We start from the raw sequence: 50,509 nt of genomic DNA, 5'->3' as shown, positions 1-50,509 counted from the left end.
AGCTAAAGGCGACAGCCACAGGGCTGTCATGAGGATTGTATTGATGACATACAGACACCTCTTAGCAGTTCCTGGTTCATGTTTCAGTTGTTCCCAGCTATGTAAAAACACTCCAAAATATTGTTAGGTCAAGAAACAACTACTGGGCTGGGAAGGTGGCTCAGTGGTAGAGCGCTTGCCTTGCATGCCTGAGGCCCAGGGTTCAATTCCTCAGCACCACATAAGCAAAAAGAAAAAAAGCCAGGAGTGGTGCTGTGGCTCAAGTGGTAGAGCGCTAGCCTTGAGCTGAAGACAGAGTTCAAGCCCCATGACCAACAAAAAGAAAAAAAAGAAAAGAAAACAGTCCCCATCTTTCAGGAATTAGAGTTTTCAGGGGCACCCTTGGCAGTGTTAATACCTAGCAAATAGTGTTAGATGTTTCTCTCAGCCAATCAAATTAGCACCTGCCCTCTTGGCATTTGACTCAGTCCATGCAATGTTTCCTGGACCACAGGAACTGTGTTTCTGAAGACCTGGAGGCTATTCTGTGGACCATAGGCGGGGTGAGAATTCACTTCACAGTCTGGGTTTTTTGATTCCATCAAAGAACTATCTTGCCCAGTGTGGCCAGTCTCTCTGGCTCTGAACCAGCAGTGTCTGGTTGAGAGTCAACAGTTACCTGGTTAGACACTTACCTTGCTTTGTCTCTCCTGCACTTAGGATTGCAGGTGACACTGGCTTCCAATGCGAGGGTGATGGGGGCGGGTGGCTGAAGGAAAAGAACCACCTTGACAGATGGCTTAGAACTACCAGCTTCTCAGCTCCAGACTTCCAGCTCTTGCCTGTCAACATCCCTTTCATGCCTCCAGCATGTCCTCCAATCCAGGGCCACAAAGCTCTTCAACTTTCCACTCCACTCCCCACAGAAGTTCTTTGATATCGTCATAGACCTCTTCCAGAAACTTCTGCGTTCTGTGCTTTTCCTCAGCCCCTTCCCTGGAGTCTTCCTCCCAAGAAGTGTGACATGGGTGGCAGCAGCTAGGTCCTGGGCGAGGTCACTGGGGTAGGTCCTGGCTCCAGCACCTATTAGATGCAGCCCCTTGTCACTTTTGTAGCCTGGGGCAAGAGTGCAAGGGAGGCCCCTGGAATCTGTATCTTTAGAGTTCAATGTTACAAATAGGACGCTGGATTGTAGGCATGGTCCAGGTGGTAGAGGTCCATGGGCAAAAGCAAGCACCAGATATCAGTTTGAGTCCTAGTCTTGGAGAAATAAATAAATAAAAGAAAGCTAGGTGCCAGTGGCTCACATCTGTCAACCTTGTTATGCAGGAAAGCTAAGACTGGAAGAATCACAGTTCCAGACCAGTCAAGGCAGAAAAGCCCAGGAGACTCCAACTCAACACAAAAAGCTGAGCATGGAGGGCACATCTGCCATCCAGCATCAGCAGGAAGTAAAAAAAAAAAATAGGATCATAGTCCAGGTGTGCAGCAAAGCAGGAAGCGAGTCCCTATCTCAAAGTAGTGCAAAAGAGGCAGGAGGCACGGAGCGGCAGTAGAGCACTTGCCTAGAAACCATAAAAGCCCAAAGTCAAACCCACATACCACACACACACACACACAAGTACCAGGCATGGTGGCTTATACTTGTAATCATAGCTATTCAAGAGGCAGAGAATGGGTAGATCAAAGTTTGAGTAAAAGCATTAATGAGCCTCCCCTCCCCCCGCCCCCCCCAGTTCTTTCTCATCTCAAGCATTTCTGTTATCCCAGCTGTGTGGGAAGCATAAACAGAATCGCAGGTCTAGGCTGGCTTGGGCATAAATGTAAAGCCTTATTCAAAAAATAAGTAAGGGCTGGGAAGGTGGCTCAGTGGTAGAGTGCTTGCCTGGCATGCATGAAGCCCTGGGTTCGATTCCTCATTACCACATACACAGAAAAAGCTGGAAGTAGCTCTGTAGCTCAAAAGGTAGAGTGCTAGCCTTGAGCAGAAAATCTCAGGGACAGCACCCATACCCGGTGCTGAGTTCAAGCCCCATGACCAACCAAAAAATAAATAAAACAAAAAGGGATGAGGACAGGGCTCCAGTGATAGAGGATCTAGCTAGTAAGCAGGCCCCGGATTCAAATCGCAATGTCACCCAAAAGAAAGTGCTACAGTTAGAGCTTACAGCCAGGCACCAGTGACTCACACCTGTAATCCTAGCTACCCAGGAGGCTGAAATCTGAGGGTTGTAGTTTGAAACTAGCCGGGTAGCCAAATCCAAAAGTCTCTTATCTCCAGTGAACCAACTATAAGCAAGAAGTGAAGGTGTGGCTTAAGTGGTAGAGTACCAGCCTTGAGCAGAAAAAATGCTAAGGGAGAGTGCAAGGCCCTGAGTTCAAGCCCCAGTACCAGCACACACACACACACACACACACACACACACACACACACACACACACACACACACACACAGAGTTACATACAGCTTTTTCCTGTCCAAATAAAACCACTTTAAAACACATACACATGTGTGTGTTTTATATATTTTAAAAATATACATGTTTTATATACTATATATGTATATATTTACATATACATATATGTATATATATAAACTTCCCAATAACTAAAAAGTGTGTATGCATGCATACAGTTATGCATTTTATATGATAAAGGAGCAAAATATAAAATAACTGAGTTTAATTATCATTATACCTCTAGGGACTGTATTGAGGGGTTGCAACAATGTTGGAATGAACAATTGATTAAAAAAATCCATAATTCATGAACATTCTATATGCATTCTATGGCATGCATCCTCACGTTCTCATTTCAAAAATATCACCAATTATTCTACAATCAATATTTCTATGTTGTTATATTAATAACGGACTTGAATGATTAGATAATTAATGCAAGCCAGATATGGCGGCTCACACCTCTAATCCCAGCACTCAGGAAGCTGAGGCACAGGACTGTAAGTTCAAGGCCAGCCTACTCACATGGAGAGAACTTATCTCAACAATAAATAAAAAACAAATAAGTGATTTTGTTTGAAGTATATATGTTAATATTATAAGTGCATTTTAAAGTAAATATAAAAATAAAAGTGTAAGTTATTAATTTTACATTTAAATCTTTAATGCTTCATATTATAACTAAAATGAAAAATACAAATAATAATTGATAAGAACCAACTGATTATTTGTGCATGAATGCTACACTGCCATTTTATGTGTCTTAATATCAGTTAATATTAGTCCTCTTCCTACTTTGTACTGCTTTTCTGTTCATATCTAAGAAAACTTTTTGGGCCTGGGAAGGTGGCTCAGTGGTAGAGCACTTGCCTTGCATGCCTGAGGCCCTGGGTTCAATTCCTCAGCACCACATAAGCAAAACGCGGGAAGTGGCGCTGTGGCTCAAGTGGTAGAGTGCTAGTCTTGAGCTGAAGAGCTGAGGGACAGCGCCCAGGCCCAGAGTTCAGGCCCCACGAGAGGACCCAAAAAAAAAAGAAAGAAAGAAACCTTTTCAACTGCCTTAATTCGTTAGATATTTTCACTATATATAAATTCTTTTTTGTTTGTTTGTGAGACAGAAGTTCCCTGTGTATCCTGGCCTGACCTCAAATCTCAGTGATCTCCTGACTCCTGGGATTACAGTACACATTACTGCACCCAGCCCTTTGACAGCTTTTTTTTTTTCCTTTTAGTAGAGCCACCTCCCCATTGTCTTATGACTTACATAGTTTCCCATGAGAAATATGCTGTCATTCTCTTCCTTTGATCCTCTGTGTTTTTACCACTGATTTTCAACAGTTTATGATGTGTCTTCATGTGGTTTTCTTTTTGTTTCTTCTGCCTAGATTCATTGAGTTTCTTTTTTCTTTTTTTTTTTGTCAGTTGTGGGGCTTGGGCTCTGTCCTTGTGCTCTTCAGCTCAAGGAGAGTGCTCTACCACTTGAGCCACAGCATCACTTCCAGTGTTCGAGTGTTTTATTGGAGATAAGAGTCTCACAGAATTTCCTGCCCGGGCTGGCTTTGAACTGTGATACTCAGATCTCAGCCTCCTGAGTAGCTAGGATTACAGGTGTGAGCCACTGGTGCCCAGCTCATTGAGTTTTTTTTTTTTTTTTTTTTTTTGAGTTTCTTGAATACTGATATTTTAGTTTGTTTTGGAAATATTTTAGTTAAATTTGGAAAACACTAACTATTATTGTTTTTTCTTTCTTGTGCCAGTCCTGGGCCTTGAACTCAGGACCTGGGTGTTGTTCCTGAGTTTCTTTTGCTCAAGTCTACTTGAGCGACAGCCCTACTTCCAGCTTTTTTAGTAGTATAGTTTATTAGAGATGAGTCTCACAGACTTTTCTGTCCTGGCTGGCTTTGAACCATGATCCTCAGCTCTCAGTCTTCTGAGTAGCTAGGAAGACAGGTGTGAGCCATTGGATTCCAGCTCAGTTATTGTTTTTTTTGTTGTTGTTTAAACAAAGTCTCCCATGTGTGACCAGGCCAATCTAGACCATGATCCACCTATTGACACTGCTCATGTAGCTAGGATGACAGACATGTGCCACATAAGCCAGCCTATAACCACAATTCTGATCTCTGCCTTACAAGACCTACAGGTATCAGCCTACTGGCACTTGGCTGCTGAGAAGGTTTTTTTTTTTTTGGGGGGGGGGGGGTTGTTTACAAATCAGTTATACATATTGTGTTTATTTTAATTTTTAATTTTAATTTTTTATTATTATTGTAAAGGGTAATATACAAAGGGTTACCTAAGTCAGGTAATGAGTATGTTTCTTTTTAGACAATGTCACCCCTTCCCTCACGCTCTCCCCATTTTTCCCTTCTGTCCCCACCCACCAGTTGTATAGCTCATTTTCCACATAGTGTCTAGTGAGCACCACTGCTGCATTGGCTCACCCTCTGTCCCTCCATTTCTGTGCTCCCCCTTATCCTCCCAATGACAGATAAATGAACAAACAAGACAAAATGGAAAGAAAACAAAAACAGCAACAAAGGGGAAAAAAAAACACTTGTTTCCATTTCCTAGAGTTCATTTTTAGATCTTGGGTTTTTAAATTTTATTTTTGTTTGTGCACTTGCTTGTTTGAGACAGGGTGCCACTATGTAGCCAAGGCTAGTTTTGAACTTGAATAACTGCTGCCTCAGCCTCTTGAGTGTTAGGACTCAGGCATGTGCTACCATGGCAGTCATATTGGATTTTGTCAAGTGCTTTTTTGGGCACCTATTAAAGTGGTTTTATGATTTCTATTCTTTAGTTTGGTTTTTAAAATTGAATGAATTAGCCGGGCGCTGGTGGCTCACGCCTGTAATCCTAGCTACTCAGGAGGCTGAGATCTGAGGATCGCGGTTCAAAGCCAGCCCGGGCAGGAAAGACCGTGAGACTCCTATCTCCAATAAACCACCAGAAAACCGGAAGTGGCGCTGTAGCTCAAGTGGTAGAGCGCTCGCCTTGAGCTGAAGAGCTGAGGGACAGCGCCCAGGCCCAGAGTTCAAGCCCCACAGCCAACCAAAAAAATAAATAAATAAATAAAATTGAATGAATTTCAAACATGAAATCAACTTTGTATTTCTGAGATAAGTCATTGTTCCTAATATGTCATCACATACACACATGTTTGGAGTTAATTTGCTAAAATTTCAGTGAAAAAAAATTTTTTTTTGTCAGTTGTGGGGCTTGAACTCTGAGCCTGGGTGCTGTCTCTCAGCTCTTCAACTCAAGGCAAGTGCTCTACCACTTAAGCCACACTGCCACTTCTGATTTTCTGGTGATTTGTTGGAGATAAGAGTCTCAACAGACTTTCCTGCCCAGGCTGGCTTTGAACCTCGATCCTCAGGCCTCAGCCTCCCGAGTAGCTAGGATTACAGGCATGAGCCACCACCGGCACCTGACATCAGTGACATTTTTTATGTCTATGTTTATAAGAGATATAGCTATGTAGTTGATTGGATACTGAACACTGCGACCTGTTGCATTGTTTGCTGCTGGGCTCTGTTGAATTCCTTTAAGTAATGTTGGGTTTGGTTCTGGTGCATACAGAAAAAAAAATGGACTCACTTAATATAGTTGCCAGAGGATTTATGAGGAATTAGCTGTTAGTCTAGTTTATTTAGCCCTCAACTAAGGGGTGGAGGATACAGTCTGAGGATTATACTAGCTTGGATTATTCTGCCTGTTGGAACCGCAAGCCATTTCCTATGAACTACTGGCATTTTCTGTACCCTACTCAGTGTTTCTTCTTGTCTTTTCTGCTTTTGCAAATCAACTCTCAGATGCCTTCACAGGCCTTTTGCTACAGGTTCAGCTCCTTCCTTTCTGGTTCTCTGCCCTGCAGAAAATTCTAGTTCCTTGGCCTCTTGTACTCTAAATCAGATACACAAGCTTTGTCTGGATGCGCAGCCCCTGTGCCAACTGGAAACAACCTCAGGCCAGAGAGATAATTACAGGCTCAGCGCCTTTATTTCCCTTTTCTCAGAGACTGAAGTCCTGAGTGAGTGGCTCTGTCCAAAGTCAAAAATTATCCATTCCAACAGTTTGTCTGGAGTCATAGGTTTGGTTTTGTTTCATTTTTTAATTTGTATCTAAAGGCTAGCCTGGGCACTACCCCTTAGCTTTTATGCTCAAGTCTAGTGTTCTACCACTAGAGCCACAACTCTACTTCTGGCTTTTTAGGTAATTAACTGGAGATAAGAGTATCAGGGACTTTGCTGACTGTGTTAGCTTCGCATTGGGATCCTCAGATCTCAGCCTCCTGGTAGCTAAGATTACAGGTGTGAGCCACCAGTATGTCCAGATCTTCATTTCTTTTGTTTTGTTGTTGTTTTTTTTATTGTGGAAATACTGTACAGAGGGGTTACAATTACATTGGCAAGATAATGAGTACATTTCTTTTTTTTTTTTTGTCGGTCGTGGGGCTTGAACTCTGGGCCTGGGCGCTGTCCCTCAGCTCTTCAGCTCAAGGCGAGCGCTCTACCACTTGAGCTACAGCGCCACTTCCGGTTTTCTGGTGGTTTATTGGAGATAGGAGTCTCATGGTCTCTCCTGCCCCGGCTGGCTTTGAACCTCGATCCTCAGATCTCAGCCTCCTGAGTAGCTAGGATTACAGGCGTGAGCCACCAGCGCCCGGCATGAGTACATTTCTTATCAAGCATTGTAGCCTCCTCCTTTGTTTCCCCTTCCCATCCCTTCCCATCCTCCTCCTGCCTCCCCCAATCCTTCCCGCTCTCCCCCTCACCCCCCCCCCCCCCCCCCCCCCCCGCCACCTCAGCACAGATCTTCATTTCTTTTCCTTTTTTTTTTTTTTTGGTTGGTCTTGTGGCTTGAACTCAGGGCTTGGCCATTGTCCTTGAGCTCTTTTTGCACAAGGCTAGCACTCTACCACTCTGAACCACTTCCAGTTTGTGAGTGGCTAATTGGAGACAAGAGTCTCATGGACTTTTCTGCCCAGGCTTCAAACCTTGGTCCTCAGATCTCAGCCTCCTGAGTAGCTGGGATGACAGGGGTGAGTCACAGGCACCTGGCCTCTAGCTTTTCAATCCTCTCTCCCTTTCTCTCTCTCTCTCTCTCTCTCTCTCTCTCTCTCTCTCTCTCTCTCCCCTTCTCCTCCGTCTTGGTCCTCTTTCTCTCAGACAGCTTTTTTTTTTCCTTCAGACTAAATCATGCTCCTGTCTACTGCTTTGTAAACACAAAAACAGATCCCTCCTCCCTCCTCCCTCTGCTCACTGCCAAAGGTCCTGAAAGAGGGCTCTGTGCGCTCCCTCCCCCGGGCCAGCACCCGCCCCTCAGCCCTCACTGCACTGGCCTGGACTCCAGGCCTCCTGACAGCCACGCCTCCCTCATCTCACCCCCCCACCAAGAATGTGATGCTGCAGGAACCCCCTTCTCAGGGCTTCCTGGCATCTCTCCCAAATGGCTTTCCACCTGGACCTCGGGGTCCTAGAGAGCAGCGTGCTATCCTATCCGCCACGCCCTCCTGACAGCAACTGCCCACCCCCTGGGCTGCAGGACGCCTTCGCTCTCTTCTCTTCATTTCCTTTTCTTTCTTTTGACTTTCTTCCTTCTTGCTTTTCTGTTTTGTGTGGCTTGGCAATGCTAGATTTTGAACCAAGGCCTTGGCCTTGCTAGGCAGGAGCTTTACCCCTGGAGCCATGACCCCCAACCCCAGCCTTTTAAAAATCATTTCATCAGCCAGGGCTAGTGGCTCGTGCCTGCGATGCTAGCTAGTCAGGAGGCCGAGACCTGAGCATCAGGGTTAAAAGTCAGTTTTGATAGACAAATCTAGGAGATTCTTTTTTTTTGGGGGGGGGGTCCAGTCGTGGGGCCTGAACTCTGGGCCTGGGCGCTGTCCCTCAGCTCTTCAGCTCAAGGCTAGCGCTCTACCACTTGAGCCACAGCGCTGCTTCTAGCTTTTTTCTTTTTGCTTATGTGGTGCTGAGGAATCAAACCCAGGGCCTCATGCATGCAAGGCAAGCAAGCGCTCTACCACTGAGCCTTCCCAGCCCAAATCTGGGAGATTCTTATTTCCAATTAACCAACAAAAAGCCAGAAGAAGAGGTGTGGTTCAAGTAGTAGAGCACCAGCCTTGAGCAGAAAGAAAGAAGGAAGGAAAGAAAGAAGGAAAGAGAGAGGGAGAGAGAGAGAAGAAGGGAAGGAGGAGGAAGGGAAAGGAAAGGAAATAGGCTCAAGGTCAAGCCCAGTACCTGCAAAAAAATATTAATTTAATCATTCAAAAGTATACATTAAAAAGTGATGTTAAATCCTAGAAGTGTCTGGGTTTTTATTTGTGGCACTAAGGATGAGGACGGTGCTGTATCAGGATGAACTAGCACAAGGTTTCAAAAGGCCTAGACAAGGGCTGGGCCCAGAGTTGGCCCTGGAGACCTGGCAGGTTCCCCAGCAATGGAGTTCCGGTTTGAGCCGGCTGTGTGAAGCCCTGAGCTTCCAGAGAACCAGGGCTAGGATTCCATTTCTGCCATCAGCCTGCACTTGTCAACACATGCCTTTGTTTCCCAATGCTGCTTTTCATTACCATGACATCAAGGGCTTTGAACCACTAGGTTTGTTACATTATGCTCACTTCTTACGTCAGAGGTTCAACTCCGGGCTGACACAAGGTTAGCCTGAGGTGTTGGCCGGGCTGTGTCTAGAGCCTGTTTGGGAGAGAAGGTGAAGCCATAACTCATGCTGCTGTATGTCTGATTGTCTATCATCCTATTTGCTCTCTTTGATCGCAGCCAGGAATGTTTCTCTGCTTTTAAGATTGGGGGTGGGGAAAGTGGCGCTGTAGCTCAAGTGGTAGAGCGCTCGCCTTGAGTTGAAGAGCTGAGGGACAGCGCCCAGGCCCAGAGTTCAAGCCCCACGACCGACAAAAAAAAAAAAAAAAACTATATAGAGCACTCATAACCTCGGCGATTTAAAAAACATTATTGCCGGGCGCTGGTGGCTCACGCCTGTAATCCTAGCTACTCAGGAGGCTGAGATCTGAGGATCGCGGTTCAAAGCCAGCCCGGGCAGGAGAGACCGTGAGACTACTATCTCCAATAAACCACCAGAAAACCGGAAGTGGCGCTGTAGCTCAAGTGGTAGAGCGCTCGCCTTGAGCTGAAGAGCTGAGGGACAGCGCCCAGGCCGAGTTCAAGCCCCCCGACAAAAAAAAAAAAATAAGATTGGGGGTGGGGTCAGAACTGGAATTTGAACTCAGGGCTTTATGCTTACTCCATTTATTTACACAGCTGGTGCTCTACCACTTCAACCATCCCTCTAGCCTGACTTATTGATGGCTGTTTTGAAGATGGAGTCTAGCAGACTTTTCTTCCTAGGCTGGCTTTGAACCACGATCCTTTGGATCTCAGCTACCTAAATAGCTAAGAATTACAGTTTTGAGCTCTCTGCACTTGGCTGCTTTGAAGAATCCCGGGTACGTGTAGCTCACACCTGTCATCCTAGCTACTCAGGAGACTGAGATCTGAGGATCGCAGTTCAAAGCCAGCCCAGGCAGGAAGGTCCCTGAGACTCTTATCTCCAATGAACCACTAGAAAGCTGGAAGTGGTGCTGTGGCTCAAGTGGTAGAGCACTAGCCTTGAGCTGAAGAGCTCAGGGACATCACTCAGGCCCAGAGTTCAAGTCCTACAACTGACCAAAAAAAAAAGAAGAAGAATCTTTGTGATTTATTTGCCCACCTGAATCTTCCCATTTTAGGTCTATATCCTTACATCCGTCCTCCATCTGGCGCATCTACTTTGCCATTTAAGGCAACATAACAGCGTTGTATGATGTGGCAGGGGCATTGCTCTCCCTCCCCCAGAAGCTCGGGAGGATGTGTTCTGTGAGGGCTGCCCCATCATAACAGGAAAGTGATTTCTGGGGGTGACTGCATGCCAGCAACTCCGCTAAGGACTATATTCCTTTTATTTTAAGTAATTGGGTTGTTACTATGAAGATGTGATACCGAGGTATTACCTTTTCATAAGGCATGAGTCCATTTCTTTTTCCGGGCAATGTGACCCTTCCTTTCCCCCAGCTTGCCCTCCCACCCTGCCCACAAGTTACATAGGTCGTTTCCCACATGGCGTATACTGAAAGGCATGATCGCATTTGTTCGCTCTTCCCCCCACCCTTCTGCTCCCCCGCTGAACTTCCCCCAGAAGAAAAAAAACCCCAAAGTAAAAAACAAACACCACCACCACCAACAACAACAACAAAAACCGGGGTGGAGACGAATAAAAGACCATGTTTCCACTTCCTGGAGGTCGTTTCAACAGATGGTAAGAACTTTATATTTCATAACTTATTCCAGTTCACAAAAGCCCCATGCGGTTCCCCACTCTTTACGTTCAGGTGGCTTCCTTCCACGCGGTGCAGTCAGGAGGGAAGGGGACTTGGCGTGGAACCCAATGCCATGGCCCAGCAAGGTCAACGAAGGTCAACAATTACTACAAGTCCTGGCCCTCTGGGGCTCGCCCTGCTGAGCTGATGTGAAAAGAAGCAGGCTTCACCCCTGGGTGCCTTCCCCTCAGAACTCAGAAGCCCTGTCCAAGCACTAAAAGAAAAAAAAAAGTCAGACAGATTGCACAGAGGGGCGGCGTGGTATCCCGTAATACATCAAAAACAAGAGAAAAAAAATCTAAGAAACTACCACTTTCAAGAAGGGCCTAAGGGATGCTGGGCGCTGGGTGCATACACCTATAATCTTAGCGACTCAGGAGGCTGAGATCTGGAGGATCTCAATTCAAAGCCAGTCTGGGCAGAAAGGTCTGCAAGATTCCATCTCCAAAACAACCCTCAAAAAGCAAGCCTGGAGGCATGGTTCTAGCGATAGAACCTCAGCAGAGCAAGCAAGCTCCCTTCCACACAAAAAAGAGGAGTTTAAGGGTACCTGACATTTACTTTTAATGTGTCCTGAATGGGGTCTGACACAGAGAAAGGAAATTAGGATAGAAGTAAGGAGAGCTGAATCATATTAGTAATCATGTTTTCATATTGGTTTATTGATTGTAACAAATTGAAATACTACAAGATAGCTGGAGATGTGGCTCGGGGGAAGAGTGCCTAAAGTTTTGAGTTCAACCCTAATATTGTCCCCCCCCAATAAAACAAACTGAAATAGAAGCTATTGCTGTCTTTATCAAAACCAAACCAAAACAAAACAAACACCTGAGGCAGAAGGAGGTAGTTCATCCAATGGAATGGTGGGACCAGGATTCAAATCCAGACATGCTGGCTACTTTAGTCCGTTTCAGGGAGGAAGAGGGGGTGCTTCCCAATCTCCCCTAGTAGTCTAGGAGTTCCCCAAAGGCATGACTCTCACCTTCCTGCCAGACTAGTGATATTTGTCCCCAGTGAGAGGTGGACACCATCTCTGACCGCTGAGCATGTCCAACAGAGGGCTCTGAGCTGTGCTTTGAAGCTAAAATTGAGCTCGTCACCATGATGGTGCTTGCCTCCACCACCCCGGGGGACATTCGGCACATCTGGGGCATTTTCCGCTGTCATACAGTGGGTAGAAACCGATGATGGCGCAAACATTCCACAGTGCACAGGACGGGCCAGCCCCTCGACAAAGAACTGTCCTGTCCCAGCATGCCTCTGGTGCTAAGGCTGAGAAATCCTAGGACAGACTTTGGTTTGGTGTGGTTTTGTTTCTAGAGCTTTCTCCCATTTTTCTCATAAACACAAAATCCTAGGCATGCAACCACATGTGTGAGGGTTTAGTTGGGGAAATATGGTCGCCATAAGTCTAGCAGGGACTGTGGAACGCTCCACCCCAGGGACCAGAAGCGGCCTCAGCCTTCCTCCAGGCCCGGCTTATCTCCAGATGCCTTGACCTCCATCCTCGTTCTCTTGGCTAGACCTAGGCAGTGCCCTATTTCCTCGGGCAGCAGGAAGTTGCCAGCAACAAAGAGGTCGTGGCTGAGTCAGCCCCAGCTGGCCTCGGCTCCCGGGCTGGGAGTCCCATCCTCTCCCCGAGCCTTCTTGAGGCTGGCCAGGCAGACAGGTCATGGCAGCTGGGTTTGTCCAGGCAAGTCCTGGCTCTCTGGACCTGGGTTTCTCTATGTATAAAAGATGGAGAACAGTCACCTTCTGTTTGAGAGAGAATCAAGTTGTCAAGGACAACACGGCTGTAAGCACTGACTCAGCGCCAGGCTCAGGTTCAGTGAAAGTGGAGCGCGCCGCACAGCCCCCTGAGCTGGAGAACAAGAGACCGAGATACACTAGAAAACCGTGCATCTAAGCCCAGACCTACCGGCTCACGCCTGCAATCCTAACTACTCCGGAAGCCGAGATCTGAGGATGAAGGATCAAAGTCAGCCCATGCAGGAAAGTCCCCCAGACTCTATCTCTAATGATCCACCAGAAAACCAGAAGTAGCTCTGTGGCTCAAAGTGGTAGAGTGCTAGCCTCGAGCAAAAGAACTCAGGATCTGAGTTCAGGCCCTAAGTTCAAGCCCCGGGACTGACTGATAAAAATAAAATAAATACCCTCTCCCAGACGTAACTAGAATGATTTCCCATTTTCCCAGTTGAATACTGATTGAGACCAGTGGTAATGAATGATAAACAAGAAAATATTTTCCTTATTATAGCAAGGATAAAAGCCAAAATGAGGCCCCAAACCCAAACTCCTGGTGGCTTCCCCTGGGAAGAGTCTGACGTTGCCTCAATCCTAATGCCTTGACTACTTCAGGCCAGACTTCTGATTTTTTTTTTTTTTTTTTGGTCGGTCATGGGGCTTGAACTCTGGGCCTGGGCGCCGTCGTTCAGCTCTTCAGCTCAAGGCAAGCGCTCTACCACTTGAGCTACAGCGCCACTTCCGGTTTTCTGGTGGTTTATTGGAGATAGGAGTCTCACGGTCTCTCCTGCCCGGGCTGGCTTTGAACCGCGATCCTCAGATCTCAGCCTCCTGAGTAGCTAGGATTACAGGCGTGAGCCACCAGAGCCAGGCTTTCCACCTGCTTTCTACCCTTTACATTTATTTTGTTTTACTCACCATCGCCTCTCCCTGGAGCCAAATACCATATCCCTGCCTGGAGGGCCGCCCTCAGAGCAGTTCTTCAGATCAAGATCAAGAATCTCCTGTGGGACTTTCGGGAGTCCCTGAATCTCCCAAACCTCAGGCTAGCGATGTGTTTACTCAAGGGGCAAGGTTTTGGAAAAGGCGCCCACAGCTTTCATTAGATGGTCAGACAGATAAGGGATACAGAAAAATGTACAGCCAGGAAGTTGGGCAAGGCTGTTGGTCAGGCAGAATGTTGTGTTGTGGGTCTCCACAGTGTTATTTTTGGGGTTTGTTTTGTTTTGTTTTTGCCAGTCCTGGGGCTTGAACTCAGGGCCTGGGCCCTGTTCCTGAGCTTCTCTTGCTTAAAGGCTAGCACTCTACCACTTAAGCTACAGTGCCACTAGCGGCTTTTTCTGTGTATGTGGTACCAAGGAATCGAACCCAGGGCTTCATGCATGCTAGGCAAGTCCTCTACCACTAAGCCACATTCCCAGCCTTCCACAGTGGGGTTTGAGAAGAGATTTCTGTTCATTTCTTCTGTCTATAGTTGCACTCATTTTGTACCTATCTGTTGACTCATTTTGTCACTTTTCTACTTGAATGCACACTTGCTGTACAGGTTATTGTTAGCACAATGGCATGTGTAGATAATTTATAAGTATCATTGATGATGAACTGATATTCAATGGCTTTTTTGTATGAAAGTACTGGGGATTGAAGTCAGGGCACGGTTCTTCAGCATTTTTGCTCAAGGATGGTGCTGTGCCACTTGAGCCAAAGCTCCCCTTCCAGTTTTTTGGGTGGCCATTTAGAGATAAGAGTCTCACAGACATTTCCACCAATGCTAGCTTTCAACCAGAATCTTCAGGTGTTTGCTTCCTGAGGAGCTAGGATTACAGGTGTGCGCCACCAGCACGCCTAATGATCAAGTTTTAAAAATTGTCTTGGGCAGTTTGCCAAAATGGTTTGGAGGAAGATACCTTTATACCAACATTTACCATAACCTCATTTACAAGAGCCATCAGCAGATGAATGGGTAACCAAAACATGCCAAAAAGGAACATTATTCAGCCACAAAGAGAAAGGCATCCTGATGCCTGCTACCACATGAGCAAATCTTGAAAACTTAAAGCACAGGTATTTTTGTTTGCATATAGGAAATGTTTAGAATAGGTAATTTATAGAGACAAAAATATATTAGGGCTACCAGAGGCTGGAAGGAGAGAGAGGAATAGGGAATGTTATAGGTCAAATTGTATCAGTCTTGTCCCCACCACCCCCCAAAAATAGGCTCAAGCCATAACTCCCAGTACTTCAGAATGTGACCTAATTTGGAAATGGAGATCTGACCAGGCTAACATGAGGTCATTTAGATTGAGCCCCAGATCTAGTGACTAGTGCCGTTATAAGAAGAGGAAATGTGGACATAGACCAGGCTCTGCCTAGAGGGGGGAATGATGTGAAGACACAGGAAGAAGATGGGCCTGTGATTGGAGAGACGAGACTACTAGCCAAAGACTGCTGGCAAACATGAGAAGGTACTAGAAGCAAAGAGAGATTCTCACCACCAGCAGTTCTGGTCTGTCCCAGACCATTTCTGTGGATATTAAGTTGGAACTTCTAGCCTCCAAAATTCTGAGGCAAAAAATAGCCCATGCTTCTCTCCCTCCTAGTTTTGGTACTTTACCCTGGCAGTCCTGAGAGGATCAGTTGAGTAGTCATTAAAGATTTAAAACATTGTTCTGTTAGTTGACATTGAGAGTATAATAATTTCCACTGAGGTAGACTCTTAAAAATTATTATTACTGGGCTGGGAAGGTGGCTCAGTGGTAGAGTGCTTGCCTTGCATGCATGAGGCCCTGGGTTTGATTCCTCAGCACCACATAAGCAGAAAAACCTGGAAGTGGTGCTGTGGCTCAAGTGGTAGAGTGATAGCCTTGAGCTGAAGAGCTGAGGGACAGTGCCCAGGCCCAGAGGTCAGGCCCCATGACCAGCAAAAAAACAAAACAAAACAAAACAAAAATTATTATTACTGTCAGGCGCTGGTGGCTCACGCCTGTAACCCTAGTTACTCAGGAGGCTGAGATCTGAGAATCTTTGTTCAAAGCCAGCCTGGGCAGGAAAATCTGTGAGACTCTTATCTTCAATTCACCACCAGAAAACCTGAAGAGGTGCTGTGGCTCAAGAGGTAGAGCGCTAGCCTTGAGCTAAAGAGCTGAGGGACAGTGCCCAGGCCCAGAGTTCAAACCCCATGACTGACAATATATATATATATAATTGCTGGGTATCAATGGCTCACGCCTGTAATCCTAGCTACTCAGGAGGCTGAGATCCGAGGATCACAGTTTGAAGCCAGCATGAACAGAAAAGTCTGTGAAATTCTTATCTCCAATGAATCAGCAAAAAGCCAGAAATAAAGGGGTAGCTGAAGTGGTAGAGCACCAGCCTTCAGTAGAAAAAGCCAAACAAGAAGGAGACAGGAGCTGGGCGCCGGTGGCTCACGCCTGTAATCTTAGCTACTCAGGAGGCCGAGATCTGAGGATCACAGTTCAAAGCCAGCCCGGGCAGGAAAGTCTGTGAGACTCTTATCTCCAATAAACCACTAGAAAACCAGAAGTGGCGCTGTGGCTCAAGCAGTAGCTGGCTCGCCTTGAGCTGAAGAGCACAGGGACAGCGCCCAAGTCCAGAGTTCAAGCCCCACAACCGACCAAAAAACAAAAAGGAGACACCCTGAATTCAAGCTCTAGTATTGGCATATGCTTTTTATTTTATTTTTATATTTTTGAGTCCAGTTGTGGGGCCTGAACTCTGGGCCTGGGCACTGTCCCTCAGCTCGTCAGCTCAAGGCTAGCACTCTACCACTTGAGCCACAGAGCCAATTCCAGCTTTTTTCTTTTTTGCTTATGTGGTGCTGAGGAATTAAACCCAGGGCCTCATGCATGCAAGGCAAGCGCTCTACCACTGAGCCACCTTCCCAGCCCCCATATGCTTTTTAAATGGGCCCCAAACCCAGACAGGCACATCAATCACCAGGAAAGACACATAGATGGCTGATAAGCACATACAGAGATGTTCAACCCTGCACGTTATTAGGAAAATAGAAATTTAAGCAATGAGCCATACCTATTAGAACAGTGGAAAATCCTGAACACCGACACCACAACTGTTGGCAAGGATGTGAGTGTGTGGGTCAGTCCCCAGGAGGTGAGGAAGCCGGACAGGTCAGCCGTTTGGAGACATTGTTTGGTCTGCCCAACAAACCAAAGCCATCCGAACCGATGAGCAGCCATTGTGTCCACTGGTGTTTACCCAAATGTCTGGAAACTTCTGTTTACACAAAATCCTGCACAACAATATAGATTGCAGCCTTGTTCATAATCCCTCAAATCGGGAAGCAACTGAGATGTTTTTCAGGAATGAAGGAATGAATGAACTGAGGTGTATTCAGACAATGGAATGAAGACACAGAAAGACACAGAAGAACTTGAAATACTGATGGGTAAGTGAAAGAAGTCAGCCTGGGAGTGTGTCAACTCTATGGTATTCTAGGGGCAGTGGGGGACTATGGAGACATCAAAAGGTCAGTGGGGTCAGAGGGAGGGAGGGTGAATAGGAGGAGCACGGAGGATGTTTTTAAGGCAATGAAACTATTCTGTATGATGCTGTACAGGTGTGCATACAGTACTCAAGACTGAATCTTGAGCTGAGTACCAGGTGCTCAGACCTGTAACCGTAGCTCCTTAGGATGCTGAGATCTGAGGATCAAAGTTGAAAACAAGTCTGGGAAGACAAATCCAAGAGACTAACTACCCAGCAAAAAGCCAGAAGTGGAGGTGCGGCTCAAGTGGTAGAGAACTAGCCTTGAGGGAAAAAAAAAAGCTTAAGAACAGTGCCCAAGTCCTGAGTTCAATCCCCAGGACAGGCACACGTGCATGCATGTGTACACACACACACACACACACAGAGTCACACCAAAAAGTGCTTATACCTCAAATGTTCAGCTTGCTGAATCTTATAAACCCAAACTGAGTGCTACTTTTACATTTCCAACTAAGCAGACTTTGAAAGGGGGTGTGGGGGGGTGTCAGATTCAGGGAAAATTTCAGATTTGTGGGTGACTGAGCAGCTCTCCCCCCCCTCCCCCGGCCCCCACTGGGCCGGTGCTGGGGGCCCTGAACTGGGCCAGAGAAACATAAGGGCCGAGGGCGCGCGGCTGCGGTGTGGTGCGGTGCGGTGCGCGGTTGTTGGGGAGCTGAGCGGACAGGGAAGGCCCAGGCGGCCGTGCTTGGAGGTGGCCGGGCCCAGCCCACAGGCCCAGGTAAGCCGGGAAGAATGCAGGAGCCGCCAAGCCCTGGCGCGGGCGCGTCCCGGTGACTCAGCCGGTGCCAGGAAGGGGCGTGCGCCCCAACTCTCCGGAGCTCCCAGACAGCAGCCCCATCCAGGCCGGCTCCGGGGCACTGAGCCAAGGCCCCCCCCCCCCGCCCCGCTCCAGCAGCCAGGCCCCCAGGGTGTCTCGCGCGCGGGGGGCCAAAGCCACCCAGCACCATCGCGCGGGGACGTGGCCGCGGGGGAAGCCAGGGGGCCACGCGGTCCTGGCCCCGACGGCGCCTAGAGGACCTGTGAGCGCGGTAAGTGGCGAGTTCAAGGACAGGGGGGACCGGGACCCCCGCAGGTCCCCTCCTCCTTCCCACCCAGGCTGTAACGCAGACCAGCGTCGCCCCTCCCAGGCCCCGCCCACCCCAGCGGGCTGGCTCTGCAGACGCGGCCAGCGCTCGTCCCCGGGTCGCGCCGGGGGTCCCCGCACCCCCTCCTGCGAACACTCGGGATCCGCCCCTCCCGCAGGCCCCTGGGCTCCGGGCTGCAGCCAGCGAGGGGCCGAGTGCCGGGAACCTCTGCCGGCGAAGTCGGGGTTCTGGCGGACACCCCCACGCCCAGCTGGTGGGCGGCCGGGGGTCGGGAGATGGGCGGCTAGCAATGGGACCAAGGAAGCCGGGCGGTCACTGGGCAGACTCTCGGAGGGACCGGCATCTCCGAGCCCCGGATCCCAAGCACCCACCGTGCTGAGTCTCCTGAGAGGCCGCGAGGATGGGCACAGGGCGCCCCAGGACCCGGGTGGCTCCCTAATTTGGGGACGGGGGGGGTGGGGGGGGGGGAGTGTGGTTATTCAGCCAGCCGGCCCGAGGTGGTTGTGAGCGCTCAGTCTCTGTGTCTGTCTTTCTGTCTGTCTGTCTCTCTCTCCTGGTTGTCTACAAACTTTTTACAAAGTTCAGGACAGAAGGGAAGCACACAGCCCCGTGGGCAGCGCGCGCGGTGCTCTGGAGCTCGGGAGGCGGAGATCTGGGGAGGTGGGGGCGGGGGGAGCTGCCCTGCGCGCGTGGAGGAAACGAGCAGAGTCGGCTTCCTGTGGGGGCTCGGGCCTCTGACGCCCCGCGGACGGACGTGTCCGGCCCGGCCCGCGCCGCGCCGAGCCCCCGCTCGAGGGAGGGGACATGGGGGGGCGGGGACGGGGTGGGCAGGGGCCGAGGGGTGGGGAGAAGCCAGCCGGGGAGGAGCGAGGGGCTGGAGCGGGAGAAGGAAGAAGAAGGAAGGGGCGATCGGTGGGTGCGAGCTGGCGCGGGGATGGAAGGAGCGAGCGAGTGAGAGGGGAGGGGCGCGGCGCGTGGCGGGGGGACTCCGCGTGAGATCGCGGACGGGACGCACGGGGGGGTACCCGCGTGGAGATCGCGGACGGGGTGCACTGGGGACAGCCCGTGCGGTGATCGTGGTCGGGCGCACGGAGGGGGGACCCCGCGTGGAGATCGCGGACGGGACGCGCGGAGGGGGGCACCCCGCGTGGAGATCGCAGAGGGGGAGGGGAGGTCGGGGGTCGTGTGGGGATAGCGTCAGGGGCGCATGGGAGGGGCAGGGGGTGGGGAGCGTGCGTGATCGTGGCCGGGTCGCACGTGGGGGGGGAAGGGCCCTGTGTGGAGATCGTGCTGGGGTGCACGGGGGCGGGGGGCACCCTGCGCGGTGATCGCAGCCAGGGCGCATGGCGAGGGGCCCAGCGGCCAGGCGATGGAGCACCCCCTACCTGCTCCCCACCCCGTACAAACCCGGGAGAGGTCGGGGCCCTCTGGCTGAGCCCTGTGCCCCCCGCAGGTCCCGAGCCGATGTTCCAGGTGAGCAGTCAGACCCCCTCTCTCTGCGACGCGCCCCATGGAGCCCCCAGTGCAGCTCCCGACCCAGGTAGGACGGGAATGGGCACGGGGTGGGAGTGGGGGCTGGTGAAGAGGAGTCGTTAGTGCTCCCCTTCCTCCTCCGCCGCCAGTGCTGGGGTGGGGGTGGGACGGTGCCTGGGCTTAGGGCCAAGGAGAGTAGAGGGCTGGGGTGGAGGCCGGGCGAAACAGAGGCAGCAGCCGCTGGCCAAGTTGGCGGCAACTTCCCACCAGACACCACAGACTCACACACATTGCAGCGTCTGTCTGTCTGTCCGTCTGGGATTTGGATCCCAACCCTTTCTGCCCAGTGTGTAAATATTTATGAGGGCCTTAGGCCGGGTGAGGGGTGGCTGAGTCTCCTCATCCGCTCCCGAACCCTCCAGCACAGCCAGTCTAGCGCTTCCCAAAAAACTTCTGTCACTCACAGCTACAGGACCTAGCCCCTCCCCCACCTTCTTGCTCTGCCCTCCTGTTGTGGTGTCACTTGTACCATACACACACACACACACACACACACACACACACACCACTACCAAGTGTCCATAAACCCACACACACTTTGCATGTCTAACCTGCCCTGATTCTCTTAGTAGCTGTGCAATCAAGGGAAGAAATGTCTGCAACTTGAGGGGCCTAGAGCCAGCCCCTCCCCTCCCCCACTGAACAGACCGGCTGGTGAGGTTCGCCAGGTCCTTAGGGTCCCCCTGAAGTCAGTCACATGAGGAATTCATACAAGGGTGGGGACGGGTGCAGGAGCCTAAGCCCTGATTTCCTGACTTGAACTCCTTGTCCAGCTCAGTCTGGTGCTCTCTTCCTTCCAGCCCGCCCAGTCCCCCTTTCTCCCCTCTGAATGAATACTGAAAACCTACTCTCTTCTCCACTTCCCTCCCAGGCCTCAGTCTCCCCACGCCCTGATCCGGGCTGGTCTGTTAGCCAGGGTCTCAGGGGCCTGCGGGCCTCGGGTCTTGGAGACGGAGGTCTCAGGAACTAGAGTGGAGACAGATGTCTGGCCAGGGACCAGCACACAACCCAGACCTAGGTGTCTGCAGCCCTAAGTCCCTGTTCCCAGGGGGACTCCCTTGAGCAAGGAGAACTTGAACTTTGGGGGAATGAGCTCCCCCTAGAAAGGGGCTCCTTTAGCCTGGAGGCACAGGGAGAGAGGGCTGGGTAGTCTTTGTGTCTGGGAAGCTTCTCTGTCTCTCTTGGACTCTCTCCCACTCCCACTTTTCCAAGCTTTCTTCCTCCCTTTATCCATTTTCTCTGCTCCCTCCACTACCTCCTTCCAAGATCCCCTCCCTGGCTTGATCTGTCCTCCACCCAGTAGCTGAGGAGGAAGGCGCAAAGTATATTCCAGGCAGGGTCCAGGGTCCAGGGGAGCCTCTGGGAAAGCCAAGCCCTGGGCTGTAACCTGAGCTTCTCCCAGTGGAAGCCCCCTCCCCAGCCTGGCCTCGGCCAGACAATGCGGCTTTCATTACACCAGGCCTTGCACTGCCTTGGGAGAAAGAGCCTGCTGCCCAGGAAGCTCAAACCGCAGAGACCCAGCCAAAACCCCACAGACGCCTGAATCTGAGACCACAATCCCCCACGCGCCATGTGTGCTCACAGAACAGCCAGGCCAGAACACTGCCCTCCCTTCCTGGGGCTGGGGGAGGGGGGCTGGGGGGGGAGTGCTGGCAGGACAGCTCTGGAGCAGGTTGCCCCCTCCCTCCGCTACCCAAGGTGCGCTAGGGCACAAGGGGACTCGGAGGTTCTGGTTGGAGTAGACGGCCAGGCCCCCCACCACACCCTTGGCTCCCCCAGTGGCCTCCTCCCCACCGATCCCTGAGAGTCCCTGGAGCCTGGTTCCCCAAATCCACAAGCAGATTTCTGCCCTGGCACAGGAACACCACATTCCTGCGCATACATGGCTCTAAATTGAATTTCCTGGGGAATTGGAGCCTTTGGACCTAAAATAAAACAAACCAGGCCCGGCCTAACCCGCAGTTCAGGGGGCCCAGCTCTCCGGTCCTTAGCTTGGTGGCTTGTGAGAGTGGCCAGTCGATTCATATTGACAAAACCCGCACCAAAGGAGCCTGCCTTTTCCCACCTTCTTGAGACCCTAATGCCCCTCTACTCTTGATCCTCAGTCCTCTCTCTCCCCCCTGACCTGGGAATTCTCAGCTCTAGTACCCAGCGCTTACCACACATCAGACATATTTGATGTTCATCTCCATAGGGGGTGCAGAATGAATTCTTACCATGGAGTGGGGGGCCCAGTCATCATAAGTTGTGTGTGTGTGTGTGTGTGTGTGTGTGTGTGTGTGTGTGTGTGTGTGTGTGTGTGCTGGGGTTTGAACTCAGGGCCTGGACACTATCCTTTAGCTTTTTCACTCAAGGCGGGAGCTCTGCCACTTAAGGCCCAGCTTGACGTCCATCTTTTTTATTTTTTTATTTTTTGGTGGTTAATTAGAGATGAGCTTCTCATGGACTTTACTGCAGACCACAATCCTCAACTCTCAGCTTCCCGCTTAGCTAGGATTACAGGCATGAGCCACTGGTGCCCGGCTCACTACCAAGTTCTAACAAGGAAGATGTGGGTGCTGAGTTCTTGGTAGTTGGGCCACTTAAAGGAGGCACAGATGGCACATGGGTCCAGGAAGGCAGAAGAGAGAGGCTTCTGGCTGGGGCAGGAAGGAGGTAAAGACTGTTAAGACGAATAGGATAATCCCAGGAAGAGGGTCAGAAGGCCTGATATGGCCTGGGAGCGTGGACAGGCCAGCCTGCCTGGGCCACAGGACCTTTGTACATTGAAGATGTCAGTGGAAACTTTGGTTGAAGCATGGGATTCCAGCCACCATGCTCACCAGAAGACGTCCTTATCTTTGCGCTCCAGATAGGATCACAGACAAGGGGCAAGGAGGCTGCACTTGAGGGCCGAGGCTTCGGAGCCCCGGAATATGGGCACTGACCGGGCTTGGTCTAAATCTCTCCCACCTGGAAGAGAGGCCCCTGTTTCTTCTTGGCCCAGCACCAACTCCCCCCCCCCCCCAGCATCCTCCCCTCCCCTTGCAAGTTGGCAGAGAACAGGCAGAGGAGTCTTAGAAGTTCCCGCTGCAGGTGTGAATCTCAGCCTTTCCTGCTGGGCTTGTAGACTTACACATGACCTTTCCACTCCCTTCTGGGGCTGGCTGGCTTTCCAGAATTCAGGGCATGGCTCGAAGCTTCTCCCACGGAGTGTGTTTAGCAGAGGGGCTGGGCCAGTCTGTATTTTACTAGGGGTACAGGGGTGGGGGGAGGGGAGGGCTCATGCTCAGAGATGCCACCAGCATGTTTGGTGTCCCTCTGGTCAGGTGGGGATGTAAAGTTCTCCCCCCTCCTCTCCCCCCCCCCCCCCCCCCCCGCAAGAGTCTTTATGCACAACAAGAATTACACATCCACCCAGGAGCCCTTTTTGGCTTTTGCTGGCCACGCCTCCCTCCTCCCCCCCCTCCCCCCAGCCCACTCCATACTTGTTCCCTTCAGAGGAACTCTCAAAGATATCTTGTCTAAGCGGGGCGCCAGTGGCTCACACCTGTAATCCTAGCTACTCAGGAGGCTGAAGTCTGAGGATCACGATTCAAAGCCAGCTGGTGCAGGAAAGTCCATGAGACTCTTATCTCCAGTGAACCACCAGAAAAACGGGAAGTGGCGCTGTGGCTCAAGTGGTAGAACGCTGGCTTTGAGCTGAAGAGCTGAGGGACAGCGCCCAGGACCAGAGTTCAAGCCCCACGGCCGACCAAAAAAAAAAAAAATCCTGTCTGTGGCTGGATGGTACTATATCTTGGTCACAGAAGGATGAATGGGCGTTTGAGGCTGGTAACTCATACCTGTATGCCTAGCTATTCAGAAGGCTGAAACCTGAAGATTGTGATTTGAAGCCAGCCCTGGCAGACAGATCTGAGAGACTCTTACTCCAATTAACCAGCAAAAAGTAATAAAATTAATTAATTAATAAAATGGAAGTGGAAGTGGGGCTCAATTGGTAGAGCACCTGCCTTGAGGGGAAAAAGCTAAAGGACAGTGTCCAGATCCTGAGTTCAAGCCCTAGTTCTGGTACAGAGAAAGACAGGAAGGGGCGGAGGAGGTGGCCTCTGGACCTGCCGCTGGCCTGGCTTTGCTGCCTCCCTTCCAGTCCTGGTCTTCCTGCTGCTCCTCCCTTCCAGTTCTTCACGTCTCTGGACACTTTGTTGTCCCCTCTCCTGCCCTTGGCATTCTGGGTTGAGGCTGCTGCTCCTCTAAGTCCCGGGCTTGGCTTTCTTCCCCTCCTCCTTTCCCTTCCAGGCTTCGGAGTCACCCCAGAATGACAGGTTTGCTGCAGCATTGGCTTCCTGGGGCTTTGGGCCTGGGTGTGGGCCGTCTATCGTTTACTGTCTCCTCTAGGTTCAAGGTCACCAGCTGTGTGGGTGACGTGGGAGAGGAGAGAGTAAGATAGGGGGAGGAAGATGGAGAGGGGGCTCCAGGCTCCTGAATCCTTCTTACTCACCTTCTTACTCCCTTCCCTGGGAGCCGAGAGAGCCGAGTCTCAGCTCTGTCTCCCACAGGACTGTGGTGGCATTCCCGGGTACCCGGATGACCTGGGGTGGGGGGACGCGGGGAAGCGTGGCAGGTGACCACCAGGCCTGTGCCAGCTGCCTTTCTATCCCACCAAAGGGCAGGTGTCTCCCTGGTGTCCCATGGCTGTCCCCAGGATCTTGGTTCTAGCTGTTCTGGTCAAAATTCTCCTTTTTCGGGCTGGAGGCATGGCTCAGCAGTAGAGCACCTGCCTGGCAAGCTTGAGGCCCTGAATTCAAACCCGAGGACCACCCGAAGAAGATTCTTCTTCTTTACTGATTATCATATAAGACTCACTGAGGGGGCTCGCTTCTCTAGGAAGCCCTCCTAGCCCGGGCTAGGTGCTGGTCTTTCTTTTGTACTTACTCAGTTGTTGTTTCTGTGTGGCTGTGGGTGATTAATTGGAAATAAGAGTGTCATGGACTTCTCTGCCCAGGATGGCTTCGAGCTGCAATCTTCAGCCTCCTGAGTAGCTAGGATTACAGGCGTGAGCCACTGGTGCCCACCTGGCTACTTCAATATTTTTTCTTTTTTCTTTTTGTCAGTCATGGGGCTTGAACTCTGGGCCTGGATTGTGTCCCTGAGTTTTTTTTGCTCAAGGTTAGTGCTGTACCACTTTCAGCCACAGCACCACTTCTGCCCTTCCTCAATTTTAGCAGATGCCCCTGCTGTTAATGCTTTGGAGTTTTGTTTTACTTGTATATGTTGAGCCAGGGCCTTGCTCTGCCCTGGAACTTGACATCAACCTCCTGAGTACTGGGATTACAGGCATGTCCTACTGCACCTGGAAGCCTACTTCTCCCCTCAGTGTGTGTGTGTGTGTGTGTGTGTGTGTGTGTGTGTGTGTGTGTGTGTGACAGCCACACCCCACCCCACCTGACAGAGAGCCTTGGCTTGTCTTTCTTGTTCTGATCTTCTCAGAGCTTGATTGCTAGGCACCCAACAGATTAACAGGAGCTAATAAATGTTAAAGCAAATAGTATAGGCAGGGAGGTGAGGGGAAGGAAGGGGAGGGAAGGGAAGGAAAGAAAGAGAAAGGAAGAGAGGGGAGGGGAAGGATGGGAAGAAAGAAGGAAAGGGAAAGGAGAGAGAAGGAGAGGGAGGAATAAGGAAAGGAAGGAAAAAGAAAGGAAAGAGGGAAGAAGGAAGGAGAGAAAAGGGAGAAGGGCGAGGAAAGGAAAAAGGGAGGGAGGGAAGAAAGAGCTAGAGGAGAGGGCAAGGGGAAAGAAGGGCGGGAGGAAAGGAAGGAACAAGAGAGGGACGGGAGGAGAAAGAGGAAAGAAGTAAAGAGATGGTGCTGGGAAGGTGGCTTAGCGGTAGAGCGCTTGCCTTGCATGCTCGAGGCCCTGGGTTCGATTCCTCAGCATCACATAAGCAAAATGAAAAAAGCCAGAAGTGGCGCTGTGGCTCAAGTGGTAGAGCGCTCGCCTTGAGCTGAAGAGCTGAGGGACAGCGCCCAGGCCCGGAGTTCAGGCCCCACGACCGGACCCAAAAAAAAAAAAAAAGAAAGAAAGAAAGAAGTAAAGAGGGAGGGAGGGAGGGAAAGGTAGAAAGGTGGGCAGGTGGAAGTGTTCACGAAAGGCCCTGCAAGCCCACCTGATTTACTCTGTGCCCCTGAGGGACAGAGCGGCACCCAGACCCCTTCGCTCCAGGTCACACAAGTCCCCACGCTGGGCCCCGCTGGGAAGCAGTAGAATCCAGGCCTGCATCTCCCGCTCCTTGATGGGTCTGGCACTCCATCAGGTGGAGAGTTGAGACCCCAGATCAGAGCTGGACAGGCCCTTCCTTCCCGGAAGCTCCCACCTGAGCCGCCAGCCAGTATGGTCTTAGCCAGGCAGACCTGGCCTGGCCTGGTGAGGCCCACGCCCGGGGCCGGCAGGAGCTCCAACCTCAGACGGCACTCTTCCTCTCTGGCCACCAGCTCTGTCTGCCTCTTCCCAGCATGCCAGGCCTGCGATCTGCCAAGAGCCATTTGACTTCTCCATCCCTGATCCCGGGGTAAGGGGCTCTCAACAGGCCCAGGGAGCAGAGGCGGACCCCAACTCCCGCTGGGAAGGACCCCTTCTGCCCTGCCCAGCTCCCTGTCTCCAGGCAGGGCCTGTGGTTTGCCCAGGGTGAGCCAGAGTTGGCTCACTGAGCATGCAGTAGCACCCTCTTACCCACAGGGGTCTCTGGGACTCTGTCCCCCTAACCACAAGAGACAGGGGCTCTGAAACAAAGATCTTTAAGATCTGACTAAGCCAGGCGCCGGTGGCTCACGCCTGTAATCCTAGCTACTCAGGAGGCTGAGATCTGAGCATCACGGTTCAAAGCCAGCCCAGGCAGGAAAGTCTGTGAGACTCTTATCTCCAATGAACCACCAGAAAACCAGAAGTGGCGCTCTGGCTCAAGTGGTAGAGCTCAGGGACAGCGCCCAAGCCCGGAGTTCAAGCCCCACGACCAAAAAACAAAAAGATCTGAGTCTAGGGAGTCAATGGCCACTGGACCAACCCTTCAGACAGCTCAGCAGGGCAACCGTGGAAGCCCAGCAAGACCCTTCTTTGCCTCTGTGTCTCTTTGTGAGCTGATCTTTTACTCTCTGGGCTCTGCCCCCCATGACCTTTGCAATCTGTGTCTCTCCAAGTCTCCCCTTTCTCCCAGCAGAGAAGGTACAAGGGTCCAGGCAGGCCGGAAGACTTCACAGCACAGCCCCTACCCTAGTTGCACGGGTCAGGCTGGGGTCCACCACAGGGCGGCGGGGCCCTGATTGCCACCATGCCCCTGGCTTTCCCCATCGGGCTCCCCCAAGCCCCCTGGCTGAGGCTGTGGGTTCTTGGACCTCTCCTGTCTGCCTCCCTCCTCCACCTTCCATCCTCCATCCCCTCTTCCCCCCAGGATCAGGGGCCTTCATCCTGCTGCGTGGGGATTTGTGGTTTGAAGGTGGCTCCATTTCTGCCATCCGCCCACCCGGCCTGAGCCACTATAATTACTTGTGGTTCTCCGCTTCCCCAGGGCCCCGGGACCGGCCGTCTCCTGCTCCCTCTTCCTGGCCAACCCCTCCCTGTCCTCACCCAGTCTCCTCTGACTCTGGCCGTGGCCATCATCCTCCCTGACCCAATTTCTGCCTGTCTCTTCTCATCACCCTCGAGATCGCACACTCCTCCCCGGTCTCTGCCTCTGTCCTGTCTTTTATCTTTCCCTCCATTGCTGACTTGCAAGCTCGTGTTGTCTTGTACCGGCCCGGACTGTCCTGTCTGTCACTGTCTCTCCACGCTGCCTCCCGTGCCCAGTCTCCCACTCTGACCCCCCCCCCCCCCCCCCCCGCTCTCTCTCCAAACCTGTCTATCTCCACCACTGATCCACTGTCTGGCCTCCCGCACGTTTCTGCCCCCCCCCCCCCCGCCCTTATACTGCATGTCTGTGTCTCCTTTTTCTGCCACCACACATGTACGCTCATGTGTGGACATATGCACACACACACACACACAAACACACACACACCTGGGCTTGGGCCTGGGTTGTGTTTGTGCTTTTCATTTTTGGAATCTAGAGCAGATCGGGCTTTTGGTACAAGGACCAAGAAGAAAGCTGCTCCGGGCTGTGGGACGGGGCCCGGGGCCGGACACACAGTAGAACACCAGGAAAATGTTGTCCTGTCGTCTGTTTTGTCTCCAGTCCAGTCCATGCCCCTCCTACCTGGGCTGGAGGTAGTCACGGGATCCACTCAGCCTGCCGAGGCAGCATCCCAGGAGGGCTCCCTGGAGGAGGCGGCGGCCCCTATGCCCCAAGGCAGTGGCCCTGGGGCTCCCCCGGCGCTGGACAGCACTGACCTCCTCCCCACAGAAGCTGTGACGTGTGAGTCCCAGGGGACAGGGGTTGGGCTGGCAGCATGCAGGCGCTGCCCTAGGGAATCCAACAGCAGACATCCCGCCTGGCGCCGGCAGCTCACGCCTGTCATTAACCTCTGTTACTCTCAGGAGGCTGGGAACTAGGATTGCAGTTCAAAGCCCATCTGGGCAAGAAAGTCCATGAGATTCTAATCTCCAACTAACCGTGGAAAAGCCAGCAGTGGAGCTGTGGCTCAAGTGATAGTGCTTCAGCCTTGGGTGAAAAAGCTCAGACACAACGCAAGGTCCTGAGTTCAAGCCCCAGGACTAGCACGCGCATGCGTGTGCGAGCATGCACACACACACACACACACACACACAAAATGCAGCAAATGCCTATGGTTGACCCCCCCCCCCCACTTTGCCCAGAGCCTTGGGAGCAGGAGGTATGGGCAGTGGGATTTGGGGGTGCTGCTGTGTTTCTGAGAGGAAGCAGCCCCTCCCCTACAAACTGATCATACAGAAAGCCGGGCCGCCGGGCGGGGCAGGAGCCAGAGCCTGATGCAGCCCCAATCCTCAGAGCACCCCCGGTGGAAGGAGAGAAGCCCCACCCACACCACCATCCCTTTAGTCTAGGGGAGAAAGGAGCAAAACTCAGATTCATTCCCCAGCCTGTCGTGAGATCTCTAAGACCGTCCTGGGAGGGAGAAGTCTGGGATCCAGTTTGTGGGTTTGTTCTCGTGGTTCGTTTTTTTGTGCTGCTAGGGTTTGACTCTGGGCCTTGCCTCGCTAACTCTACCACTTGAGTCACGCCCCCCGCCCATCCTAGGATCTTACCCTTCCTACTCTCGCACCTTGAGGGAGTTTTCAAGTCAGACTCTAGTGGACGTTGGGGTAGCTATTGCCACACCTATTTGACTGACGAGGAAACAGTGACAGAGAGGCTGCGCAGGAGCCGGGCACTGAGGCCTGCTGGCCGAGCGCGCTAAGCTAGGCCCACCTGCCCGCGGCCGAACTAGCTTCCCAGAAGGCAGCTTGGGAGGCCTGCTAGCCCCTGGCCTCCTCCTCCAGACACACCCCGCAGGACCCAGAGAAGGAGGTCAGCGCCCCAGCCGGGAGGGGGGGCCCGGGTGGGATGGGACAGACACCCTTGTGTCTATGGCCCTGAGTGTTTGCTCTGTGACTCAGCCACCCCACAGCCAAGGCCACAGGCAAGCTCTGTCTGCACCCCCCCTCCCAGCGTGGCCTCCAGGCCCCCGCCCTCTAGCCACAGCGCCCATAGTTAGGCAGCAGGGCAAGGGCTACCAACGCTGGCCAAGGGCTCTGTCTAGTCACCTCCATGTGGCGGGGATGATTCAAGACTGTTTACAGGATACAAACCATAGCCACACCTCACCCCAAAGCATGGAGCCCCTACACAGCCCTGTCTCCACACACACATCCCCTAAGCCCTACCTGGGCTTTGGTCTCTTCCCGCCTCTGCTTCCTAGCTGTGAGACCTTTGGCAAGTCTGAACCTCTGTGGACCTCAGTTTTTTCATCTGAGAAATGGAGCCAATGATAGCTCAGCCGTGGCGCTCAGAGGAAAGATGACACAGAGGTGTCTTCGTATTCTACCGGGCCGGCAAAGCACTTCCAGTGTGGGAGGTCCTGGTTATGAGGACCCCCCCCCCCCCCGGCTCCCAGCCTCTTCCCCCTCCTTTGCCTGTCTGCCCGCTAAGCCCTTCTAATCTCTTAGCTTGGGCAACTTATTGTCCCTTCTAGGACTCAGTTTCCTCATAGGAAACTAAGCTGCCGGGTGCTGGTGGCTCCCACCTGTCATCCTAGCAACTCAGGAGGCTGAGCTCTGAGGATTATGGTTGAAGCCAGCCCAGACTGGAAAGTCTATGAGACTCTTACCTTCAATTAACCAGCAAAAAGCCAGAAATGGAGCTGTGGGTCAAGTGGTAGAATGCCAATCTTCAGCGAAAAAGCTAAGGGACAGTCAGCACTACTGGCTCACGCCTGTAATCCTAGCTACTCAGGAGGACGTGAGCTGAGGGCTGCAGTGTGAAGCCAGTCTGGGCAGAAAAGTCTGTGAGACTCGAATCTCCAATGAAGCACCAGAAAGCCAGAAGTAGCACTGGAGCTCCAAGTGATAGAGCACTAGCCTTGAGCAAAAGAGTTCAGGGACAGCGCTCAGATCCTGAGTTCCAGCCCTAGGACAGACCAAAACAAAACAAAACAAAAAGCTAATGGACCGAGCTCAGGCCTGAGCTCAAGACTCAGCTCCAGCACCAAAAGAGAAGGTTACTCACTCGCTGTCTCGTGAGCGAGCGCAAGCCCATCCCCCCATCCTTCCCGCTTCAGAATTGAAGCGCACAGGCCAGCCTGGGAGCCAGGGGTCCACATCTCAGCCTGCATTTACAGAGAGCCCTGCTCAGGACTCAGGGCAGCTGGGGAGGGGGGTGAGGGGGGTCCCTAGAGCTCTCAGAATCTAGGCTCTGTGCCCAGCACATTCACCTGCACTCACCTCCTGAGAACACAGCCCAGCCATGCAGTGAGCACCCCCACGCCAAGAGGGGATGGGAAGTTTGGAGGAGCCCCAGGGTCAGCTTCCTTGTACCCCATGAAGTCAGCATGGTGGAGCAGGGTGGAGGGCAGGAGGATGAGAACTGGAGGGGCTGCTGAGAGCGGCTCCAAACAGATTTCCAATAAATCACCCGGCACCAAGGGCAAAAACAGCTGGGGGCTTGGCAGAGGCCAAGGTGAAGGTTAACCGCTTCACTGCTGACCCCTCCCCAGCCTTCACCAACCCCTCTGCCTCCCACTCCTACAGCCACGCCCGAACCCAGGACCCCCCCCAGCAGGACAGTGGGTTCATGTGAGATAAGAATGTGGGGGTCTAGGCTCTCCATATTTCTCTATTTTTTTCTAGAACAAGCACTAAACCTGGGTACTGGGTCTGCTGCTATTTCCTAGGTGGCTCTTGACTGGTCAGTTCTGCTTGCAGAGCCTCAGTTTCCCCATCTGCAGAAGACAGGTCTGGGCCAGGTGCCTTGTGATGCTGCTAAGATTGAAGCAGGCAGGATGAGAGCACAGCGGGGGGACCTCATGCCCCCCCATCATCTTTTCTTTTCACGTCTCCAGGCCAGCCTCAGGGGAACCCTTTGGGCTGCACCCCACTACTGCCAAATGGCTCCAGCCACACCTCAGAGCTGAGCGGCGCCAGGCGGGCGGGCAATGGTGTGCTGGGTGGTCCCAAGGCACACCGGAAACTGCAAACGCACCCATCTCTGGCCAGCCAGAGCAGCAAGCGGAGCAAAAACAGCACGAAATCAGCCGCCTCCCAGATCCCCCTCCAAGCGCAGGAAGGTAAGGGAGCACCCCCATACTCCCACCCCAAAGCCAACCCCCCAGCCAGCAGCAGCAAGGGGGCTGAGTGGAAACACAGAGCTGAGTCCTCCACCTCCACCCCCCACCCCCACTCCGGCCGGCCCACTGCCATAAAGCCAGCACCCCGGGTTCCAAGAAGTGCTCCATGAAAAACACACAGCTGTTGGGGGTAAACTGAGGCATAGCTGTGTCCTCAAGGCTCCCCTCCCTGCCCAAGATGATGGGCAAGGGATGATGTCATTGGGCCAAGAGACCACGGTGGGGACTTTAGCCTTTCTTTCCAGTGAGGGAGCCATGGGCATCTGAGCGGGGCCTGATCCATGAGACTGTCCTTATTTGCCATGCTGGGCCTTACTGCCGTCATGAACTGGGCCTCACGCTCACTGGATGAGTTTCCCACCACCTGCACCACTGAGCCATGCCCCAACACACTGGAATGTTTTTTTAAGCACTAGGGTTTGAACTCAGGGCCTCATACTTGCTAGGCAGGCTTTCTACCACTGAGCCACTCCACTCCTCAGGCCCTTTTTTGTGCTTTGTGTTTGTTTTGTTTTGTTTTTTGTCAGTTGTAGGGCTTGAACTCTGGGCCTGGGTGCTGTCCAGGAGCTCTTCTGCTCAAGGCAAGCGCTCTACCACTTGAGCCACAGCGCCACTTCCGGTTTTCTAGTGGTTAATTGGAAATAAGAGTCTCACAGACTTTCCTGCCCAGGCTGGCTTTGAACCACCATCCTCAGATCTCAGCCTCCTGAGTAGCTAGGATTACAGGCGTGAGCCACTGGCACCTGGCTGTGCTGATTATTTTTGATAGCCTCACTTGATCCACCTTTGTGTGTGTGTGTGTGTGTGTGTGTGTGTGTGAGTGTGTGTGTGTGTGTGTGTGTGTGTGTGTGCCAGTCCTAGGACTTGAACTCAGGGCCTGGGCACTATTCCTGAGCCTCTCTTGTGTCAGAGTAGTGCTCTACTTGTGGCTCTACTTGAACCACAGCTCCACTTGCAGCTTTTTAAATATTTTATTGGTGGTAAGAGTCTCATTGACTTTCCTCAATCCAAGATCCTCAAATCTCAGCCTCCTGAGGAGCTAGGATTACAGGCGTGAGCCATCAGTGCTGGCTTGAAATGACTTTTTTTTCCCCCTTGGGCCTGGAGCTTGAACTCTGGGCATTGTCCCTGGGCTCCTTTTGCTCAAGGCAAGCGCTCTACCACTTGAGCCTCACCGCCATTTCTGGCTTTTTATGTGATAAAGTGGAGATAAGAGTCTCATGGACTTTCTTGCCTGGGATGGCTTTGAACCATGATCCTCAGCTTCCTTAGTAGTTAGGAGTATAGGTATGAGCCCACCGGTGCCTGGCTGGAATGACTTGATTTCTTTGTGCCTAAGTTTTTCAGCCCTACCTCAAGGAGTTGTTGGAGGCTTAAATGAGTTTAACTTGTGTGTATTGCTTAGAGGAGTGGGGATTTTTTGGTTGGATTTTTGTTTTTTGTGTGTGCTGATACTGGAGCTTGAACTCAGGGTCCGAGCTGTGATTTGTAGTTGTTTTTGTTTTCAAGGTTGGTGCTGTACCATTTGAACTGCAGCTCCACTTCTGTCTGTTTTGGTGGTTAATTGAAGATAAGAGTTACACAGAGGGCTGGGAAGGTGGCTTAGTGGTAGAGTGCTAGCTTTGCATACCTGAGGCCCTGGGTTCGATTCCTCAGCACCACATAAGCAAAAAGAAAAAAAAGCTGGAAGTGGCGCTGTGACTCAAGTGGTAGAGCAGTAGCCTTGAGCTGAAGAGCTGAGGGACAGCACCCAGGCCCAGAGTTCAGGTCCCACAACTGGACCCCCTCCCCCCCAAAAAAAAGAGTTACACAGACATTCCTGTCCTGACTAGCTTCTTACTGTGATCCTCAGATCTCAGCCTTCTGAGTAGCTAGGATTCCAGATCTAAGCTACCAGTGCCCAGAGGGGTGTTTGTTAAGTAAATAAATGGAGGTAGGTCAAGAGCCGAGACTCACAGTCTAGACGGTCTGGGCTCCAAGGCTCACTTCACTATGATGCAATTCCCTTGCTCGCTGGGCCTCCACTCATCGCCTAAAAAGAAACCGCTTTCTGGGGCTGTAGGGACTTTGGGAGCTGAATGCAACAGCAGGCGCCTGGCCGCCCTTCTGGGGTGCAGAGCCTGGGGGTCCCTGATCCGGGCTGTCTCTCTCCCCGCCCTGCTGGCGGCCCCTAGACTGCTGCGTCCACTGCATCCTGTCCTGCCTGTTCTGTGAGTTCCTGACGCTCTGCAACATCGTCCTGGACTGCGCCACCTGCGGCTCGTGCAGCTCGGAGGACTCGTGCCTCTGCTGCTGCTGCTGCGGCTCGGGCGAGTGTGCCGACTGCGACCTGCCCTGCGACCTGGACTGCGGCATCCTGGACGCCTGCTGCGAGTCCGCCGACTGCCTGGAGATCTGCATGGAGTGCTGCGGCCTCTGCTTCTCCTCCTGACCCCTCCCGTTACCTCCCACTCACCCGCCCAGGGCCACCTCAGAACCCGGCCCCGCGAAGGCCGGGCCCCCACGGGCCTTGCGGACAAGCCCGCCCTTCTCGGCTGGGTGACCAGAGACACAACACCCGAGGCCCGGTGGCAGGGGACCGGCCGCTAGGGCTGCAGAACACTGTGAACGTTAGGGGACAGGGCAGGTTCGTGGGAGGGCCCGGCGCTCCTCTACCTCGCGCTCCCCGGCACCCTCTCCCTGCTACCCCACCTTGGAGGACAGAAAATGTGAAAAGAGATACCGATCCCCGGCCGGGCCACGCCCCGCGCGGCCACGCCCCGCGGGGCCACGCCTCCATGCGAGCCACGCCCCCACAGGGGCACGTCCCCACACAAGCCACGCCCCCTCCCCAGCCTTTCCTAGGCTCTAGTGGGGCTCTAATCCACGCAATGTCCTGGAGAGGGAGAGGGCAGGCCTGGGTCCGGGGTGGGGTGGGGTGGGGTGGAGTAGGAGGGGGGAACCATATGGCGCAGACTGGAAGTGGGAGGGAGGGACTGGGGGAGGGTTGTATTTGACGCTGTAAGTAAAGATATTTGTCCATCTCTGTTTTTCTTGAGGTTAAAAAGCACCCACGTGGACAAAGGCCACCTTGCCCTCTGGGGTGGCCTCCTCTTCTGTCTTCTGTACCCCAGAAAGCTGTTTTGTCCTTCAACCTCTCCCTGGAAGGGAGGAGGAGTGGCATTCGACCCCCTCCCACACACACACTGCTCCCTCTGCCCATCCAGGGGAAGGGGACGCCCAGAGAGGGAAGGGTTAACTTGGCATAGCATTGATGAACAGCAGATGTGTTCCGGCTTTGGTTAATTAATCTCATGCTGTCTTATCTCTGGCTTCTCCACACCCTTTCCCCTACCCAGTGGCAGAGGGCTGGCAGGGTGAGAGTGCACAGTCTGACTCCCACTTGGGGACAGCTAGGGACTAGAGGGAGGTCATGCTCCTGGCCTCAGTGGCGCCCCCAATTGCCAGGGGTCTGAGGAAGAAGGAAGCAGGTCAGGACTCAGGGAGAAGCGGCTCAGAGTCCAGTGTTTTTTGTGTGCCAAGAGAAAGGCCAGATAGGCTTGAAAAGTATTTCACTAGAGAGTGAGGACCGGCAGGATGCACCCCACATCCTGGATACTGGAGAAACCAGAAGGTCCAGAGAGAAGATGATGATGTGCCCCATGGTAGGGAACTTGGGGTGTCCTGAGGAGAAGACTGGTGGGGAAGCCTTGAAAAGTGGGTTCACACCATTATCTGTGGAGCTGCTTCTAGATACAAGGGCTAGAGAGAGTGGCTTGGAAGGGAAGGGAAGAGAAGAAGGATGGGTGGGAAGGAAGGAGGGAGGGAGGGCCAGATGCAAATCCAAGCCCGCTTCGGGCATGTCATGGGGGTCAGCTCACCTCTGGAAAGGGTTTGAGCACAACGTGGAGGGAGACAGAACCGCAGGAGAGGGCCCCGCCTACCCGCCCGCCAGGCCTCACATTGTTCCCCTGGTTTTCTGACCTCTGGAACCACAGGAAACTTAAGAAGCAGACAGGAGGAGATCAGCCTGGGGGTCCCACTGTCCAGCCTGGAGAGAAGCCCCCAGCATGCACTTAGGGATGGGTGTGTGTTCATTCGTTTCTAGCTTTATTCAGTTGTTGCATGTCCAAAGGACAAAAGGCTTAAAGTGCAAACTGTGCAGATTGAAGAAGTGACCTTTCCTTCCTTCCTTCTCTCTCTTTCTCTCCCCCCTAAAGGTGCGAGCACGTGTGCCCACCGCTGCTTTGTGTTCAGATGTCTGGCTCCTCACCAAGCCAGTGGGGTCCCCGTGGCTGGCTGATCCTCTGCTCTATGAGCAGACTCAGCTTTGGCATGAGCAAGCTCTCCCAGGTGCATATCCTGGAAAGTGGCATTGCTGGTTCCATGAGTGCGTGCATCTGTACACTGACAGGGCGGTCCGAGTCTGCCTTGTCCTCTACCCTGGCTCTTTCTAACTAAAGAGGAGGGGTTTCCTACAGCCCCTCACCGCCTCAGCTCCTCCTCCGCAGGCTGGGGGCTGAGGGTGGTGAAGGAGGCCAGGAGGAGGGCCTGAGGGAGGGGCGCAGGGTGAGCCACTCAGGGTCTGATCCAGGTGGGCAGGAAGCCCCTCTTGGCCCTCCCGGCTCCACGGATGGCTGGATGGCTGGCCCTGGCAGGAAGAGGCACCCCTGCAATCCAAACACTGACTTCCTGCCTTAGGCCTCAGGCTGTTTTCTTTAGGACAGTGGCTGAAACCTGAGATCCTGGACTTTGTGGGGGCAAGGCACAGAGGAAATGAGCCAGCCCCTCAGCACACACACACACACACACACACACACACACACACACACCTTCATAAGTACACTCACACCCATACATTCATGTACACACACACTTCTTCATGCATTCTCTCCATACAAGCACTCACATTCCACCAGTCACATGGCCACCAGCCAGCCACACAAATGCACACACACACACACCACATATGCACACACACACACATCTATACACTCACACACTTCACATTTTAGAGCCCGAGCTGGGCCCCAGAGGCCTGTGCCCAGTCCTCCTTCATCCCATGCCATCCGTCCCCTCCGCCTCTCATTACCCAGGTGGCTGCAGCCCTGCTGGGAATCAGGTGACATTTTTCTAGAGGCCACCCACCACCCTGCCCAGATGGCCTTCCAAGGAGAGTCCCAGGGCAGGATTCACCCTCTCTTCCTGGGTTCTGTCTGGAGGCAGTGCTCAGCCTGACAAAGGGACCAGGCCCTTCTCTCTGGACCTCAGTTTCCTGGGTGCCCACTGTGCCTAGGAGACTCTTCTGTAGCCCTGGAGACTGAACCTAGGGCCTCACATAGGCTAGGTGAGGGCTGCGCTGATTAAGTCATGCCCACAGGTCTTTTGGTTGGGGTTTTGTGCTGGTTTGGGGACTTGAACTGGGTGCTGTCCTTTAGCTCTTTCCCTCAAGGCTAGCCTCTACCACGTGAACCCCAGCTTCCCTTCTGGTTTTTTTTTGCTGGCTAATTGGAGATAAGAGTCTCATCGATTTTTCCTGGACCCTCAATCCTCAGATCTCATCCTCCTGAGTAGCTAGAATTACATGAGTCATGAGCACCTGGCTCTTTATTTTGGTTTTGAGACAGAGTCGTACCACCTTTCCCTTGCCCTGGTCCTGTCCTTGAACTTAGGCTTCTCCTGCCTCTGGGTAGCTGACATTACAGGTGTGCATCTGGGCTCCCAGGAGACTTCTTGTTTTGTTTTGGTTTTTGTCGGTCGTGGGTCTTGAACTCTAGGCCTGGGCACTGTCCCTCAGCTCTTCAGCTCAAAGCTAGCGCTCTACCACTCGAGCCACAGCGTCACTTCTGGCTTTTTCTGTGTATGTGGTGCTGAGGAATCAAACCCAGGGCCTCATGCATGCAAGGCAAGCATTCTACCACTGAGCCACTTCCCAGCCCCGAGGAGACTTCTTGAGTCCCCCTTACTCTTCCGGGTTGTCCACACCAAGGTGGCCATTCCCATGCTTGTTGGAAGGAAGGAGGTGAGGTCAAGACCCTGGCCAGCACCGCTCATCAGCCTTGCTCGCCACACTGGAGAGAGGCTGCCACTGAGTGGCCAGAGCAGCTTCTGAACTTCTTGGCATTCCCTGTCCTCCTACCCCGGGCTGGGCACACTGAGCTTTGGGGACACAGCCCTGACCCCAGTGTTGTCAGGATGGGACAGCTGTGATCACCCACCTCCCGATCTGTCACGCTCCCGTGCCTGGCCAGAACCCAAGAAGATGAGTGGGCAGCAGGGGGTGGGGGGCACAAGGGCAGCTCCCCAGGGGCTCTGAGCACTACTACAGACCCCCAGACCTCCAGAACTGGGGAGAGACCAGGCGGTTGGCACTCTAACCGGCTACCCCCCGGCATTCGCTCCCCAGCAGAGCAATGTGGTAGATGCACCCACAGCTGCAGGTGGGAGCTGTGGGGACAGAGGTGACAGAGCTCTTCCCCCCCCCCCCGACACACACACACACACACACACACACACACACACACACACACTCCGAGCCTTTTGCATTGCTGCTCTTTTCTGGCATTCTGATATTCCTGGGATGAGCAGGATACTGGTCTGCAATGGCCCCTACATTCACAGCCCAGTCAGTAGCTTTGTTGCTTTTTCCTGGCTCTGTCACCACCTCTCTATCCACACTTCCTGCCATTTCCAGGCTTTTTTTCTGGGTAACAGCCAGACAGGGAGGAGGGTAGGAAGAGGAAGTACATCCATACACTGTCCACCTGCCATCAGTACAGGGGCTCTATATTAAAGGCCAGGGAAGGACTGTGATTGGCCAGCCTTCCCTATGGACTCATTTCTGGGCCAATCACTGTACCAGGGATGGGGAGCTGTGATTGGCTAGGCCCAAGTCAGGGGCCAGAGAGCTGTGATTGGCTAGGCCCAAGTCAGGGGCCAGAGAGAGTAGGTTGTTTGATTGCTCTCAGCAGAACCATGTAGAGGTGGAAGAAGAGCTCATCAGAGAGGTTGGGGTGCTCATCCTGTAACAAAAAAGGGGGCTGGCAGATTAAAATAATGGAAGTCACTGTAGGGTCAGGCTGTCGCTGGGGAGTGCATTTCAGGGACCCAGTGGACGAGCCAGGCTGGAAACTTCCAGCAGTCAGATACAGCTCCGGGTATGTGGCTAGGAAGAGGAGCCAGGGAGGCTGACCTCAATATTGGGGGTTGCGGGCTGGGAAGGTGGCTCAGTGGTAGAGTGCTTGCCTTGCATGCATGAGGCCCTGGGTTCGATTCCTCAGCACCACATACACAGAAAAAGCTGGAAGTGGCACTGTGGCTCAAGTGGTAGAGCGCTAGCCTTGAACTGAAGAGCTGAGGGACAGCGCCCAGGCCCAGAGTTCAAGCCCTGCGACTGACCCCCCCCCCCAAAAAAAATCAATATTGGGGGTTGGGAAGGAGAAAGAGGCTCATTCTCAGAAGCTCCAGCCAGGCTGGAAATAAGACCAAGAGGCAAACTGAGGCACCCATAGCTCACATCTGTAATCCTAGCTGCTAAGAGGCTGAGATCTGAGGATCACAGTTTAAAGCCAGCCCAAGCAGGAAAGTCTGTGAGACTCTTATCTCCAATGAACCACCAAAAAGCTAGATGGGGGAAACCATTAAGTGTAAGCCCCATTGCCAGAACAAAACAAAACAAAACAGCAAGAGGCAGACAGACAAGGAAGAATTCCACAAGGCCAGCCAGAGCAAACATCTACCTCCAATGAGCCCAACGCCATCTCAGTGGGACTTCCCTGCTCCAAGGCCTGCAGCGAGCTATACTAGGGTCTCTGCCCTACTAGTGCCAGAGTGGCAGGGAGCCCCGAGGGTGGAAGGTTGTTACAGGGGGGTCCCCACAATTCCTTCAAACCCACACCTTCTAAGCCTCCACCACAACAAGGCCAGGGGTGAAGGCTGAGGAGCTGAAACCAAGGAGGCCAGGAGAAACCTGGCAGGCAGGCTGTGGGCATTTGACCCTCAGCGTCTCCCAAGGTCACCCTGCAGGGACTTGGGGGGCAAGGGTGCCCCTGAGCCTGGGTCCCTCCCTCAGAGCCTCTGCAGAGCTGGGCAGCTCAGCGTTAATTAGGGGCCCGGGTAATGGCTCGGAAGACTGGCCAGTTCCAGGGACGCTGATAGATAGAGACCTCGGCGAGATTTATTCCTAATTATCTCATTTGTCTCCCCCCATTACTCTTTATGGCCGGGATTTATGGGACCATTAGGGGGGCTCAGCCAGGCCAGGGTGAGTGCCAGCCTTGAGACACTTCATAATAATAACAATAACGCACACCCAGCCAGATTGATGGAGGATTCGCCTCCTTGCCCTCCTCCTCCCTGTCCTTGGGACCCCAGAGACCTGGCACCCCATGTCTCTCTCCCAGGATTCTGGTCCTTGGCCAACCTGTGGGGACTGCCTGCCCCTCCCCGCCAGGCCTCTCTGAGCCCTTGTCTGATGCCACACGCTGGGTAGCTGCGAATGGATTCAATTCAACACAAAAGGCATCAGAAGGGCTACAGTGTCATCCTAGCTACTCAGAGATCTGAAGGATCAAGGTTTGAAGCCAGCCAGAGCAGACAAATCCAAGAGACTTTTCTTTCTTTTTTCCTTCCTTCCTTTCTTCCTTTCTTTCTTTCTCTCTTTCTCTCTGAAGTGGCGCTGTGACTCAAGTGTAGAGCACTAGCCTTGAGCTAAATTGCTCGGGAACAGTGTTCAGGCCCGGAGCTCAAGCCCCAAGACTGGCATCAGAAAAAGAAAACAAACCTAAGTCGAGATGGGGCATGGGTCTGGAAGGAAAGGCAGCCCAAAGAGCCTGTGTGATCAACAGGTCACTGCCAAGGGCCACGGGAGCACAGACCAATGGGACGTGTCCCTCCCAAGGGCCTGGGGCAGTCCATGGGGTGGCCCATTCCCAGGGGAGTTCCTCCACTTCCTGGCCCTCAGCCTGCCTGGCTGGGGGGGAGTGGGGGGCTCTCAGGGACAGCAGCTGCTCCTCCCTCAGAGACACTGAGGGCAGAGAGCTGGCCAGCCTCTGCCCCACCCACGAGGAGCAGCAGGGAGAAGGGGGCGGGGCTGCCACGGGGCCTGTCCCCACCTGCGCTCTCTGCCTACAGGCCGGCCTCTGCCAGCCTGCGGAACAAATCCCACAGACAGATGCTGCCCTGCTCAGGCACTGCTCCTCTGCTTGCTTAACTCCCGTGGCAAGCAAGAGAGGGCCCTTCCAGATCCTTCCATGGCAACCCGCTCTGAAGGCTGCGACTCACTCCTCACACGCTGTGGCCTGCTGCACAGTGTATTGAGAATCCCCACTTCCTCCAAGCTGAGGAGAAGAGCTGCTGCTTCCACCCTTCCGCTTCAGGAAACACCCGAGCCTCTCACTCCACCCCGGGACAGTGTGATATCTGCACATCTACTCCTGCACCGTCTGCTTGAGTGGAGCCAGGTGGTGCTGCATGCCTGTCATCCAAGCACTCAGGAGGCTCAGGAAGGAGGATCATGAGATTGAGGCTAGTCCAGGCTACACAGGTGAGACCCTATCTCAAAAAGAAAAAGCAAGGCACCAAAGGCTCATGCCTGTAATCCTAGCTACTCAGGAGGCTGAGATCTGAGGATCACAGTTCAAAGCCAGACCCGGCAGAAAAGTCCCTGTGAGACTCATCTCCATTGAGCCACCAGAAAACCAGAAGTAGAGCTGTGGCTCAAAGTGGAAGAAAGCTAGCCTTGAGCAAAAGAACTCAGGGACAGCACCCAGGCCCTAAATTCAATCCCCACGACCAAAACAAAACAAAACAACTTGGGAGGAGGAGATCAGGGGATCATAGTTCAAGGCCAGATAGCAAATGGGGTAGGGTTGGGGGGAACAGAGCCAGGGCTCATGCAGAGATTTCATTATTATTATTATTATTTTGTCAGTTGTGGGCTTGAACTCTGGGCCTGGGTACTGTCCCTGAACTCTTCAGCTCAAGGCAAGCGCTCTACCACTTGAACCACAGCACCACTTGCGGTTTTCTGGTCATTTATTGGGGATAAGAGTCTCGTGAACTTTCCTGACCTGGCTGGCTTTGAACCATGATCCTCAGATCTCAGCCTCCTGAGTAAGCTAGGATTACAGGTGTGAGCCACTGGCACCCAGCCAATGCATAGATTTCTCTTTTTTTTTTTTGCAGGTCATGGGGCCTGAACTCTGGGCCTGGGCACTGTCCCTCAGCTCTTCAGCTCAAGGCTATCACTCTACCACTTGAGCCACAGTGCCACTTCCGGCTTTTTCTGTTTATGTGGTGCTGAGGAATCGAACCCAGGTCCTCATGCTTGCAAGGCAAGCGCTCTACCACTGAGCCACCTTCCCAGCCCCAATGCATAGATTTCTTAAAGCAGTTTCTTGGAAGCTGCTGGAACATATTCTAACTTCCCACTGCCCAGAATTTAGCCACTGGTCACAGTCAGCTACAAGGAGGCTTCAAGTGGAGTCTTCCTTCTTCATGACAGGATGCTCAGCCAAAATTTCTGTGTGTGTGTTGGTATTGGGACTTGAACTCAGGAACTGGACACTGACCCTTAGCTTATTTTTTTTTTTTTTGGCCAGCTCTGGGACTTGAACTCAGGACCTGGTCACTGTCCTGAGCTTCTTTTGCTCAAGGCTAGCACTCTACCACTTGAGCCATGGTTCCACTTCTGTCTTTTTCTGTGTATGTGGTACTGAGGAATCAAACCCAAGGCTTCATGCACACTAGACAAGCACTCTACCACTAAGCCACATTCCCAGCCTGTCCCTTAGCTTTTGTTGCTCAAGGCTGGCACTCTACCACTCAAGCCACAATGTCGCTTCCAGCTCTTTGTGGATTAACTGGAGGTAAGAGTCTCCTGGATTTTCCTACTACCTCTGGGTTCAAATGGCGATCCTCAGATCTCAGCCTCCTGCGTAGCCAGGATTATGGGCGTGAATCACCAGCCAATGTTTCTACCATAACAGAGAAGCGGAGATGGCTGCTAAGAAACAGCCAGCTGTCCGTGCTATCCTACCCCAGGGCCATTCCACTTCCCTTTTTCTAACTAGCCCAGCCAGAGGTTTAAGGACAGCCCACCCAGCTCCAAGGCAAGAACCATGATTGGTTAAAGCTGGCTTCTGCTCCTTGCCAGTGATTGGATTGGGGACCATCATGTGACACTATCCTGGCCAATGGAGAATGAGGATAAGTCATCAGCGGCTTCAGGCAAAGGATGGACCTCATTCTGCTCCTACTGTGCTCTGCCCATAACCTAGACCGAAAGAGCATCTTGGGACGATGAGGTGTGCACAGCTAAGAGGGTAAGACAACTCCCCAAATATTCCGGAGTAGAAAGAAAGCCATATCTGGATGGGGTGTGTCCACTCACACCTGTAAGCCCAGCATTTTAGGAGGTAAAGAGCAGGAGGATCCACGTTCAAGGCCAAGCTGGGCACAGAGTTCCTAAGACCCTATGTCAAAAGACAAGCTGGGCATGGTGGGGCACCTGCCATCCCAGTTTCTAAAAGATGCGATGACAGTAGTCTAAGACTGGCTGCGCAAAACAGCAAGACTAGCTGAAGAAATCACCTAAAGCACCATGGGCTGGAGGTGTGAGCTAGTGCCAGAGCACTTGCCTGGCCAGCACAGGAGCCCGAGTTCAAATCCCAGTACCGCCAAAAACATAAGAAGAAAGAAAGGCAATGTTTGTTCTTCGAGAGCCAGCCTGGAACCACCCTACCTATCACCCAGCCTGCTTTAATAGGGTTTTCTGTTTGTAGCAAAAGCCAGCTGACTGGTCCAGGCATCAATTCTCACGGGAGGAAGGGATGGGTTGTCATGTCCTCCTGCTTTGCTGGGAGGAATCCAGAGAACTCCACATCTGCCAGGCTAGTGACAGCAATCTGGTGCAAACTAGCTTAAGCCACTGGAGGGAGTGATTGGCTCTCAGAGCTGGGAGCTGCAAGCTCCTTCGGCCTCCCCCGTGATTAGGCTGGGTGCTGGAGAGCTCAGAGACACCTGCTGCAGTGGAATCTGCACCGACAACCTCACAAGGGAAGAGCATGCAGCCGGGTGCCTGTAATCCTAGCTACTCAGGAGGCTGAGATCTGAGGTTCGTGAGTGGAAGCTAGCCTGGACAGGAAAGTCAGTAAGAGTCTCATCCCCAAATAACCAGCAAAAAAAAATACTGGGAGCGGAGGGCTGGGAAGGTGGCTCAGTGGTAGAGTGCTTGCCTCGCATGCATGATGCTCTGGGTTCAATTCCTCAGCACCACATACACAGAAAAAGCCAGACATGGTGCCGTGGCTCAAGTGGTAAAGCTCTAGCCTTGATCACAGAGAGGGCTCAGGGACAGAGCCCAGGCCCTGAGTTAGAGCCCCAGTACTGGCACAACAACAACAAAAAAGCCTGATGGGTACCGGAGAAGCAAAATCATAGTGTCCCCATATCCTGGCCATCTAGAAAGCTCCCAGAGCAGGGAGAGGGGCAGACACATTTGAGGTGGAGCGGGGAGGAACTTGTTACTGGAGGAGTACCCAGATTATTTTCTGGGCAAAGCCCTTTCCCCCCCAGCCGAGAAAAACTTAAATGTTATGATCACATCATTCTTCCCCCAGTTTCTTGCTGGTGGAATTACTGGCCAATAATTACCTAGCAAATTAGAGAATCTACCAGGACCCCAATTAGGCACCTGAGGACATAATTGGTCCCTAATTAGAAAAAGTTGTCAAACGGGAACAATTAACTCAGTTCATTTCCTTCGTCCCCCTCTTCCCACCAAATCCTTGGCTTCCCCTCCCCCAACAGCCAGCCCTTCTGGCTCCTCCACCAGTCCCTGAGGTGGTACCTCTGTGCCCGTGCCCCCCCCCCCACCGCCAGGGCTTGTTTACCACAACATACACCAGACTTGGTCTTCTCGCTGTCCCTGGACCAGGCCAGGGTCCAGCATCCACAGAGTGTCAGAAATGACAGCTGAGCTGCATGGACAAGGCTGACCCCAGAGACCCCATCTACACCCAGTGAGCGCTTCCCACATGACCCCTGCTGATGGGCCCGTCCCTGTCCAGAGCCCAGAATCGCCTTCCTGCCCACTAGGCAGGGGTGCCACTAGGCAGGAGACATTGTCTCTGTCTGCCTTTGTTTTCTGCATTACTATAAACATGGGGGGCACCCTTCTGAACCGAGGGGTTGGGGACAGCTTCGCAGAGCAGCTGTTTGGATCCAGAAGTCTGGAGGTAAGTAGGAAAGCTCAGAAACAAGGGCAGAAGGTCGGAGGTGGCATCTCCAGCCTGGTGTGGACTGAGTTATTGGGGTGGGCAGAGAAGCTCAGGAGAGGAGGCTGGGCTGAGGAGGCTGGCTGATCCCTGAGGTCCCACGGGGGTCTGTGGCCATTGCCCTGGGGGCTGAGGGCAGGAGGGAGGTGGGAGATGGTGGAAGACGGCTCCAAGCTGAGCCAATCAGAGCCCAGTAGAAGCAAGAACAGGATCTCACCTGTAACCTCATCCCCCACCCCTGTAACTTCACCCCCCCTGTAATCTCATCCCCCCCCACCCCTGTAACCTTACCCCTCCCCCCCCCCCCCCCCCCCCCCGCCTTCCCCAAGCTGACCAGATGCACTTCAAAATCCACTGGTGGAATAGCAGCCGTCCTTCACTTTCCAGAAATTTCCAGCAGGAGGGTCTTCCAGGCTTGTCTGAAGAGGGGACTAATTAAACCTGAATTGACACAGCACTAATTAACTTCTTAATTACATGGAACCACATGATTAGCCACGCAGCAGACACTAATTGTTCATTAGGCAGCGGCGCCCCCCCCCCCCCTTTCCCAGGCCCTAGCAGCAAAGGCACCTGTGGGGACAGAGGCCAAAAACAGCCAGAGTGGGTCACATTGTCCTGGCCTGAAGCCAGCTGCCCTTCAGCATGATAGTGCAGATACAGACACCCCACCTCTCCGGGGGCTGCACTGAGTTCTAAAGGAATGCGCTTCTGATTTTTTTCTGTCAGTTGTGGGGCTTGAACTCAAGGCCCGGGCGCTGTCCCAGAGCTCTTTTGCTCAAGGCTAGTGCTCTACCACTTGCACCATAACTCTACTTCTGGTTTTCTGGTTAATTGGAGAAAAGTCTCATTTCTGCTGGGGCTGGCTTCAAACCTTGATCCTCACATCTCAGCCTCCTGAGTAGCTAGGTGTGAATCACTGGGCCTTTTTTCTTTTCTTTTCTTTTCTTTTGCCAGTCATGGGGCCTGAACTCTGGGTCTGGGCGCTGTCCCTCAGCTCTTAAGCTTAAAGCTAGTGCTATACCAATTGAGCCACAGCGCCACTTCCAGCTTTTTCTGCTTATGTGGCACTGAGGAATTGAACCCAGGGCCTCATACATGCAAGGCAAGCACTCTACCACTGAGCCACCTTCCCAGCCCCTCTTTTTTCTTTTTGTCAGCTGTGGGGCCTGAACTCTGGTCCTGGGCGCTGTCCCTCAGCTCTTCAGCTCAAGGCTAGTGCTCTACCACTTGAGCCTCAGCACCACTTCCTGCTTTTTGGTGGTTAATTTGAGATAAAAGTCTCCAATTAACGGACTGGACTGGGAATGTAGCTTAGTGGTAGAGTACTTGCCTAGCATGCATGAAGCCCTGGGTTCGATTCCTCAGTACTACATATATAGAAAAGGCCAGAAGTGGTGCTGGCTTTGAACCTCAATCCTCAGATCTCAGCCTCCTCAGTAGTGAGGATTACAGGTGTGAGTCACGGACACCTGGCTCAGCCTTTATTTTTTATTTTTTTTTTGGTGGGGGGAGGGGTCCGGTCATGGGGCCTGAACTCTGGGCCTGGGCGCTGTCCCTCAGCTCTTCAGCTCAAGGCTAGCGCTCTACCACTTGAGCCACAACGCCACTTTCGACTTTCTTCTTTTTACTTATGTGGTGCTGAGGAATTGAACCCAGGGCCTCAGGCATGCAAGGCAAGTGCTCTACCACTGAGCCACCTTCCCAGCCCCAGCCTTTATTTCTTTAATTACTTTTCAGATAGGGTCTCCCGCCTTTTGCCCAGGGCTGACCTTGGCTACCTGTAACTCCCACATTGCTGGGATTACAGGCCTGTACCACCACCCTGGGCCTCATTCCCCCTGTCCTAGGCCAGCGATATATAGTGTGGTACCCTCCTGCAGAGCTCTGCCAGGCAGCCCTACTGTCAGAAAAGGAGATGATCAACTCTCTGTCATGCACTGTATGACAGAGTTTTTCGGCAGAGGTTTTATATTTTCACCTCTCGCTGAATCTACAAAATGCCTAACTGCATGTGTCCACAAGCTATGCAACATGAGCATAAAGCAGGCTCTGTGTTCGGAAAACACAAGATGGGGCAATGTGTCTCATGGGTGGGGTGCTTGCCTGGCACACACGAGGCCTTGGGTTCGAGCCCCAGCACAGTCTAGACTAAGTAAACAATGATACCAGTTAGATAAAATTAACTGAATTCATTGGTGCATTTCCAGCTGCTGACAGTGTCAGCTTCTGATGGTTTGGCGGGAGGGGCATGACCCGGGGAGCAGCTGTAATAATGACTTCTACCATAGGGGGCGCCTCTGATCAGACTGCCTCCATCTGCCTCCCTCAAGCCCTTCCCCACCGAGTCAGGGCTACAGGATTTGAGGAGCCCAGGGCTCAGCCCAGCTGAGAGCGGAAGTGGCCACGCTTCTAAGATGCCCGAGCCACCCCTCCTCTAGCTCAGAAGGTTCAAGTCCCAGCCCCCTACACAGGCTGCCTTTTCCCTCTGGCCTGTTCTGGCCCCTCAGGGAGCCGAGCCGGGTGATGAACAGACACACAGCCCTGCTTGGCTTCCAAAGCAGGAGGCAGGTTCTCTCCCTAGATCATCCATCCTCACTGGCCATCCTGCTGTCTCCCCAGCCGCCTGGCTCATCTAGCCCTTCCTGTGGACAGACACACGTTACAGACAGGGGAAACTGAGGCAGAGGTAAGCACAGCCAACAGCAATGGAGATGACCCAGAACTCGAGCAGCCAGACACCAAAATCTGTGCTTTTGACCTCTACCATCATCCTAGGATTGATAGATGCAGTGCGGGGGGCAGAATACATGGGTGACAAGGGCTGGAGGACCCTGTGGGGTGTTCACTGTCACCAGTGCGGTGGCGTGGGTCCCTAACATGTGCCACATGTGTGCCGTGACGTGTCCACGGGCTGCGGGTTACACAGAGGCAGCGCCGAGGCCTCGCAGGACAGCAGTACACATGTGTGCGTGCGTGTGTGCGTGCATGCGTGCGTGCGTGCATGCGTGCGCGTGTGTGCCCAGCGTGGGAGCTGCAGGGGCACGCTGTGGGGGTGGGCACCACCCTCCTTTGTGTGGCTGTGTCATCTGCTTTAACAACAGTGAGGGCTGGGGGTGTGGCCTGGTGCCTGCCTGGCATGAGAGGCCCTGGGTTCTGTCCGAGAGAGAGAGAGAGAGAGAAAGAGAGAGAGAGAGAGAGAGAGAGAGAGAGAGAGAGAGAAGCAAACAAAAGAAGTAAGAGATGTAGGAGCTGGTAGAGGCCGTCCGCAGGGTCCCCAAGCTGCTGTGCGTTTCTCTGTGGCGTTCTGCTCACGGTGCTAGGTGCTCCTATGCATGTGTGTTTACATCAGTGTGGGCATGCCCAGTACCCTAGGTGGGTGCCCTGTGTGTGTATGTACTTGGGTGCACAGAGGACATCTGTGCATCTGTACGTGACACATGCCTGTGCATGTGTGCGTTTATGCACGGGCAGGTGTAAGGGGCAAGGTGGACAGAAAGCAGAGCTGAATTCCAGTCCTGCCTCTGCCGCTCCCCAGCGCTGTGATCTGGGTTCAGAGGCCGAGTGTCGGCCTCATCAAAGGAGAAGGTTACCGATACTCAGGCGCCGGTGGACTTTGAGATCTGCAGATTGTAGTTCATAGCCAGCCTGAGCAAGAAGGTCTGTGAGACGCTTCTCGCCAATTAACCATCTGTGGGGCTGGGAGTGTGTCCTAGTGGTAGAGTGCTTGCCTTGCATGCATGAGGCCCTGGGTTCGATTCCTCAGCACCCCAGAAACAGAAAAAGCCGGAATGGCCCTGTGGCTCCAGTGATAGAGCTGAGGGTCAGCGCCCAGGCCCAGAGTTCAGGCCCCACGACTGACAAAAAGAAAAAGAAAAAAGAAAGAAAAGTAAACAAATTAACCATCTAAAGGCTGGAAGTGGAGCTGTGGATAAAGTAGTAAAGCACCAGCCTTACAGCTCAGGGACATCTCCCAGGGCCTGAATTTGTGACCCCTCCTCCCCCCACTAAAAGACAGGTGTGCAGACAAGAGCTGGCAGTGGCACACAGGCGCTATTGGAAGCTGCGGCCGTGTGCACAGGGAGGTGTGCAGGCCCCAAGGGGCGAGTACGCAGAGCCGTGTGTTTCAGAGGCTGCAGGGGAGGGGCCGCCCCGGCTGTGGATGTGAGAAATGGGGGCTTCACTGGGCGTAGGAGCCTCTGGTACATACTTACATACCGTGTTTGGGGGGGGGCTAGAGAACGAAGCCCCAGACTCGTTCTAGGTGGGGCTGGAGGGGGAGGGGCCTGGCTGGAGGGGGGAGGGGGCTGTCTCCGGCTGTCAGTCCTGCCGCGGATGGAGGGGGCGCTCCCCTCCGACGGTGATTGAGCCCCGGCTCTCCCACCAGGCCTGCCAAAATACATGGAGACAGGGTGTAATTACCGGCACTTACCGTGGCCATTACCCCCCTCGCCGCCGCGCGTGACACACGACCCGTCAGCTCAGCGTTTGCACCATTAAGGGGCCTCATTAGCATCCCGGCTCAGAAGCAAAATTACCCTCACTGCTCATTTCAAGATGTCATCAATTTTAATTTAGGGCCCAAAGATAGTACAATGGGAAGGCCCTCCCCGGCCGGTGGGGGAGGGGCACCCAGGGAGGAGAGGGACAGAGGCAGGCAGTGGGGAAAGGCAGAAGGAGCAGAGACAGGAGGAAACTATCTATTGCCTTCCCCCAAAGGACCCCAGGATAAAGAATTAGGGGTGCAAGGGGAGACAGAAGGCTTGACCACCTCTTGAGAGGGTCGTGCGGAGGTGAGGATGTTCTAGAAAGTGTTCAGATTACTCCTTTCACTTGAGGAGGTGCGTTTTTGCCATTTCTAGGGCAGATGGGGAAACGGAGGCACAGAGTCCTGGCACAGCCCACTTTTTCGTTTCCTTTTATTTACTTTTTTTCTTTTTTGAGACACACTATGTAGCCTAGGTTGACCTCAAACCCCAATCCTCCCACCTCAGCCTCCTGAGTGCTGGGGTTACAGGTATACTTCCAAGATGGGCATCAGAGCTTGTCTGTTTGCCATAGTTGCTCCACGGGGGGTGGCCTTGCCCCAAAGTTTCCTACTTAGCAAGCCTGAGCCTCATCTACCGCTACTCCCGGCATGCCTCTCACCCACAGACCTGGAGCTCTCCCTCCTCCCCCCTACAGGCCCCCCCCTCCGCCTGCCTGCTGTCCAGGCCCCTCAGCTCAAGGTCACCTCTGTCTGTCCGCCTCCGTGCCTGGCCACAGTTTCGGCCTTACAACCTCGCCCCTGGGACTTGCTCCTGGTGCTGCTCCAGTGGAGAGAGGATTCCTGTCCAGGAACAAAGGAATGGGGTGGGGCCGCCCCTCTGGCATTGCTCAGAGGTGGGGGGTACTGGGGGGTGCTGGAGAGGGCTATGGCGGCCTGCCTCTGCTTGGGGACACGCCAGTGGCAGCCGCGGAGGAAAGCGCCTCTCCTGGCTCCACACGTGGGTCGCTCCAGGGGGCGCAACTGGGCCCACTAGCCCATGTCCCGGGGTGTCTTCAGTATCCTGGGGTGAATTAGGCAGCGCACACCCTGAGCTAGCTGTTCTCCAAGCAGGATGGGGGGGGACCCCGGCACCGCCGTCCTCTGGCCAGTGAAGGGTCTTTGTCACAGGCCTGCTTTAGGAGGTGGGTGGAGCCCTTCTCTTCTAGATCTTTCCAGCTAGCTCCAGCAATCCCTGCAGGAGCCCAAGGGGCTCAGTTTCCCCACTCGTAAAGGAGGCCACAGCCCACATCTTGGTTCTTT

General features: G+C 53.2%; 1 protein-coding gene across 1 annotated transcript; it reads left to right on the top strand.

The window, feature by feature from the left end:
- Positions 1-19,027: 19,027 nt before the first annotated feature.
- On the top strand, positions 19,028-33,926 carry Mdfi (MyoD family inhibitor). Its single transcript, XM_042671841.1, has 5 exons — positions 19,028-19,077; positions 19,619-19,705; positions 27,901-28,080; positions 31,181-31,405; positions 33,640-33,926. Exons 2-5 carry the CDS (start codon positions 19,630-19,632, stop codon positions 33,894-33,896), a joined length of 738 nt encoding a protein of 245 aa, XP_042527775.1. The 5' UTR covers positions 19,028-19,077; positions 19,619-19,629; the 3' UTR covers positions 33,897-33,926.
- Positions 33,927-50,509: the final 16,583 nt, after the last annotated feature.

This window comes from Dipodomys spectabilis, unplaced genomic scaffold (genome assembly GCF_019054845.1).
Source record: "Dipodomys spectabilis isolate Male_0828 unplaced genomic scaffold, ASM1905484v1 ptg000669l, whole genome shotgun sequence".
Lineage (NCBI taxonomy): Eukaryota > Metazoa > Chordata > Mammalia > Rodentia > Heteromyidae > Dipodomys > Dipodomys spectabilis.
The sequence above is the reverse complement of the archived record's forward strand: the minus strand, read 5'-3'. Positions and strand labels throughout refer to the sequence as shown.

Coding starts and splice junctions, on each gene's coding strand:
- Mdfi (XM_042671841.1), top strand. CDS start 19,630: ATGTTCCAGGTGAGCAGTCAGACCCCCTCTCTCTGCGACGCGCCCCAT. Junction 19,706..27,900: donor CAGTGCAGCTCCCGACCCAG/GTAGGACGGGAA, acceptor TTTTGTCTCCAG/TCCAGTCCATGCCCCTCCTA. Junction 28,081..31,180: donor CCCCACAGAAGCTGTGACGT/GTGAGTCCCAGG, acceptor TCACGTCTCCAG/GCCAGCCTCAGGGGAACCCT.